The following is a 71069-nucleotide window of genomic DNA, read 5'->3' on the forward strand; positions in this document are numbered from 1 at the left end:
TCTTATTCGTGGACGGAGGGAGTAAATTTCATTGAAAAAAATTAAACTTCATTAATTTTGTTTTCTACTATTATGATAGAAGACTACATTTTGCTTTTTGTTTTGCGATTTCTTCTTGTAGTAGTGATTGGTGATAGTATCTTAGAAAGAATAAAATATAAAAAATTACCAGACTTATTCAAAGAGTGGAGTGATTTTCATGATATGAATTGATTAGCTCCAACATTACATGATTATGGAGTATATATAGATAGTTCGTGTATTAAATTTACAGGTCGCACTAATGTTTTAATGTGAACTATTAACCACTAATAAATTAAAGTAGAGAGGTTTTAACAACACAATTAATGAGTTATTTTTAACCCTATTTTATTCTTATAATATGATACATGCCATGTAATACTAGTATAATCATGCAAGGAGAAGATGCGCATAATTTGAAATAATTCTATAATAACTGAAATTTGAAAGTAATCAATAAAAATATTATGTTTAGTAGTAAATCCTTACAAGTTGATAAATCATCAACTAGAATAGCTATTGGGTCTAATTAGTGACTGAAATTTCTACCCTCTGCACCCTTTACCATTTCTCTACATATGATGTAAAACTCAATTTGGATTAGTGTTATCAAAAGATACATATAAAGTGCATGGTTCTATTAGCAGTACTTCCTCCGTCCCATGTTACTCGCACTTTTTATTTTAGGCCGTAAATTTGGAATTAATTTTTTAGTGTAATTAAATTAGAATTTTAAGTGTAATGAGACATCACTTAATAAAAGAGCTCTTAACTTAAACTAACATATTAATTAAATGCATTAATTCTAACTTAAACTATAAATGGTGTAAGGAGTTTGTGACGAGCCGAAAAACAACAGTGCGAATAACATGGGACGGAGGAAGGGAGTACTATAGAAGGAATGGTTTTGTACCTAATATATTTAGAGAGAAATACATGTAGTTGGGGCGTCACGTGAATTAGAAACTTAGGTCTTCCGATAATAATTATATATATGGAGTAATATTTGAGGGACCAATCAACACTATACTAAACATATAGTGGTATCAACAACACAAGTCGCCATCAGCTTCATGGTTCGTACTATTATTTTTCCATATAGTCAACTCCCATAATATTTAATTTGCACATACCATAAATAGAATCTGCTGCATCTTTAACAAAACCTCATTTTCAAGCCATGAAAAATGAGGAGATTACTTTCAATAAGCATCAAGATTTTGCCTTTTGCAATGATTAAGGCGCTATATATTAGTTCCGCATACAAGTGTGCACTGTTTTATGGGACGGAAGGAGTAACTTTCAACGAAATAGTTGCACAAAGATTGGAACCATCATGAGAATTTATTTCATCCCACTATATATGTCTCTCTCTTTACATATATGTTATGTAGGTATGAATATGAGATTGAGACCTAACCTTCCCCACACCACAAGGGACAGGTATTCATGTCTTTGTTGTGCTTTCTGATTTCTAAAATCAATTATGTTACCTTCGAAAACGACTTCACTCTTGCTCCATTTTATTTCGAGTAATAAGGCCACCGATTATAGTCCTCATTTCTAATCATATACTCCTATAAAACTCATCCATTGCATATTCCTCCTAAATTCTAACAATATACTCTCTCACTCCACCATTAAACGTCTCATTTTGCGATTAAAGTCTGTCCGATATATAATAGAAGTCTCATTTCACTTTTATTATAAATGATGTGTATACGTCACATTCCATTAACCCATTGCACTCATATTTTCATTGTAAAACACTCTAAATAGAGGTGCCCACGGTTCAGGAACCGATGGTTACAGTTCGGAACCGTCAGTTCCAGTTTTGGAAATTTTTGAACCGGAACCGAACCGCGAGGGTGTTTCGCGGTTACGGTTCTAGTTCCAAAACCGCCAGTTTCGATTTCGGTTCCGAACCGGCAGTTTTCTGGCGGTTTTTATGGTTTTTCACGGTTCCAAACTGTCGGTTTTTTGCGGCTTGATTTCACGGTTTTTCGGCGGTTTTTCGCGGTTCCGGTCTAAAACTGTCCGGAACCGGCGGTTCTGGCACGGTTTCGTTTTGAAAATTTTTGAACCTGAACCGAACCACGGTTCTAAAATCGACTGTTTCAGTTCGGGTAAATTCTCACAGTTTCAGTTCGGAACCGTAACCGATGGTTACGATTTCGGTTTTAACCGCCGGTTCGGTAAACCTTGGGCAGGTCTAACTGCAATGACCTTTTCTGTTATCAATTGACTATCTTTTGTCATCAAGTTCCGTTGTTAATTGTGTTTCTTGTAATAGTAATTAATATGGTGGTTGGAAGATTGATTAATTGGTTTAATTTAATTGGAGACCTAGCTAGCTAGTTGATGGATGTGTAATACTACATAGGTTTGGAATTTTGTTCAAAGTAGTGATTTGTGGATATATGGTTCATGTTGTGTGATAAAATATGTGGTTTGTGGAACACTTAGCATAAAATATGTTTAATATCACTTCAGTTTAGTGGCTTCTTACGCTTGGAAGAATGCATGCTTGGGGCATTCCATTTTCGTTTATATTATACATTTTTTTCTTTTAGTGAACTAATATTTCAATACAACATTGGAGTTTTTTACTTTATAAAAGGAAAGCATTATTAGAGTAGTAGCTAAGCCTTTTTATAAATGTAGCTTGACATTTGATGAAAAAGTGACTTTGTACTTGTATTCTCTCTTCGCCATAATTTTTACACACCCCATGTTTTTTTTCCTTTTTTAAATGGATTGTTAAATGATGTGTTTATTTGTCTAGTTTAGATTCTTTGCGAGTTTAATTTCACTTTTGCCTTCAATTAATTATGCATGTGCTTCATTCAATATATATGAATCCATTAATATATTAAATCCAAAAGTGTGATAAATAAATCGCATCTTCGTTTCTCCTCTGATCTATAGGTCTGTGGTTTGAATCATCACGAATATTGACTATGAATAGTTATTGATCCTATTAAAAACACCACATTAACACGAGATAAAGAAGGGAAAAAGCTATTGACAAAAGCTTAGATGTATGCATGTGGGTATATTGTGAATGGAATAAAAACCTAATCAAAGAATCGATCACAACCACAAAAGGTATGCTCATCATTTCAAGACTTTCCAACTTCGGATTCGTGGTTTATAACTAATTAGTGGTACTCCCTCCGTTCCTTCATAGTTGAGTCATTTTTCCATTTCAGGAAGTTCCATTATAGTTGAGTCATTTCCATATATAGTAATTTTTTTCTCTTTCTTACTTTACTCTTTCTTACTTTATTCTCTCTACTTTATTCACTTTTTACTTTTTTCTCTCTATTTTTTTCTTTTTCTTACTTTTTTATCTATTTATTTAACACACTTAACATTCATTTCTTAAACTCTGTGCCGAAAAGTTCCTTCTAAACTATGAGGGAACAGAGGGAGTACTAATTTAATTGACTTGAGATTTAATCACTCATAATTAATTAACAAAGTTCACATTATTGACATTGCAAAGTAAGTAGAATTGGAATAATCATGATATATATTAATCATCGTTGATTGAGAGTCTAGGATTGCAATTCAATATCATAAATGATAAAATAAACATCAATTTTAATTTATATGATAATTTCGACCGCTGATTCTAGCTGCCTAAGTAAGGAAAGTGACCAAGATTGTCCATTGCTACTTGTATCCAATACTCCTCATCAAACTTCACCATCTGCCAAACATTTAACCATAAAATTGATTAAATAAATAGTACCAAGTTTTGATTAAAAGATTATTAAATGCAATGACAGATCCAGATGGGACCGTGGGTCGACTTCGACCCACTCCACCACCGCCTCACGAGGGCCAGAAAAACTCCACTAAATTTGACCTATGGAGTTGCGACGGCCATTGCCTTCCAACGACATTTTTTAGTGTGTCTGACCCACGAGTTCTGTTTTCTGGATCTGTCACTGTTTATACGAAATACACAGCAAATTAATATGTAAGTACCTCGTCTTGAAATGAATAGTTTAGTTGAAAAGAGGCCGAGTCCATCAATATTTCATCTTGAGAGGCTTCATTGTTTTTTGCGAATCTCCCGCGAACTCGGACACGTTTGTCGGCTAGGGTTTTCCGACAAGCATACTGCACCACCACCGAATACACATACGAAAATCAACCAAAATACACACACATACAATGCCATGATAAAAAAAAAAAAAAAACACAACTAAATCCTAATGCATAACTGAATAACCAAATTAAACACCGAGATCATTTTAAGATCGTCTTAGTTCATATTCTGACCTTGATGGTCTTATTAAAATTTCTCTGGTTTCTCTTCTTCAGATATCTGAGAATTCTATCCTTCCTTTCTTCAGCAGAATATCTCCCCACCTTCACCTGATCGCTCTCATCCGCCGCCTTCCCTTGTATCCCCTAAAACCACAAACACTCATTAACCTATTCGAAGAAATGCCAAAGTGAAATTGTATATGCATAAAGTTGGAAATCAAACCCAATTTTCAGCAAGCATGGGACTGTAAGGCGGCCAGCACTCTTCACCGGCCGAGAAATCACGAAAGCCGGCCTCCATTTGCGGAACCACCATGTAGTCGGAAGGAAGGGCGGCGTCTGGAAACGACGCGACAGAAACCGGGGAATTGACGTCGTAGCTCAGCAATGGGAGGTTGGAGTTGAAGATGTTTGAGGAGTTGCAGAAATCGGGGGGGTAATCGAAGCAGTAGCGATCCATTAGTGAAGACGAAGAAGAAGAAGAAGAAGAAGAAGAAGAAGAAGAAGAAGAAGAAGAAGAAGAAGAAGAAGAAGATGATGGGGAGTTGGTTGTGAAGAAGTTGGGATGGTGGTGGGAACTATTTATAGCATCAAACAAAAATGGCCCCTTCTCCACTTGCTGTCTCTCTCATGTCTAGTCTTCATTTAGGTCTTATTATCATCTTAATGCATATTTATATATGTGCAGAATCTTCATCTGATTTGTGTACGAGGTTTGTCTTAAATTTACATTATTATAGTATATAGTAATAGATTCTTTATTGATAATGTGAGAACATGTGCCTGATTGTTGATTTAAAAAGAAACACACATTTTCTACTCCATAATTGGCGCAAATTACTGGCTAATTATAGTGATAGGGAAAATATTTTTGGGTATTAGTGGTGGAATTTGTATTGGGATCGTCAACTGCACATTAGTTAGGTATTGTCCGCTTTGGATGGAGCCAAGTCCACACGAATTTATTTTTGGATCACCCAAAAGGCCCAAAATTAATTGGGGTTGGACAACACTTATATATATACTGCTTCCAACTTTCCTTACTCATCTGACGTAGGATGATACCAATAATTTGTTGCCCCTAATTTGATAATAACTTCATTTTTTTTGCCGACCGAGCCTTTTCGGCCATTAATCCCCTAGTAAAAATTAGCGGCTAAATATTATCCGATGTAGTTAGAAGTTCATTTTGTCACTAATCTGAAAAAATCATTTTATTGGTAAAATTTTAAAACTTACTAGCGAAATTTTCTGCCGATGATTGGTGTTTTTTTTTTTGCAATGTGAAGAACTTCATGTTTGTGGGCTTACTGCTTTGCCTTTCGAGTTTAATACTATATCAATACAAAGATTGGCGGAGTATGTGGTTGTGATAAATACAAAATTGTTTCTCAATAGGCTTAAGTCTAAAATTCATGAATTCATATAACTATATCAAGTCCAATTTCAAACATGTTTCTAGCTACAATATATTAATAGGTCTCCAACTATTATAGTACAATCTAAAATTCATGAATTCATATTACTATATCAAGTCCAATTTCAAACTATGTTTCTAGAAATATAACATTAGGTCTCCTACTACTTATACATATATACATTTGTTCGGTCCGGATCACCTAATTCTTTTCCTACACTATCCCCTGCTCCACTTCTCACAAACATAAAATATAATGGTGGGCCCATTACTTATGTTTGTGAGGAGTGGAATAGAAGATGGTGCATGAAAAGAATTAGGTGATCCGGACTGACATTCGTGCGGTCTTTATTCTTAACGAACATATTTACATAAAAATTAACTCCTACAACTACTGCTGCTACTACTAATATATGATGTAGTATTGTGGGTAATTTTTTTTTTACATAGATACAAAAAATTAATGAAATTATACACTTTATGCAGCATCTAGAACGAGGAAATCATGTAAAGGTCTGAGCTGAAAAAGGCTATAATAAAACTAGTGTTACTGTTGAGCATAATCTAAGATATTGAGCATATAGTATATAAGTGGGGTAAATAAATCAAATGTTTAAAATTGTGGCTGCAGCCGATTTTATTCTCTACATATACATGCCCACTCTTGTCTTTTCATGGTTGTTATTGGCTCTTGGATAGACTTTCACAACAGGAGTTTAAATTAGTAATTAATTTACTACTTAATTATATAGTAGTTTATGCAATTATAGTTTGCAGAGTAGTGAGTAATGCAACTTTTGTTCCAAGTTTGATTAGTTAGTTATAATTATATTAGTGTTCCAACTTTTGTTCCAAGTTTGATTAGTTAGTTATAATTATATTAGTGTTTTGAATTGTTTCAGTCTAGTTAAGATGATCATATAAATCTGAATTTATATATATATAAAGAAGAAAGAAAATAAATAAGTAAAAGGAAGCAGCAGAATAGAGCACTTCATGTGCTCACTATTCTTCTACTGTTTAAAGCTGTCCCCTTTGATCTGACCTATATACATAGCCTAAGAATCTATGATTCGGACCATATATTTTCTTTGATTTTCAATGCCAGCTAGCATAATCATTTTATACAATTCCATCAATTATTCAGTGGGTTTTTTATTTTCTATCTATTTAAATATAAATGGTTCCATTTGGATAATAGTCATAAGATGAAAAATTGTTGGTACATCCCCCTCATATATATTTGAGTCATATTTGTTGCAACATAGTACTCCTTCCCAAATAATTTGGGATATTTTGACCTGGCACAGTTTTTAAGAAATCTAATGGAGAGTGAGTTAAAAAAGTTAGTGAGACGTGGGTCCTACTTTTAAAGTATTAGTTTTATAATAAAATATGAGTAGAATTGAGTTAGTGCAATATGAGGTCCACTACCAAAAATAGTAAAAGTGAAGTGAGACAAATTATGTGGGACGGACCGAAATGAAAGAATTATCTGGAACACTTGCATTTAACATGTAAAGTAACGATATTTATCGTGGAAATTCTTACACGAGACATTTTCTTTCAATTTAGGATCGACTCCAAGTATGTATTCATCAAGTAAAGAGATGCATCCACATCAGATATTCACAATCTAAAGGCTGAAAATGATTCTTTTATGATAAGAGAGTTCTCATTTCTCATTTGAACTTCTTCACACACAAATTTAGGAGAGTTTAAGGTGTTCAACTGAGACTTATTATAATGAATTTAAGAACATGAGAATTCTTTTCATATCCATTATAATTGAAATGGGAACGTATTATTTATTTGGATAAATGCATTACTTTCATAGTTTCATATCCATTTTTTAATGAGAAATGGTACAAACAATGGACTAATTATTATTTAATTCTTTATATATGAAGAGTTCCTATGTAAAAATGATGAATTCAAAATAAATCTTGCCTCTATAAGATTTGAACACATGACCACGAATTCAACAAAAACTGATCTAAGCGAAGTATATGATTTTTAGGATTAAGAGTCATTTTAATCATGAAGTTCGTCAAATCTGGTCTATTCCATTAACTTTGAAATTGGACTATTAAATCATGAAGATTAACACATCCATGCAAAAAAAAAACACCATCTTTTTATGATATTCAAAACAACATGTTTCATTTCTTTTCTTATCTTATTGAAATATTGTCGTTTTTAACGTCACAAAAAAAATTGTCGATTTGTACAAGGATGAGACAATTGAGAAAAAATGAAATTTCGTGATTTAATTTAAATTTCAAAGTTCATGGAACAAATCAGAAATTTTGACCAAAACTTCATACCCCCGTTCCATATATAGTAATAGAGTCATTTTGCCATTTTGATATGTTCCATAGTAATAGAGTCATTTCCTTTTTTAGTACTCCCTCCGTTCTATAGTAAAGGAGACGTTTCTTTTCGGCACGGAGCTTTAAAAAAATTGTGTTAGTTGAGTTAAGTAAATGCAGAATAAAGTAGAAAATGAAAAAGGTAGAGAGATGAAGAGAGAAAAAAGTAAGAGAGAGAGTAAAGTAAATGTGGAAAAATGTGTTGACTTTTACTAAAAAAGGAAATGACTCTGTTACTATGGAACGTACTAAAATGGCAAAATGACTCTATTACTATGGAACGGAGGGAGTAAAAATCAACACATTTCTCCATATCTATTTTACAATCTCTTACTTTATTCGCTCTTCATCTCTCTACCTTTTTCATTTTCCACTTTACTCTCCCTTTACTTAACTCACCTAACACAATTTTTCTTAATCTCCGTGCCGAAAAGAAACGCTTCCGTTACTATGGAACGAAGGGAGTAATATAGAAGGACTATTATTTTTTCATAAAATAAATATGGTCAAAGCAGAATTTAGGACGAAAAGAGGACCGATTCTCGTGTCTGCAGCCCACATATAATATTTTCCTATTCGATGTATATCGAAAAATATGAAAAGGAATATAATATGGTGATTTCATGTCTGGGAATAAATACATTTTAAATCATATACACAGTTTCCTCTTATACAAGGCTAACTTTATTTTTTATGTCAATTCTCCACGAAAAGCATGCCTATCAAACATCTTAGTAACAGAATCAGAAATTTTCTTGACTCTCACTCTCTAACACACACTGACACACAACACAACAGAATATGGTCAAAAGATTTAAAATGCCCCATCATATTAATGATTATTAGAGGTGTATAACTCTCTATATGCTAACAAATGTTATCCCTTTTTATATTATATTCATGTGCCATGTACGATTCTATTCCTTAGGTTTTGTTACTTCTAGTTTTGATGATTACATATCGAACACATGAATATATGAATGTCGGTTTGAATATATATTATAAAAAAAAAATAGACAACGTTGTAAATGACACATATTTTAATACGCAATTGATAAAGTAGGAGAGAGATGAGGAAAATGTGGTAGAAATAGTATTAGTGGTCTAAAATGATGTATGGTTAATATGTTGTTTAAAACTTCTCATATTAGAATTTGTCTAATTTTGGTGGATATCCTAATGTCTAATGTCCGAATTTTTTGAGACATCCTAGTGATTGGAATTGGGAACGATTAGCTATAAGTAGTGGCGGATTCAGAATAATTTTAGGAATGTATCAATTGATATAATTTGCAATCGAAGGAGGAATTTTCACTTTTGCATAGTAAAATTGTAATTTCAGAACACAATTTTTTTTTTTTTTTTGACGAGAGAAAAGGCTCAAACCGCTTAGAGATCGGTGAGCAAAGGAACCAAAGTTCAGTATCAACAAACTAGCCCAAGAAAACAAGCAACAAAAAAAACTCAAACCAGAAAAAGAAAGCTAAACAAAGGAAATGCACCCCTGAAGCAGAACAAAGAAAACAAAAACTAAACAAACATCAACCAACTAACTAGGAGGCAGGGCGAGCTATAATGCACCTTTATGTATATCAGAGTTGCTTCTGTGATTATGCTCCGTCCATCTTCTAGCTTTAAGTAAGTCCTCACACATTTGGTGGATTAGGTGGCGCCGCGCATGTCGTTTTAGAGGTTGGGGTGGGAGGGAGGGATGTGACGCAAACTTGCAATCAAGTTGAGTGAAAGAGATTCGAGATTCCATATCTGAAAAGAAAGCAAGTAAATCAAGTAAGGTTCCAACTTCTCTTTCGCAATTGCTCTTTGAATATATATCTGAGGGAACAGGATCATGTTCCCTGCACATCATATTAACTTAATAAATAGTACTATTACTAGTATTTAGATTAGATACAAGTTCAAATGAGAATCTTCATAAAGTTTAGAACGTGAAATGTTTAGGACTTGAATTGAAATCGACTAGTTAGAATTTATAAAGTTTGTATGGAGTAGTACATTACTACATGTGAACTTAACTTATTGCACGTACTCCCTTCGTCCTAAGTTACTTACAACATTTCCCTTTTATCTTCAAATTGTCTGAGAGGGCCTTCTTTTCTCATATGGTTGACTGAACATCATTTTCCTGATATGCAGACAGGAGCGGAGCTAGGAATTTGAAGGAAAGGGAGCAAATTTATATACAAAGGAATTTTAAAATTTTGAGGAGGGGCACTTAGTAGAAAATTAAAAGAATTAAATTTAAAATATGCATATAGATACATGGGATGAAATATAAGAGGTGGGACAATTGCCCCACTTTGTTAACATGTACATTCGCCCTTGTATGTAGAAGAAGATGATTTTAAATGTAGTCGTTTTTGAGAAACTTATAGACCAAATAGGAGAACTAATCCAACACCAGTTGCTCTCATAACCGATATGAACATTGAGACCGTAACAATTTTTTTTAAAAAATTGTGCTTGTAAGAAATGGTTATATTTTTCCTATTGGTTTACTTCAGGGTGCAAATCATTTCTCATCAATAGATACTCTAAATTATGTTTTAAATCCGCTACATATACATAGTTTCGAGTATATATATTTTCATTCAATAGATTCGGCTCTCGATTACTCTGTCTCTCTTGAAATGAATGAATTAGTATATATGTGCATGGAGTGGTGGCTATGGATTTGTCGAACTTTTAATGTACATACATAATTCTTTGATGCCTCAGTCAAACACAGGATCCCAAATTCCCAATTCATATCGCACATTTTCTTTTTCTTTTTTTAATTATTTTTTTGTTCTTTTTATATATATGTCCCCCTATTTGTAGGAGATTAAAACAATATGCCTCAAAAATATTGCAGGACAAATACCTAATCGTGGTCCTTGCATATATGCTTAATGATTAACAATTTAGCTCCACGTCAATGTAACATGCCATGTTTGTTTATGCAAATCCAAAATATTATCCCACAGAGAATAATTTTATAGGTATTTCTTGAGTAAATTGAAATAAATTGATGATATGATAGGATACGAGTATCTTGTTGTCCTTGGATTTGATGCACCTTTGATTGGATTCAATATTCTATTGATTAGACAACTACCATAAACTTAATGAATTCAATTTGTTTGCTACGAGGACATTATAATAATTTTTAGGTAACTATTTTTATTTTTTTGCTAAAACAATGTCGTTTCATGTATTGAAGTGGGAAAATGTTACACCCTTAGACTCTACAAGATTAATAACTTTATGTCGCCTAATTTTACATAGTTGGATATTTGATTAAAAACGCTTAAAATTTAGAATAGTTGATGGAGAAAAGGTGGTGATATTTCATGCAATACGTCCAAAATCGAACACATAAAATATTACTACTAACCCCTAAATAAATAACAAACCTTATTCTAAAAGGTCATAAATTAAGTGAGCCGGTTTATGCAACTTTAATTAATTCAAAAGAGAAGCGGATAAGAATAAACAAAAGAAATCAAATCAGCTTTGCAGTTTTTGCAGCCCACATGAAGCCTCTTGGGCATCTTAACTTTTTAGTAGAAAGCCATTTTCCTTTATTTTTATTATTATTGTTATTATTATTACTTATGTTCAGCTATTTTCCTTTATTATGATAAGTATTACTCCCTCCGTCCCAGAAAGATTGTCCCATTTCTGTTTTTACACCAGTTTTGCAAAAATAATAATAAATAGTTAAAGTAGAGAGAGAGTAAAGTAAAAAAGAGAATAATGTAGAGAATAATCTTATCTATATTATTCTTTCTCTTATTTTACTCTCTTTCAATTTTACCTATTTATTATTATTTTTGCAAAACGAGTGCAAAAAATGAACTGGGACAATCTTTCTGGGACGGAGGGAATATTAGGGTAAAAAAGTTGTATTGGATTATGGTTATTACTGTTTTATTTACATATACTCTTACGGGGACGTGATCAAATTAATAAGTAAAATTCTGTCAAAAATAAAAGTAAATCTCAGTCATTAGATCTTGTAATGTAACCGTTAGATTAATACCACGTGTCATCTAGTAATGGAGATTATTAGTCAAATAATGTAACTTAGCTAATAATGTACTACTACTATTTTAGTACAATAATGCAATATTTTAGTCTAATAATATAGCTCGGCTAATAATGTAACATCTTGGGCTAATAATGTAGCTTATCACGACCATCCAATCTTAGGATCCAATGACTGAGATTTGTTTTGATTTTTAACAAAATTTTGACCATAATGCACCCCTGTATTATGTTTATATACATTTGCAAAAGTTGAAAACATGAAAAGATGTTGGAGATAAATCAATGGTGAGGGGTGGTTTATAGTTCAAACTTGCATTTCCTAACATGGAGATATGCTACTTGCTGCCTTGTCTCTTCTTTTATGCTCATAAATAATTGAGTCTTCCTATTTAAACCACCAACTTGATACTATGTCTGCACGATTAAGATTCATGGTAAAATTGAAAATAGATTCCAAACAAAATAATCTAAATACATACATATTACCTGCGATTAATTTTTCTTAATCTCACTAGATAAAACAAATTTATGATATATGAACTTTAAATATATATATTGATGTATACTAATGAGATTTAATTATGATATACATCCACAACTTATTGCCCAAAATTCAGCCAAACAGAGACAAAGATGAATCAATTTCCAATCGGAGCATTATGCATGTTTTATTCTTCAATAGAACGAAAAATGTCATTAAATAGCAGCACACAACAAAAATGCCATTATTTACAACTACCATGTGTCCTTGCACAAAATAGAAGAAACAAGGTTTGTTTAATCTGGATCAGCAGTACCTGTCAAAATCGGACGACACATCCTCCACGAGGAAATGGAAAACAATTCGAGCATGAACCAACGAGCACACTGCGCCTTTCTAGTGCAGGTTGCGGTTTAGCAACCCCTGAAATGAGAGATACAGATCCTTATTGTCTGTCCCGAATATCTCTTCTGCTTTTCTCAGCGCCTCCTCCCGCGACTGCCTTTGTGCGTTTAATTCCTTTATATTTGCCAGAAACGCGCTGAATTGCTCAAGTGATAACCGACTCCTGCACATTGCAATATAAACACCCCATGACACAATGCAACGATTTTCAGTCTAAACATCATCAGTATGATAGCAATCCTCAAACTCACCTTGCTTGACGGAAGAACTCTTTACCATCAATTCGAGGAGTACGGCCTACTCAAATGAAATAAAATTTAAGAGTTTAGGACCGGATGGAAGAAATTTAATCACTTCAATCCGATATAAAATCTTTCAAGCATTTACAGACCTGGCAGTGGACGTCCTCGAGGAGGAGAGTTGGCGGCTGACGACTGCTGGCTGGAAGGGTACCAAGACGAATAGGATCCTCTTCCATCGTAGTTTGCAGAAGGAGAAGTAGCACCAGAGGTTCTCTGAGGAGTAGTAGCTGCTGAGTACCTTCTCGGGGATACACTAGTGGAAATCACGTTTGGAGTACCACTAGGAGTGAGACGGGGAGTTATATAGGGTGCGACGGACAACTTTTTCCCAGCTTGCGTAGAAACTGCAACAGAAGCAAACCATGAAATCAGTACTTAAATCATATGTATGGATTATCAATCCGAATTCAATAACCAACTTCAAAGCACCTTCATCATTTGTGCTTGTGTTGTCAGTAGCACCACCATAAGAATGATGATTCTCATAGCCATTTGAATCATCTGTACCGAGCAATAGTTATCAAAATCAACAATAGCATTTTACAACAGAAAAAACAAAAACATATGAGTATTCTATACTGTAACACAATTGCAACATTCGAAGAATATTCCAAGGCTAGTGATTTATAAGAAATTTCACAGAAATGAAACATTACCATTTGTTATGTAAGCCTTGGGGGCTGATTGGTCATAAGTTCCAATGTCAACAGTTTCTGACTGATGTAAGAAAAGTAGAAATTTAATCTTTAGATCGGAGTAAATAACATTAGCTATTAAACTTGAGATCAGATACTAGAGTATTAAGTAGGAAAGCATCAAACTTGATAACGATACACAAAAGAGTGTTAGTTAACATACTGGTGCATTTTCTTCATTCAATGACTGCAGGAGTTGCCTCTTAAATGTCTCTAGCTGTCAAAAGATCAAAAATGTCAGGAGTAAATGAAAACCAAGCAACTAAACTCATCGGGAAAAAAGAAGACACGATCTTTAACACAAGTCACAAAGAAGACTGAACCAGCAACCTAGCTTACATCAGGTATCAAACAATTTGGAATTGGACAAGTGTCATAATCAATTTCAGAAATAACTACTTATAGTTCTAATTATCTTTTCACCAACACAAGCTCCAATTATCATTTCACAAAACACAATAACTCAAATGAATACCAAAGTGTGCATTAGTCTCATAACTCGTAATGTGTTTTTTTTACTAAAATGGGAGTAATGAAGACAACATAATAATTTGCAAAAATCAACATACAAAAAAGTCAATTTTGATCAGCATATGCATTATGCAGACATCAAATCCAGCCAAAGAAAATCAATACTTCCTTATAATCAACTCAGTGAATCGTATAGGAGTTACGAAAGGCATTTTAGTCTTCTAGCATAATTCACAGGCTGAATGACATAATTTACACGCTGGTAAAGAGTTTTCCCCTAACATTTAGGGATAAACGAATAGTAACTGTGGACCAATAACAACTACAACTCGTGTTCTAACCCAAATGACAATGAACAGAGAGAAAGATTATCAAAATTTATGTTAATCCTATTCCAAAAGAGAAATGTTATCACCTTCGCCACATCACGACTGAGCTTCTTTGCTGTCAAAACCAACGAATCTCTCTCCTGCACCAGCTTCATCTGCAACACATACAAACCGTAAGAAAAGCCCTAAATCCCCAATTCAAATAAAGAAAACAAAAAAACAAAAATTCCTTTTCAATTATTTTATTCTGAAACAATGCGGAAAAGGAGCAGAATCAAAATCAAAAGCATACATTATCTTCGCGCGTAACCTTCAATCGGAACTCGGCGTCCTGATAGGCCCCGTCGAGTTGGGCGACCTTATCCTCCAGCTGCTGAATTACACGGTCCTTCTCGTGAAGCTTCCGGCGGAGACTCCCGGCCTCCGTCTCGAGCTTGGTGACGCGCGACGCGATCGCCATGGACGTGATCTTACGCGCCAGATCCAGCTGGTCGTAGGGGTCCGTTGGTATCACCGACAATATCTCGTCGGGAAGATCGAAATCCGGCCCCGCCGCCCTACCACCGGCACCGTCCTCTCCGCCGTTCGCCATATGCCGCCACCACCAAAAAACCCCCAAATTTCGATTTGAAAATTAGGGCAGAAGGGGAAAAACGGCGGAGCTGTTTGACGGCGTCGGAGATTTCGATGTTGGAAAATTAAATAGGAAATGTTCCAAATTTGGGAATTAATATTTTTGAATGAAATGCGTTTATTTGGTGAGAGAATACGTGGAATGCGGTGGGTTTGTCTGCGTTTCAAATTTTGAGTTTTCCCTCTATTTTATAATATATTCAATTATTTATTGTGTTTTCCAAAAAAAAATTATCTACAAAATATACATGGAAATAATTACTCCATCCGTCCCGGATAATTCGGGTCACTTTGACCGGACACGGGTTTTAAGAATTGTAATGACAAGTGGATTGAAAAAGTTAGTGGAATGTGTGTCCTACCTTTATATATTAGTTTTATACTCCCTCCGTCTCGGCTAAGATGACACATTGCTTAGCTGGCACGGGATTTTAGAAGTTATTGGTTAAAGTGTTTAATTGAAGAGAGAGAAGGTGGGTGTAAGTATTAAAATTGAGAGATAAAGAAAGATGAATATTTTAATATGAGTGAGAAAAAGTTGTTGAGTGTATTAATTGAAGAGAGAAAGTTACCAAAAAAAGAAATGTATCATCTTAGTTGGGACAAACTAAAAAGGAAAACGTGTTATCTTAAGCGGGACGGATGGAGTAATAAAATGTGAGTAGGAATGAGTTAGTGTTATATAGGGTCCACTACCAAAAATAGTAAAAGTGAAATGAGACAAATTATGTAGGACGGACCGAAATGAAAAACTGGGACAAATTATCCGGGGTCCCAATTATCCGGGACGGAGGGAGTATAAATTATCCCAGAAAAGTAGGAGTATCTGTGACTGCACAATCAATGCTTGTATCACCACAATTTTCCATTTCATATAGTAGTATTTCACATTTTCACTAGCAATCATGCTACAAGTACAATTCCTTCTTCACACAAGTATAATCATAAATAAAAATAAAAAGAAAAAGTATAGCACCAACTTTGTACAACAAGAAGGCTCCCCAAATCCTCTGAATATGTCCAGCATAGTCACGGGAGCACTCGCGAACTCACGGCTAAAGATGTGTACAAGGAGCAGGGACGCGTTGGATTAAAAATTTGAACTGCCCGTGTATTTGTGTAATATACAGTCTCTTCTTGACAGACAACAAGCATGTTCTGGCATGGTGAATGCTGCTCTCGGACCTTAGGAACCACGTGCTTTGTTCCACTGCCGAGCATACTAATTCAAACGTACTCAATCTCTAGAAACGAGTAACCACAGAGCTCCAAGTTGATGCACCTTAGAGCTATTTAACTGCCTTCACGCCAACTGTTTTAACACGAAATCGATACTGAGGTTGAGAATCATCATCGTCTTCGTCATCCTCATCATCATCGTCATCTTCTTCACTTGAGTCATCTTGTACCCTGTCCCACCTTGAGTAGTCTAGCTGTGAATGACCTTTTGGTTTTGGGATTGTCTGCCAACCCAATGAGGATTGATCAGATGGTGGTTGTCTGGTCAAATTCTGGCAGGGTAATATTTCCTCTGTTAGACTCACATCCTCAAAATCACTTCCGTTGCTTTCTTTCGCATCACGAGTCACGTCGTTTACACTGCTTCCAAGATCTTCAATCTTGTCATCGTCCATTTCTGCTTCATAAGGTTCATGTTTATCTTCATCCACATATTCATCATCATCTTCTTCTTCAAACTCTGCTTCATCTTCAGGTATTGGAGCAAGTGACTTCCTTAAACAAAAGACACCATCATTATTGACAAAGAACCAATATAGACAGAATGTTCCTCAAAAAAAGAAAAATGCACAATCAATATGATGAATGCAGTACAGAGCACAAAAGAACTATTCATATCTGATGTACAAAGATAACTAGTATATTATAGGTATATGTATTTTTCGTTTGATACAAAACAAGGGAGATGCATATGAATAATTCTGATGTCCGTACTAGAAATAACAAGAATGCACCAGGCTAAAGCAATCCATAAGAATTTAAAAGAGTGCCATCCCATAATGTTGGGCCAGACTTATAGTAGTACTAATTAAAATTTTACTATGTTTTAGAAGAAAAGACATTCTTATGAAAATTGAAATAATAACAGAACAGAGAAAGCTAAAAGGGGTATCAATATCAGAAACATCATCTAAAGCACAGCAAGGAAAACATAGTAAATACCAGTTGTGTCTTCAAACGGGTGTGAAGGTTTCTGTATACTTCTGATGACGGATTCAAATCAATCAGCCGGTTGACATCAAAAAGTGCCGAATGATACTCCTTTAAGGTGACCAGAGTTTGAGCACGCAACATCAGTGCTCCGGTGTGATTGTAATCGAGTTCCAGAACCGAGGTGCATTCTTCTGCAGCCTGTGATAATATGGTGTATCACCTTTAAGATTAGCATTTGTTCAAGGAAAAAACTCGACAAGTTATTTGAAAAATCCTTTAAGAGGGTGCTTGGCCAAGCTTATAAGCTCCTGAAAACAACTTATAAGTTGTTGAAAGTGTTATAAAGTACTACTTAGTATTTTACAAAATAAGCTCATCAACAACTTATAAGTTGTAAAATAAGCTTCACCAGCTTATAAATAAGCTCCCAAAAAAATAAGTTCTCCAATCCCAACTTATTTCATAATCTTACAAGTAACAATCTTTATACAAAAACAGCTCTACTATGGTTTATTATTTCCAATTCCAACATATATCCTTCTAATTTCATCAATCTTCCATTTCTATCTAACTATGATTTTCTTCCTGTAGCTCACAATTCTCTTTCTAGCATAGAAGCCTCAATCATCAGAACACTTGAACAACTTATAAACCTTCAACTTTGCATACTAGTATAAGCTCTTGAAACATCTTATAAACTCTCTAAAATAAGCTTAGCCCCTTTAGTTTCCTTGCTTACTCTGACAAATGTAAGTGATGCAGAAAAACTGAACTTATTTCCTAAATACAGTATCTAATAAGTACTCCATTTAACAATTAAATAGAAGGTCAAGTAAAATAACAGCCTTCTCATATAATACAGCATATGCAGTAAACTAACCACAAGCTGATCTCAACAATTACAAACAATTTACTTTACGTAATTTGCCTGTGCAGCAGTCATGAAAGTCCAGATACCATTATTTTTCAATAAACCACAATGGATTCAAATAAATTGCAACAAATGGAGAAAACGTCAATTATCAATGGAGAAATTGTATGAGTTCGTCAGAAGCAATCCAGAAATAACAAGGTTGAGCTGATAAGGCTAACGCGGATACCTTGTTGAAGTCGTGGAGCTTGAGATAACAAGCGGCGCGGTTGCTGTGAAGCGCAATCTTCTGCGGCGTGGTCTTGGCCATGGAAAGCGCGTCGGTGTAATACGCCAGTGCTTCGGCATACTTGCCCTCTCTGTACATCTGGTGCGCCCTCTCAATCTTATTAATCGCCGGCGATCCCGAAGCCATCGCCGACCACCGCGACTTACTGAATAACTCGCTCAATTCAAAAATCAATACGAAGAGTCTTCAATCGGAAACAGCACAGCAGCTGCAGTTTGTGAGGAAATCAAATTGTAATTGAACACCGACGGAGATATGAATTTGAGGAAGATGAAATGAATTTGTGAACAAATTGGGGAGAGAGAGATGGCGGAGGAATAGATGAGAAATAATGGAACTAATAATGGGGCCGACCCGACCCGACCCGCTGACCAGCCCAATTATTGCCTTTGGGAACTCGTTTATTTTCAGGGTCCGACCCGTTTCTAGCCCGATTAGTGTACTCCCTCTGTCCGCCATTAGGAGTCCCGATCACTTTTGCACACTTATTTTATAAAAATAATAATAAATAGTTAAAGTGGAAAAATTGCAAATTAAGAGAAAGAATAATGTTGATAAAACTCTTCTCAACATTATTCTCTCTTTTACTTTAACATTTCTCCATTTTAACTATTTATTACTCCCTCCGTTCTTTATAGTCGAGGCGGAACTTTTCGGCATGGAGTTTTAGAAATGAATTTTGGGTGTGTAAAATAAATAGATAAAAAAGTAAGAGAGAGGAAAATGTAGAGAGAATAAAGTATAAAGTGAATAAAATAGAGAGAATAAAATAAGAGAGAGTAAAGTAAGAAAGAGAAAAAAGTTACTCCCTCCGTTTTGCCATAGTTGAGCCATTTTACCATTTCGAAAAGTTTCTTCATAGTTGAGTCATTTCCATATTTGGTAACTTTTTTCTCTTTCTTACTTTATTCTCTCTTACTTTATCCTCTCCACTTTATTCACTTTATACTTTATTCTCTCTAACTTTTTTATCTATTTATTTAACACATTCAACATCATTTCTAAAACTTCCAAAAGTTCCGCCTCAACTATAGCGAAACGGAGGGAGTACTATATATGAAAATGACTCAACTATGAAGAAACTTTCCGAAATAGAAAAATGATTCAACTATGAAGAAACGAGAGAATATCATTTTTTCAAAATAAGTGTGCCAAAGTGACTGGAATTCCTAATAGTGGACGGAGGGAATAGGACTATTTGGGAACTGATTTGTTTAAAATATTCAAATTTATGCACATGATCCAGATTTCAGATTCACATAGTATATTAATTAAAATATTAATGGATTATATATCTGCAGCAAAAATCGTGTCTCCTGTTTATGAATTGAAAATTTGAAATTGATAAATTAATCAGGTAAACTTGATTAGATAGAGGTTATCTCAACAACTAGAGTTGACCACACAAATAATTAGAACACAAAATAATAATAAATTGAGCCTCGATCTCATCACATTGTTAGTAGTAAATTCTTTGTAGCGAAAATTATAAATAAGAAATGGGAAAATCATATGGGAAGTAAAAGAAAATTGGAATACTGTTTAAAATATATAAGAATATTAATTTTCTCATTATATCTTGTAATCAAAGTGAACGCACGCTAAATTTATGTGATATTTTGTCACTAACAAAAATAATTGTTCATTTATTTTTTTCTCAATAGTCCTGCTCTGTATAGCCCTAGCCCCTAGCTATATGGTTTTATTTAGTACTAGTACTATTGTTTGTGACAAAATCTAAAGCTTATTTATTTCTCTTATGCTGCTCTATATTGCTCTTGCCCTAGCTATATGATTTTATTGCCTTTATCAGTTTTGATGATATCTTCTACGCTACGATAAATTTGTTGTTGATTGAGCTAGATTTGTGGATTCGACTTTAGACAAATTTGTGGGCTTTGAATATATCACGGGTTTTAATAGGTACTCGGGTTTTAATAGGTACTCAGACTATCCCAATCCTTCTTCAGCTAGTTGCGAACCAAGTCCACCAGAATCCTCTCGGCGCAAATAATATCAATATTATCTTTATATATAAAAGTTACTTTAGATAGCAACACATCTCTGATTAGCTAGCCATATCTTTTAATATATAGTCTCTAATTTTTAGTTATCTTCTAGTGATTAAAGTTTCAATATTAATTAAAATTGTGTACTTTTTTTTATTGAGAAATAAACTAAACGTTTTTCTCATTCTTGTTTTAGGAAAAACCCGCCACCTCTAGAACTCTAACTAGGGTTTATCTTTTTTCTTTTCAAACTTTGAATGCGTGCTCATCGATCTTAGTTTGTAGGATAGTTCGAATCCTAATAAGCTTGGTTTAATAATAATGTGATGACGGGGAATGTTGGTTTCAAGGGTTTTGTATGATATTAAAAGACATGATTAAGTGTACAACTCATTATAGACATGAAATGTTATGACCCCATATACTGATAATCAACATTAGAAATAGGATCAAATACTAACCATCTTAATGCACTACTTGCTAACTATATCAACATATTATATTAAAAATGTTAGTACAATGACATGAATATGTCAATACAAGTTCTGTTGACATTTTGTAAATGTCAAGATAAATTTGCGTTGACATTTTTAATATAATGTGTTATTAGTGGACAAGTAGCACATTAAGTAAAATGTCAACATAAATTTGTGTTGACATACTCATTTTAGTGTGTTGACATTTTTATATAATGTGTTGATTAATTAGTTATAAGTAGCATATTAAGATAGTTAGCACACTAACACAATCCGTCAATATTATGCTATAATGGCCAAGGAAACATATTGTTTAGGTATTCAAAAGCTATTAATCGCGCGGGTAGGAAATGAGACAGATCACTACTCTTCTAATTTTTATTTCCATTCAAGGATAAGGTGTATTCTGAAATTATTAATCACTGAAAATTTAGGAAAGTCTAGACGAAAAGTTGGAGAAAAGAAGCAAAATTGTGCCCACCACTTCTCCTCATTTATTATTTCCAATGCCATGTCCCTCTTAAACTGAAATTGTCACTATCATATTCCTAACAATTGCGAATGATTAGTCCGAGCTTCTAACATGGGGCAGCAGTGGTTATACATTCAGCAGTAAATAAATAAAAACAATAAGTACTCCACAAGTTAATTTGTTTTTATTTAAAAAGAAATAGTAGGAGTACATTAATTTATGGAGTGGGTATTCGATCGGTTAACCGACCCCAAAATTCCATCATAAAACTAATCGGAACCGATCCGATCTTCGATTCGATTACTTAATTAATCGACTCGGTTAGTACCGGTCGGTTATCGGTTATAACCGAACTAACCGAATTGGTTTATACATATGCATGTGTATTGCCAAAAGGGCTACATTTAGGTACATTCGGTGCAACCTTCCCAATTAAATTATAATTATGAGTAATGTATATTTTAGTATGAACTAATAAAAAGATTAGTAAATCTTATTTAGAAGCTAATGAACTATAACCGACTTGAATTAGAATTAGATGAACATAAGAATTTGACAACATACTATCCAATAATAAGTCAAAAATATATAACCGGTACCGAACCAATAACCGGTCGATTATAACCGATAACCGACTTAGAGCAAAAATGTATAACCAGTACTGAACCGATAACCATAAATGTCGGTTATCGATTAACCGATAACCGACCGGTTCCGGTTCAGTTCTCGGTTTCCGATTAATCGAAAACCGTTTACCCACCCCTAATTTATAATATTTGGTTGACCATATTCACTTTCTTAAATACTCAACTAGATATCCCTGCAACGTGCAAAGTTTTCTCACAATAGATTAATTACTAAGTGACAGTAACTTGTATCTGTCAATCCATTTAATTCTAGCCCTCTATATAATTTATTATTTACCAACATTATAACTATTAGATTTAACCACCTTTTTACTCTACTGTGTCGTTCGTTTGTTAAAATTAATTCAGTTAAAATTATTATACAATGAGATTACTGCACTTGGTACATACTCCTACTTAGTTAATTTATTAAAACTTGTGACTATTGTAAATGGATCATTTTCATCAATGAAGTATTATACAAAGAATTACAACCAGAACAATATTATACTCCCTTCGTCCTAAAAAATTAAAGACATTTGAGACCGTACGTAAATAAATGCGTAATTGGTAAAGTAAGAGAGACCTGAAGAAGAGTAGTTAAAATAGTGCTAGTGAGACCCTTTATTTTTATAGGACGAAAGGAAGTATTGCTCAACCCCACACGACACGTGTCATCTACATTTATAGTACCCACGTATCATCTACGTTTATAGTACCGTACGCAAAAATAATTATTGGCAGGGTCCGCCAGTATAAACTACTACTCCAACAATCAATCCACAAACAGAACTTTCTCCCCAAATCCAATGGCCATCATCGAAATCACATTCCTCTCCCTCTCCATAATCCTCCTCCTTTTCCTCCGCTCAACCTATCGCCGCAGAGCCACGTCGCTCCCGACCAACTGGCCGGTGTTCGGGATGCTCCCGGGCCTTCTCCCCAACACCCACCGCATCCAAGACTACATAACCGAGCTCACGGCCGAATCCGGCGGCACCTTCCAATGGGAAGGCCCCATCTTCTCCAACATGGACATGCTCATGACCAGCGACCCCGCCAACATCCACCACGTCTTCAGCCGCAACTTCTCCAACTACCCCAAGGGCCCCGAGTTCAACAAGATCTTCCAAATCCTCGGTGATGGAATCTTCAACGCGGATTTCGACGCGTGGGAGCTCCACCGCCGCATCACTCACTCATTCTTCACCCACACAACCTTCTCCAGTAAATTGGAGAAAGCTGTGTGGGATAAGGTTGAGAACGGGCTTCTGCCTGTTCTCGACCATTCAGTAGATGTCGATTTGCAGGCAAGGGCGGACCTACATGGAAAAGAGAAGGGGCTTTAGCTCCTACTAAATTATTTTTTTTAAAAACTTATTAAAGTCCCTATTGATAATCTAAGTTGTCTGAAAATATATTTTTAAATAATATTATAAAAATATACTATCTCGTATTGATGTTCATTTTTGCATCCGCCCCTGTTTACAGGATATTTTCCAGAGATTATCCTTCGATACGATTTGCAAGCTAGTTTTGGAGTACGATTCTTGTAGTTTATCGGTTGAGATGCCGAACATCCCGTGCGAGAAGGCGTTTAACGACATGATTGACGCTCTTCTCTACCGGCACCTCCTCCCGGAGGTGGTGTGGCGGCTGCAGGAATGGATGGGCGTTGGTAGAGAAAAGAAGCTTCAGGAAGCTTCTAGAGCCTTCGATGAGTTCATCTACCCTTGTGTGGAAAGATCCATGGATGAATCATATGGTTTTAGCCTTTTATCATCTTTCAAAAAGGAGTTTCAAACGGATTCAAGCAAATTCTTGAGGGATACCGCCCTGAATCTGATGCTAGCCGGAAGAGACACCACCGGCGCCACTCTCACTTGGCTTTTCTGGCTAATCGCCTGCAATCCCTCGTCGGAGGAGAAGATCCGGCGGGAGATCAACGGCGAGGAATGGAGGAGGAGGTTTGGCGTTGAAGAGTCGCGGAGGTTGGTTTACCTCCACGGAGCTCTGTGCGAGACCATGAGGCTGTACCCACCGGTCGCGCTGGAGCACAAGGCTCCAGTGCGAGCGGATGATCTCCCGTGTGGGAAGCGGATCGAGAGGAATGCGAGAGTGGTCATATCTTTTTATTCGGTGGGGAGAATGGAGAGCGTGTGGGGGAAAGACTGCCTCGAATTCAAGCCGGAGAGATGGATCTCTCCGAGCGGGAAGATCAAACACGAGCCGTCGTATAAGTTTCCGGCGTTTAATGCTGGGCCGAGGACGTGCCTGGGGAAGGAGATGGCGTTCGCGCAGATGAAGATGGTGGCGGCGGCGATCTTGCATCGCTACCGGATTAAGGTTGTGGAGGGGCATGTGGTTTCCCCTCGTGATTCGATTATACTTCAAATGAAGAATGGTTTAAGGGTGAGGTTAACCAAGATTTCAAATTGATATTGGATTGTAATACTAATACTACTATATGTTAATTAATAAAATGTGTATGGAATAATGGAAGATAATGGATGTTCGGATTTTAAAATACGTTGTTACAAACTGAAAATTTGGTTATGATAATTTTTCATCAATGTAATGTTTATTTGGTGGTTCAAGCTTGTGGGATGCTAGTACGGTCGCACATTAATTTTATTTATTGATTTGTAAAGTTCTACTACTAATTTTAAGTACAATTATTTACTCCCTCCGTCCCCGAATAAGAGTTACTAATTTCTATTTTGGTCCGTCCCTAATTAAGAGTAGCACTTCACTTTTACCCTAAATGGTAAGTAGGTCCCACATTCCACTAACTCATTTCACTCACATTTTATTATAAAACCAATATAAAAAAATGGATCCCATATTCCACTAACTTTTTCAACCAACTTTTCTTTACATTTCTTAAAACCCGTGCCAAGTCAAAGTGCTACTCCTAATGGGGGACGGAGGGAGTATTAAATTAACGTACTCAAGTATAAAAATAATAATGCAAGGATTGTTGGAATCGTGGCAGGTCAACCCAGTTCGACATGATTGAACAAGTTCTTTGATATTTCTTTAAATAGCTAGTAATATTTTCATAATTAGTAGGTGAGATACATATTGGAAAAAGTAGAAAATAAGAAAATACATATAAAAAGAAGATTAATACAATCATTGATCCAATCAAGTTGATCTCTTATAAGTGTGATAGTACTACATATTATTGCACAAATAGAAAGAGAGATTATTGCAATCATCCAATCAATTTCTCTTACACAACAACACCTTCAAACCTTCCTTAGCATGTAAAAGGATAGAATCACGAGGTGAAACCTTGTGCCCCTCCACCAATCTGACCTTGTATCCGTACAGTATCGCCGCCGCCACCATCTTCATCTGTATGAACGCCATGTCCTTCCCCACGCACGTCCTCGGCCCCGCGTTGAACGCTGGAAACTTGTATGATGGCTCGTGCTTGATCTTCCCGCTCGGACAGATCCATCTCTCCGGCTTGAATTGGAGGCAGTCTTTCCCCCACACGCTCTCCATTCTCCCCACCGAGTAGAATGACATGATGAGCTTCCCGTTGCGTGCCAGGCGATGCCCGCTCGGGAGAATATCCGGTTGTACTGAAGCTTTATGCTGCAGCGGCAACGGTGGGTACAACCTCAGCGACTCGCATAGAGCCCCGTGCAGGTATACTAGCTTGTGCGACTCCTCCGCAGTGAAAGGCCTTTGTACATATGAAAATAAAGATAAGACTAAACAATATCAATCGTAAAGTGAAATGAAATACTTGAATCACAAAGAAAAGGAAATGTCTCTATCATAGGGCATCTCAAAAGGAAATATAAATCACTTAGCAAGTGACAAAAAGAATACATATATCGATGGAAATCTCTATATATCTTAGATTGAAATCCATATTTTCAATGTACATGAAACACATTATCTATACAAGTCTAATGTGTTATTTCTTCTGTTGCCAACTAATACCCCTATCAGAATGAAATTCTATAAATTTCTATCACTTAATGATGCATAAAATTATGACCAAACAATAATTCTTATGTGGACCACCAATAATATTATTTTTCTATTATTTTCCATCTACACAAAATGCAATTCCATCATTTTAAGATGACCCACACCTTATTAAATTCTGTATCGTATGCTATTAAAACTGGTCGGAGTATCAAAATTCTCAGCTTAGTTCATGCATGTAGAGTAATACTAGTACTCTGTCCCACTAAAAATGAAATGTTTTCTTTTTTGGGCTGTCCCATTAAAAATGAAACGTTTCTTAAAATAGAAATAACTTCATCTCTAATTTTCTCTCTCTTACTTTACTCTCTCTTCTTTAACTCACAAAATAACATTACATAAAATCCTGTGCCGAAAAGCAAACGTTTCATATTTATTGGGACAGAGAGAGTATAAAATATCAAACCTCCATTTTTTATTGAGACCGAGCTCCGCTTCCAGTTCTTCTAGAATCTTCCTCTCCGACAAAGGGTCTTGCGCGACGAGCCAGAAGAGCCACGTGAGGCACGCGCTCGTCGTGTCCCTCCCCGCAAACATCAAACTCAGAGAAGAATCCTTGAGAAACCCTCCAAGACTAGCACTACCCGCAACCGATTTCCTCTCATTATACATCTTCTCAAACGCTCTCAACACATTCGCATCATCCCCACCGCCAACAACACGCGGGTAGATGAAATCATCGAACGCCGCCGCAGCCTCCGCAATGATCCTCTCGTCGCCCACGTTGAGCCACCTCTGCACCTTCCACACCCACTCCGGCAACAGGTGCCGCCGCAGCAGCGGCTCCGCCACCGCATGAAACGCCTTCTCGCAAGGAAAAAACGGCAACTCCACCCGCAAAGAGCAAGGGTCGCTCCCAAGCACGAGCTTGCATATGTTGTCAAAAGCCAACCGCTGGAAAACATCCTGCAAATCCAAACCCTCCTTTTCCCCGCAGAAATGGTCGAGGACGGGGAATAGCCCGTCCTCGACCTTCTGCCAGACGGCCCGCTCGAGAAACTCGTTGAAATCGGCGTGCTTGAGCTGGGCTATGGTGGTCCTCCGGTGAATCTCCCATAGCTCGAAGTCGGCGCTGAAGATTCCATCGCCGAGGATGTCGAAGATCTTTCGAAACTCGGGGCCTTTCGGGTAATTGGCGAAGTTGCGGCTGAGGACGTGGTGGATGTTGGCGGGGTCGGAGGTGAAGAGCATGTCGAGGTTGAAGAGGCGCGACCCCACGATTCGGTAGGTGCAGCCGCAGGCGGCGAGGACCTCCGTCACGTAGTCGTGCAAGCGGTGGAGGTTGAGGAGGATCGCCGGGAGCATGCCGAGCACCGGCCACAGCGTCGGCTCCGGTGGTTTCTTGCCTCTTCTATGAGCCAAGTACCATGCAAGGATGAGAGGAGGTATCATTAAGAGTAATATAGACATTTTGGGAGAGAGTTGTGTTTATGTGATTTTTGGTTTTTAGCTTGCTTCTATATATAATGGTTTTTGGTTTGGGGTAATCGTATAATATGTATAGATAGGGAAGATCACAAGAATTAATTGCCTGTGCCGATGTTTATCACTAGAATTAATTAGTTATGGGCTTATGGCAGAGTTTAGGTACAATTAATGACATGTGCCATCAACGATACTCGGTAGTAATGATTTTAGGGTAAATATAATGGCATTTTTATAAAATTAAATGATTCGGCAGTAGTGAATAGATTACTATTCAAATGACCTAAACCGAATAGACTGTAATTTAAAATGTTGTCTCGAAGTTAACCCAACCTCTTAGAGTAGACTAGAAATGAGTTAGCCTGTATAATTCTCATCAAAATTTTCTAACTTATAAAGGTGAGTAGAATATTTTTAAAGTCGAATTGTCTTAATGGATTAGCCCCAAATCTGAAAATTATGAGTTATAGTTGATAATTTAAATCATAAAAATTATATCTCGAATGGCCCGCAAGTAAATAGTCCAACAATTTGAGTGGATTGATCCAAACTCGAGCTAGCGAGTTTGTCCAAACTAAATTCCCGATGGTAAGTGAAAATGGTTTAAGAAAAGGAACATGAAACTACAACTAATTTAAGACCATAAAAATTAAGAGATCTAATGGCTTATAATTTGCTATATGTTTTCGTTTTTTATATTTTAATATTAAAAATATAAGATTAACAGCACATTTAAGGTTTTGAATCACAATGTCAATATAGTGTATTAAAGATATCAACACAATGCATTGATCAACGCAATTTAATATTGACATTGTACACATTATGTTGACATTAAGCTATATGTCGAAATTTTATGAAAATTTATAATTTTTTTAAAAATTTTGACATCGAAACATATGCATGTAAGATCTTGTTGAAATTTTTATAAAATTATCTTTAATTTGATATATGTTGTGTGGAAAAATAGTTTAAATTGAAATAGTTATAATCATTTAAAGTTTTGAGATATTTTTTGAAAGTTAGTTATAAACTATTTTTTGTCATTTAACATTAATATCTCTAATTGACATTGTATTGATATTTGTGATTGTATGATCACCTGTAGTTAGTAATTTTAGAGTAAGTTAGCGATATAATACACTCCAATTAATTATATTCTTACAAATAATTGAAATAACTTAGTTCTCCATACATCATTAGAAATCTTCCTTTTTTGGGAACATGTTTAACTCCCTTCGTCCCTTCGTAGTAGAAGCCTTTGTAGTAGATGCGTTTCTTTTCATAGAGACGAGGGAGTAATATATACTATGCCACACTGCCACACCGAATAGCACAACAATTGGAGTGGGTGATCCAAAAATTAATGCCACGTCAAGCTTCAAGATCAACAAAATAAAAATCTCTAACACCCCTAATAATTACTAGCTACTATTACTAATTAAATAAAATTTATATACATCTGCGACACAGTAACGAGTTACGTGAATGCATTCAACGTATGACAGTTGGGTTTATTGTCGACCCAATTTGGGCTTTTATTAAGGGAATGCTAGTTTCCGCCTATTTTAGTGTAATTATCGATTACTCATTCAATGTTGTAATAGCTCTTTTTGTTGCCTCATCATAATATGTGACAGACACACTCTCTTCGACAACTCTAACGAACGTATAAAGTATGATTGAACTAGTAGATAAAGAATTGTCTTTTAAGTTTAATGAGGTCTTTATATAGGCCAATGGAAATCTTAAAACTTATGCAAAATAAAACTTAAAGGAAAAAAAAGCAAAAAATGAAAACCTAATTTGGTACATGGAAAAACAATTACTCCTAATATTTTTCCATCAACTAATTCTAATAACTAGAAAATAAATAAAACCTAAAATATATAGTAATTTACTTAGCCTCCAAGTCTCGTATTCTATAACCGTATCACCCACGCATATATAGACAAGACAATTAAAGACTAGACGAAATGTTAGTGACAAGAAGTTAATTATGCCCACCACTTTGCCTCATTTCTTATCACTTACTAATATTTTTTTTCCAATGACATGTCCTTTTGGAACCTCACTATCATCCATCCTAACAAGATTGCGACTAATCACCCTGAGCTTATATATTTAAATTTATATTTGTTTGACAATTTACTTTCTTAAAAATATCCAACTATATATCTCTGCAAAGTATGCTTCCCAACAGATTCATTACTAGTAATTAGCTATCTGTACTTGACATTAACTATATATACTTAAAATGACAGTAACTGAGTAGCTCTTATTTCAATTAGATTAACCTGGTCATAACCCGTGCCTCGGAGAGTCGACTTGCAATGTGGTTTGGACCGTTCAATTTCACACTTGTCCAGATAGTTCATGATCTAATACTCCATCCGTCCCAAGAAAGACGACTCATTCGTTGGACGACATGAGATTTTAGGCTGTGTTCTTTTATTTATTAAGTGGATTGAGAATAAATTAAACGAGATAATCAAATAGCCATAATATATTTTTAGTTTTAGGAATGAGTTGAGGCAAAAAAAAAAAAAAAATAGATAATATTCGTTGGGACATAGGGAGTACTAATCTAAGACTCTAAGTCACTCCCTACTCTCCACTCACATACATCGAAAACACACCATTCACAAGTCAATTACATAAAAAAACAAAATACAAACGCGCATGAAACAATCCTTACAAGTAAGATGCACAAAATATGGTAAATTACCCCAAGAACCAAGCTCAAATCAGATTTTCAAAACATAATTTTAATCACTTGAAAATGTGGCTCAAATGCCAATTTTTTCAAGAAGATCACCCAATTGCCAATTTTCCCACTCAAAATTGAAGGACATTTCCATCGATAATAATCGAAAATGCCTCGATTAAAATACAATTAAGAAGATATCACTCAATCAATAACTTAAAAGGTCTTTGCCTTGGATGTAATGTGGTTTGGACCATTTGGTGAGATCCGGGCTCCTAAGCTCGTCAAGGTCACTCCAATTGTGTTTATTACAAAAGGGCGTGCAACTTAGAAGCTCCAAACAACAAAGCTAGCCAATCAACCTAAATCTGAGAACATAAAACATCTTTTTATGCAAATTTATCGGCTAACGAAACAAACAGTGACCTTAATTGGATGTGTATAGGACGAAGTCGTTTCATCTTTGAAGACAAAATGCCTGATCTGAAAGCAGAGGCGGGTCTAGTAGGGGAAGACAAGGGGCAATTTTTGTCCCTCCCAAATATATTTCATGTGGTATTTTGTTATACAATAATTTTTAAAAAATTTTGAATTCCTTTTTAAATGCCCCCATCTCAAATTTTTAAAATTTCTTCTTACATACTCCATTGAATTGAAATCCTTGCTCCGTCCCTGTCCGAAAGCATTGTTTTTACTATGATTTTCTAGTTATGATTAGTTGTAATTACTTATAATTTTTCTCAGTTCATTTTTGCATACTTCTTATCTTTCTATTTTCATTTGTGTTGTATTTTTTTTGAAAAAAATTAATTTCTATAACCATTACCTACAATTTAATACTCTTTCTGCCTAGACCTAAGTGAGAAGTTTTCATTTTTGCATACGATTTTAGGTAGTACTTTATCTGTCTCATCATAAGCGAGTTACTTTCCTTTTTAGGATGTCCCACCATAAGTAAGTCATTCCCTTTTCGCAAAAATTAATACACTTCCTTTCTCTTAGAGTGTCCTCAATATATAGGTGGCATAGCCACACAACAGCAAAAAAAAAACTTGTCCGCATAGTCATCACAGTCATGGCTCAGCCACAAAAACTTGTCCAGCCACGCCATAGCAACAAATCGCATTATTTTATCAATTGTTGGTATTTCATTTGGACTAGAACAAAATTAATTGGATAAAAATAAATAGAGTGGAATGGAATGAAAAAAATTATTTGGGAATAAATACTTTATAGATAAAAATTTCAAAAATACCGCCGCGGCGGTTGCGCGGCTCGCAGTAGACCGCCGCGACACCGACAGCCCGCCACTCGACTATTCCACCTCCACCGTGGCTCCTCTCCGACTTACAATAGGGCGCCGCGGCGCACCTATTGTGGTTACTTTTATTTTATTCTTTCACCTACTTTATTCCCTTTTCAGTTCTCTACTTTTTTTCACTCTCATATTTTACCTTCTCTTCACTTAATTCTTTAGAACTCATTCCGTCCCTAAAAAGTATTAACATTTGGTTTGCCATGAGTTTGAATGTATAATTGGTAAAGTAAATGAGAGATAGAAAGAACAAAGTTTTTAAAGTATTGTCACGTGGAGACAAGTTTTGGATTCAAACGTACACCAAAAAAAGAAAAGAAAAGGTCTGTGAGACAAGGGTTGGATTCGAAAACTTGCTCATATAAATCATCCAATAATTAATTGATTAAATGCTCAAATATATGTAGCATAATCTGCCCACTCATGGTTACCGTGACCACTTTTAGGATCTAAATAAAGTAATTCTACTCTGTCACGAATCATGTGAACTTAATAAAACTAATTTAATTGAATTTAATCACTAATCAGGCTGATACCTACACTCACATATTAGGTGATTTACATTTCTAATTTAGCTTCATAAGTATACTGCATATCTATTTTGAGTTTTCATTTATGAATTTTAATCGAATTCAATACGCAGTTTTTGGTGATTATTAAGTTTAGTGATGATATGACATCTGTAACACGAATCGGGTCACGTTGAGTTCATTGTTGAAAATTGAACATTTTTTCAAAACCAATCCTCTAGGCCAAAGCCCATCAACAACTTAAATGATCAATATAGAATATGCCCAAATAACTTTTACGATTACACACCTAATAATTTTAGCATAATTTAAATTATATTTATAGAATTTTATATTAATTTATATTTTTCTAAAATTTTCCATATATATATATATATTTTAAATATTTATGATAAAAATAGACATATTAATTTAATAAATAATATAATATTTTATATAATTCTAAAATTATCTAATAAATATATATAACTATAATTAAAACAATAAAATTTCATGCTTAATCCTATTTAATTATTTTTTATTTTATAATATTAATAAAGAATTTAGAAATATATAGGAGTATTATTTTTTTAAAAATATACTCTCTCCGTCCACCGAACATAATCCCATTGGTGAAAATATAGATTTTAATGCGAAGTTGAGGAAGTAGGAGATGGAAAAAGAAAATGTGGGTAAGTAGTGTGGGTTAAAATTGGAATATACTCCCTCCGTCCCATTAGTTGGAAAATTCATAAAGTTTAGATTTATCCCTCGACAAAAATAATGTTGCTCATATGTATACTTTTGTCACTAAATAATTAGGAACAAGTCCAAATTTTTGGGTTTTTTTAGCTGGATTTCAAATTTGCAAGATAAACTAAAATTTGACTAAATTGCGTAGTATATGTCTCCTTCTCTGCTTACAACTTGATAAAGTATTTCACATCCAATCAGTTACTTTGAAATTTTAAGGTGTTGTATTTCAAATAAATTCAATAGAATTTTTTTATCAAGTGAACATGACTCGGGTCGGGACTGAGTATTTATTAAGGAAACCAAAAAGTTGTCTAGATAACCATAAATGGGCAGGTTATGATTTATATGAACAAGATTTTGAACGCGTTGTTGACAACCTTTTCTTACCGTGTCTCATTTAAGTCCTTTCTCCCATCCTGAAATTATATAGTAGTTGTGTTGCATCGCTCCCGTAAATAGATACATATCATGTTGAGCTGGGTAAATAATTAATGTTATTATCTATTTGATATTTATGATTATCTATGTTTATTTTCTAATCATTAATATAAAAAAAGTTTGACAGACAAAAATCGTGAAGGAGATTGGTGGAGGAGTTCAACGGATTTAATTTCGAATTTTAAAAGATGCAAATCTAGCAATTGAACCAAATTGATAACAAATTCGCTGATGAACGTGCCCTATTTTGCCATCGTTCGTATCAAAATGCTGGGCTAGCATTGTGGCAGGAATTAGCGCATAGGTATTGGATTTAGGAGCGTTGTTTTATTCAAGCATCAATGTAGATATTATGGAGTACTACGTTTATGTTCATCTTAACGCTGAAAATGACATTTTTCATGGAAAATAATTGATTCCAATAATTTGTATATAATGAGGTCTATTACTACAATGAACTAATTAAGTTCAATTCAATTTTTATAATGAAATGAAAACAACGTAGTATATAATGAACGGTGTATAGTAAGTAAGTTCATTGCAAGTTAATATTAAAATTTTCAGATAAATACACCCTTTAATATTTTCGAATTAATTATATAATGACTTGCAATTTGGCAGAGTCTCTATCATTCATAGTTTCAGCTAATATAAAAATGCAGTTAAAACTAAAGTGAAAGTAAGGGAAAATTCAAGAAATAAACATAAAATATCTGATCTCATTCATACTTTTTGCCCATGATTAGAGAAAACTTATTAAAAATATATGATATAATTTTAAAAATATTCGATGTCATTCTCATACCTTTTATTTGCCTGTTATAGAAACCCTATTTCTTGTATCGAAATAAAATGCTTATAAAACTAATTAATGAAAATATGAGCTGTATTATATTGTGTCTAAGTAGGAAGTAATTTTCATACCATTAATTCTTATTTATAATGTATCCATTTATGTGAGGGACCAGGAAGTTGGAGGAGTAAATGCTTTTAATTTCATACGCCTCAACTCGCAACTAATTGAGGGCTACGTTTCATAATAATCACTAATCAGTTAGTACAACAACGTTTTGCATAATAAATAATCATACATGAATTAAAAATGAAATATTATTTCAATACAAATTATTTACATGTACGGATCTTTGAAAATTTATTTGGATGTTTAATTTCTTTCCTCATTACATGTGTGTTCATATTCTAAACGAATCTTCTTTGTAACAGAGACATTTTTTTGTCTGTGTGTTCTTAAGAATTTGATGATATTTTTGATATGTATCGAATAAATGCAGTGGACATGGTTATTTGCAATAATCTACAAATCATAAATTTTAGCAATAGACTACGAACCACATTTTGTAGTTACAACTTACAAACTTACAATTCAACCGATGGTTTAGTTTATACTAGTACTCCATCCATTCCAGAACATGAGTCATATTTAGTTATGACACGGGTTTTAAGAAATATAAAGAAAAGTAAGACGAATAAGTTGGTGGAATATGAGTCTCACTTATATATATAAGTTTTATACTCCCTCCGTCCCATAAAAGTTGAGACAAAACTTTTGGGCAAAGTGGTTAAGAAATTATTAAATAAATATTTCATTCATGAAAAAAGTAGGAAATATAAGAGAGAATAAAGTAAATGATGAAATAAAAAAAGAGTGATTAGATGTTTTATCTTTTGTTAAAAAAGGAAATGACTCAATTTTATTGGGACGGACTAAAAAGGAATACGACACAACTTTTTTGGGACGGAGGGAGTACTAATAAAATGTGAGTGGAACAAGTTGGTGGAGGTCTATTTACCATTTATGGTAAAAGTGAAATAAGACTTTTATCATGAGACAGACCGAAATGACAAAACATGACTTTTATTGTGGGACGGAGGGAGTACATATTTTCGCTAATTGTGCAGTTTGGTATAACCTATTCTTCACCACTATTTTTAATTTTTTAGATATTAAATGGAGTACTTAAACATTATTCAGCTTCAATTAAAAATCGTTATATAGGTAAATAATTCAATGTATAAATGAAAAAAAATTGGATTTGAAAACTCTTCACGTCACTCATAATAAGAATATGATATTTTCATTTCTAAAATGTACTAACATCAAGTAGGTTTTCATATCTAATAGTTCGGTTTCCGAAACAATTAATGGGTACTATGGAACTAAAAAGAAAACAAACACTAATTAATTAATTAGATCCCACAGCAACAGCGACAAGATATAAGGCAAACACACACGGAAAAAAGTGGAGTAATAAATTAAATTGATGGATGTTTTAATATTTTAACTAGAAATTCTGAAATAAGTGATATCAAATTACTGATATATAGTAGTACGAGATATAATCACTACAAAAATATCACGAAAAGTAATATTCGCGCCAGACATATATATAATTAATTTATGCTGTTACTTAAAAAATCCGCACTGAACTTATGAATTACGCGCTATTGTCAAAAAAAGAAATAAAATTAATTGTGGTAATTAAGATTGAAAGCAAGAGAATATGTCGTGTTTTGACCTATAATTAGGCCAGAGATTAGATAAAAAATTGTCCAACTAATTAATATGAATGACAATTTTTCCTTCTTTGAGTTGGAGAAGAAATGGAGGCTTTTATGCTAGCTAGTATGATTAAGGAAGATAAATAGAATACCGGCCATCTATGGCAATTAATATTTGTGACGTTATTGTTCTCTTTTTATTGGTGAAAAATATGAACTTTATACAGTATTCCAACTTAAGTGGTAACAATTTAACAATTCGGTTTAATTGCAGTACTACAACTTAAATGGTAACAATTTTATATGTCACAAATTTTTTAGATGTTTATGTCTAGAATATAGTACTTTTGTAGTAATACATTATATCTTTATGTTTGTAACATATGTAATAACTAATCAACTACAACATGCCACAACTATTCAAAAGTTCTTCAGAAAATTATAAAAATGAATGTATTTTGTTAGAGTACTATTGATTTTTTTTTTTTTTCATTTTCACTTCATTATTTTGTTAGAGTACTATTGATTTTTTTTTTTTTTTCATTTTCACTTCATTTTTTAGTTCAAGTATCAAATACGCATATATCTTTACCTATGAGAATATCATTGATAAAGTCGATGTACTTGACATTTGAAAACTAAATCTATTTATTAGAGCATCTCCAATGGTAATAGGCTAGCCATTTTCTCTCTCTGCCACGTCATCAGCATTAAAAATCCACCTACCACGTCATCATTTTACTCAAATAGGCTAGCCATAGGTTAGCCGCAATAAAAATAATTCAAAAACAACTACATTTACGGAATAAAATTTATGATTAAATTACGGAATTAAATTTACGAGACATATACGGGAAAATTCATTCATTCCATTAAAAAAAAAGGTACATACAAAAAAAAAAATACATGATTTTTATAAAAAAAAAACGGGCTTCCACACACGAGCCCCGCCGCTCTCTACTCCTCGTCCTCGCCGCCGCCGTCGCCGCCGCCACCCGGGGTATCTGAGCCCGCGTCAGAGCCCCCCACCAGTGCCCTCGTGGCATCCAAATCCACCTGCATGTTCTCGAGCATCGATTGAAGAAACCTCTTCTCCGTGGGGTCAGTTGCGGCCTTCCACTCTTGGAAGACCTTGTACATCCGTCCCTCCGTTTTTTGACGCGAGAATAAGGTGTACGCGCGTGGGCGGAGGGGGGGGGATGCCGAGATGACCTCCTGGGGCGATAGGTGGGATCCTCCCCTCGCTGCCCGTTGCGCCCGCTTTTGGCCAACCGGACGAGGGCGACGAGTAAAGGATGGAGGGGACGGAAACTCCTTTGTATCTGGGGGGAGGTCGTGGGATCTGCCGCTGCTGCCGCTGTAATCGCCGGAGTAGTTCAGCCTCTGCTTCTTCGGCCACCCAGCATCGCACCCCGCCCGGAACTTCTCGGAGTCCTTCAGCACCACATAGCATTTCCAGAAGGCGAACTCCTTATAAACCCCCGGCAAGGGAACTGACTCTCCGCTATCCTCCGGGCGTCCTCCTCATTCTGCCCACTAGTCAGCTGGCGGAGGACGTTGGCGTACAACCCCGAAAATCGGCCGACCGCAGCCCTGATGCGTTCCCACCCCTTCCGGCACTCCTCCCTGCTGTAGTCCTTTCCGTGCGGGCAGTACCTCCTGTAGGCTGCTCTAATCTTAGCCCACATGTTGACGACCCGCTGGTTATTCCCAACCAGCGGATCGTCGCAAACCGACAACCACGCCTTGGCCATGCCGGCGTACTCATCCTCCGTCCACTTCCTCCGCGTGGGGGTGTCATGAACAACGGGCTGCGACGACTCGCCGACCACCTTGCCCTTCCCCTTGGTCTTCTTCTTCTTCGGCGCGGCCCGACCCGCTGGAACGGGAGTGTCCGGATCCCCGAGATCGATCCCCATATCATGCAATGACAAAAGGTCATCTCCAGTGAACTGCGTCTCCACTTGGGTCGACGTGTGAGACGAAGCCGTCAAAAAATCAAGAGAGAGACGATAGACCGTGTCCCCCCCGGTGACCACTGCATCCCGGGATGCATCCCGGCCTGCCATACCGGCATCATCCCCATCATCTGCTGCATCATCTGCTGCTGCATTTGGGGCATACCTCCCCACCCCGGCGTTGCCTGCCCGCCGCTGGCCTGCCCCCCGTCCGGCATCCCCCACGGCATCCCCCCTTGCGCTCCCGCCATCATTCCCATCAACTGTTGCCAAGGGACGTTAAACCCTGGGCCCATCTGGCCCCATTCAGATCCCACGGGTACCGTGGGAGTCTGAGATCCGCTCGTCGCCGGACTGGACTTGTTGTTGTGGTCCATCGCTCGATGTTGCTCTTGTACAGAAATTTAGAGAGAGAGAAAACTCGTTAAAACAAGTGGTGCAAATGAAAATGAAACTAAAATCACGTATATATAGGTTTTCAAAAAAAAAAATTTAAAAAAAATGAAAATTGGGCGCTGGCTGATCGGCACGCCACAATGGCGGCCAGCGCATCGGCCAGCCCACGTCGAGTTTTTCGCTGATTCGCGGCTGGCCGGTTCCAATGGTTCGGCTAGCCGACCGGCTAGCGACGCGAATCGGCTAGCCGGTGGGCTAGCCGCTATTGGAGATGCTCTTGAGTCCTATTCCGGCTAGATAGTGAGAGACTATCACCCGCTAGTGTAAAAATGATGGGTTTCTGAATTATGCTAAATATATACTCCTTTTGTTTGTCGATAGCAGTCTTATTATGCCATTTTAATATGACTTTCAACAAAAATATCACTTTATATTTATTATAAATACTAAATAGACCTTACAATCTATTAAATTAGTTCTGTCATTTTGTATTATATAATTAATATATACAATTAACACTCACAAATTTTCAACCCGTGTCAAAAAAATGTAAGACTCCTACCAAATGACAAAGGACTAATTACTTGAAAAAAACATAGCATTAATTTTCAAGTTGTTTCCTAATCCCTTTGTTCAACCTTTTTAATTACCTTTAAATAAATAAGGCGATTCCCTCCCCCTAGGCTCTCACACCTCACCCGACAGAATATGAGAGAAATTACGGTATGTTCCTTAAGAAAATAGTCATGTATCCGACGCATACAAAGAGCCATCATAATAGATGAAACTTCAACACCGACACTGCCAAGATTTGAATCTGGACTTTAAACTCAATCACCTCTTATCATTTTTACCCTAAAATCGTTATCTATGGGTGCACAACTACTCAAGTCAGCATAGTACCTAAACTTTGGCATAACTAGTAATTCTTGTCACATTTATTATATAGTTCAACCATAACCCCATCACCACAATCATGATTACCACATCCCCGAGACTCGAACCTAAAAGGCAAACACCATTATATATAGAAATAAACAGTAGAGACACCATCACAAACACACAAATCATTCATTTCTCTCCAAAATGCCAATATTAGAATCCCAATACAACTTTCTCTTAATCATACCTCCACTCTTCCTAGCATGGTACTTGTCTCACCGAAGAGGCAAGCAACCACCGGAGCCGACGCTGTGGCCGCTGCTAGGCATGCTCCCGGCGGCCCTCCTCAATCTCCGCCGCGCACACGACTACGTGACGGAGGTTCTCATCGCCTGCGGCGGCACCTACCGCTTCATCGGGCCGCGCCTCTTCAACATCGACATGCTCTTCACCTCCGACCCCGCCAACATCCACCACGTCTTCAGCCGCAACTTCTCCAATTACCCGAAAGGCCCCGAGTTTCGCAAAATCTTCGACATCCTCGGGGATGGAATCTTCGGCGCCGACTTCGAGCTATGGGAGATTCACCGGAGGACCACCATGGCCCAGCTCAAGCGCGCCGATTTCAACGAATTTCTCGAGCGGACCGTCTGGCAGAAGGTCGAGGACGGGCTCTTTCCCGTCCTCGACCATTTCTGCGGGAGAGAAGAGGGTTTGGATTTGCAGGATGTTTTCCAGCGGTTGGCTTTTGACAACATATGCAAATTCGTGCTTGGGAGCGACCCGTGCTCTCTGCGGGTGGATTTGACGGTTTTTCCTTGCGAGAAGGCGTTTAGTAAAGTGGCGGAGCCGCTGCTGCGGCGGCATATACTGCCGGAGTGGATGTGGAAGGTGCAGAGGTGGCTCAACGTCGGCGACGAGAGGATCATCGCGGAGGCTGCGGCGGCGTTTGATGATTTTATCTACCCGCGTGTTGTTGGCGGTGGGGATGATGCGGTTGTGTTGAGAGCGTTTGAGAAGATGTATAGTGAGAGTAAATCGAATGCGGGTAGTGCTAGTCTTGGAGAGTTTCTCAAGGATACTTCTCTGAATTTGATGTTTGCGGGGAGGGACACGACCAGCGCGTGCCTCACGTGGCTCTTCTGGCTCGTCGCTCAAGACCCTGTGTCAGAGAGGAAGATTCTAGAAGAATTGGAAGCCGAGCTCGGTCTCGAGAAAAAATGGAGGTCTGATTATTAAATAGTATCTTATTTTACTTTTACTATATTAAGTGAGTTTCTATTCCATACTCCTTGTACCGACTACTTTTTCTACTACATTCATCATACTACCTCTGGTCTCTCCCTGTCACATAAAAATCGTCTTCTTTTCAATTTTGGGATGTCCCACAAAAATAATCATCTTTCATTTTTGGCTAGTGGGTCCATTCTCAACTCACAATATTCCAATCACATCTTCTTTCTACCTTTTTCTTATTTTACCAATTTTGCATTTAAACCCGTGTCATCCCCAAAGTCCATAATTTTATGGGACGGAGGAAGTAATATTTACTTATATGCATGTTCACCAATAAATATCTCACTTCACTTTTACTAATTTTAGTAAGTGGACTCAATAATTCCGCTACGGCCCTACTCATTATACTCAGAATTATTATAAAACTAGAAGTACATGAAGTAAGGTCCATATCACACACTTACTAAGTCAAACAATTTCTTAAAACTCTTTGAGTTTGATACATAATGATATTGTACAGTCATTTCTCTAATTTTGTTTTGTAAAGATCCTTCACCGCGGAAGAGTCGCACAAGCTATTGTACCTGCACGGGGCTCTATGCGAGTCCCTGAGGCTATTCCCTCCAGTTGCATTGGAGCATAAAGCTCCATTACAACCAGACATCCTCCCAAGCGGGCATCACCTGGCCCGCAACGGGAAGCTGATCATATCATTCTACTCGGTGGGGAGAATGGAGAGCGTGTGGGGGAAAGACTGCCTCGAATTTAAGCCGGAGAGATGGATCTGTCCGAGTGGGAAGATCAAACATGAGCCATCGTACAAGTTTCCGGCATTCAACGCGGGGCCGAGGACGTGCGTGGGGAAGGACATGGCGTTCGTACAGATGAAGATGGTGGCGGCGGCAATACTGTACGGATACAAGGTGAAAGTGGTGGAGGGCCAGAGGGTTTCACCTCGGGATTCGATCATTCTACATGCCAGAGAAGGATTGAAGGTGTTGCTGTGTAAGAGAAATTGATTGGACGGATCCAATGATTGGAAGATGATGATGCCGTCTATTTGTCTCTCTGTTTTAACGATATCAGTCTGTAGAATTCAACAAATGTTAATAATCTCTCTGTATTTTCTTTTTCTATCGACAATGTAAAATAATATGTTTAAATAAATAAATATATATCAAAAGTGTATATATAGTTTCATAAAGTTTTATTCGCTCCTTCTCATTTTAGGAGTCTCAATTTAATTTAGCACGAATTTTTAAAAATGTAAAAAAAAATTCATATAAAAATAGTGGAATGTATATCACATTTTTATGTACGTATTGATTTTATAATAAAATGTGAGTGGAACAAGTAGGGACGGAGCTAGGAATGTAAATGTTGATTGATTTAATTTTAGGTAGTTTAATGATGTGCTTTCTTATATTTATGTAATTTAAAATTATGTATTTAATTTTATATTTAATGAAAAATGTAAAATAAATAGTATGAAATTATGTAATAGTACTAATTATTAAGACATGAGAAAATAAATTTATATTGATGTATAAGTAATTAAAGATATAAGGAAAGTATAAGATTATAAGAACTATAGTGTAATATAGAAATTAGGACAACAATGACATGACATAGCACAATTAAAATGGAGTACGAGTTAAGATATGAAGAGAGACGTTTGAATTGTGGATAAACATAATCACGTGTATCCAATTATGATAATCAAACCACCTACTGCTTTTTAAAAATTAATCATAATTAGTTGCATGGCATATCTCCTCTCTCAAAAGAAGAACTACAACTCCTTTTCCCCTTTGGCAAATAGTTTCTTGACATGTGTGAAATATACATATAGCATAAAGACAAAAGCTTCCATTTATAACTAGACAACGATGAATATGTGAGTATTTAACAATGTCACGTTTCATAACATTATATGATATGACAAGACGTGTATTATATAGGCGGCCTTAAATGCCTAGGCCTATTGAAAGATTAAGACACGATTGACCTCTAAATCATGGTCCACAACTCAACTTGCCAACCAATAATTTTAACCATTGCCTACCACTCACGGCCTCAAATTTTGATACTCTATGTTTAAGAGCATCCGCATCCGTGCTCTTAGCTAAGAGCACGGAATTAGACCCGAATCCATTTTTACTCCTTGTACTTAGCTAAGAGCACAACATCCACATCCGTGCTCTTAGCTAAGGACAAGCTCAAGCGTCCACTATTCTATTATTCAATTTAAATAAAAACATTTTCACAATATTAAAATGCATTAATAATACCCGGAATACTATTACAAATTACAAAATAATTATAAATTACAGAATTCAAATAATAAAATTAAAAATTACTACATAATTAAAATCCTAAAAATTAAAAATTACGTAATTAAAATCCATAAAATTTCATTATGAAAAAGTATGAATGATAGATAATTTGATGTGAAAAGTGGATGATGAATGTGTGTATTTATAGATGATTTTGGGAATAAAAAAATATAAAAAATCCAAAAAAAAGTCCATAAATGGCTCTATTTTTTGGGAATCTAAAAATATATAGTTTTTTAATTTTTGGTATTATTTCGAATTATTTCTGAATTTTTTCTAAAAAAAAAGAAAAATCAATTTTGCTAATGGCTAAGCCGTTGGCCAATCACATGGTGTCACGTAGGGCTGCTCAGCGGCACGGGCGTGCTCTTATTTAATAGCAGCGCCGTGCCGCTGGCAGGGACGGACGACGTACATTGGCGGATGAGCTTGTCCTTGCCAGCGGCAAGGACGGACGGACGGCGTTCCACTAACAGCTGCGGATGCTCTAACTTACATTGACGTTTCACTTTTCAATTAAAATACTTATAATGTATTTGTCATAGTATATAAGAACATTCGTCGGTCTTAATAAGAGTAAGAAGAGTAAAACACTATCGTTTAAGATATCACATTATTTGAAGAATTATAAACATTATTAGGGTGAAGGATAGTCAACAGGGATGTTCTTGTGCGTTGTAGAATCTTATCTAACATTTATATCATTTGATAATGCCATGAAAATTACTTTGAAAACAAAAGTTTCCTAAGAAGTCTGGAGCAGGCTATTAGAAATACTCTTGTTATTGCTTCTAACTCGTATTCTCAAAAGTGGATCTAGGGGTGGGTAGGTACGGTATACCTTACCGAAACCACCATACCGTATACCTTACCTTAAATACGGCATGCGAAAAAGTCATACCTTTACCTTACCAAAGTTTTCGGTATACCGGACTTTGGTATACCTTATTTTCAATATGAAGAATTTCCATACCGATACCGTACCTCATTTTCGGTATACCGTACCGAACTTCGGTATACCTTACTTTTGCGATATACCTAACTTTCAACGTCAACTAAAATAGAAAATTAGAGTTTTTAGAATATTATTTATATTTTATAATTTTAAAAATAAATTAAATATAATTTATTCATAATTATATTTATATTTCACAGTAGATTTTATAATTTTAAAATATATAAAATATATTTTATATATAATTGTGTTTATATTTTTGTGGTATATACCTTAATTTATGGTATATACCGAATTTCGGTATGGGGCGGTATACCGCGGTATTTGAAAATTCATACCGTTACCTTACTGGAATCTTTCGGTAAGGTATCATACCGTACCGAAAGTCACGGTATACCAAAAATTCGGTATTTTCGGTATTTTTTCGGTACGATAAGGCCGGTATTTCGGCATTTCGGTATTTTTCCCCAGCCCTAAGTGGATCCCACTCTAATAGCTATAAACATATTAAATACATGCGTTAAGTTACAAATGTTTAGCAAAATACAAGTTCCATTTTCAGCTATAAATTTAACTACAATTAGTATCATCACCCGTGTATAGGCCAAATAATTTTCAGATACTACTATGTACATTCTCAATAAATAGATAAAAATAATGCTCCCTCCGTCTACGAAAAATAGTGTCATTTTATCATTTTGAAATGTCCACAAAAAATAGTCTCATTTCTACAAAAAATAGAAAGTTTCTCTCCCATACTTTAACTGCTTTTTCTCCTCTCTTCCATACTTTACCTATTTTTTTTTCATATCTCTCTTATTCTACCTACTTTTTGTGGAACTATTTTATTTGTATTTAAAAATCCAAATTTGAAATTTAATTTTATAAAATTAAATCTAATATTGAAATAAAAAAATAGAGTGAAGGATGACAAAGGGAAGAAAAAGATAATTTTTAAATAATATCATATTTAGGACATCATTGAAATAATATCATATTGAAACAGTTAAAATGTGAAAATGCGAAACTGCCCAAAAGCTCAAAAGGGCATTTTTGGATTAAAAATAGCCAAAATGACCGATTTCGAAATAAACCCTTAGTCCAGGGGTGTCTGGACTATGGACGAGATAAACACCATTTTTGTAAACTTTTGATTTTATAAAAAATTATTTTAATTTTTCAAAAATCAGTGTACTAAAATTTTAAAAGGACTCATACTTAAAATTTAGTCCACAAATTGGTATAACTACTTTCTTGCATGTGTTGTTTTATTTATTTTTTCCGATGTGGGATATAAGTCCTTTTATAACTATTACTCCCTCCGTATCATAGTAGTAGAGTTATTTTGTCATTTTAGTACGTTCCATAGTAGTGGAGTCATTTGCCTTTTTAGTAAAAGTCAACACATTTCTTTTTACTTATTTTTACTTTCCCTTACTTTATTCTTTCTTTTATCTCTCTACCTTTTTCTTTCTATTTTATTCTTACTTTACTTAACCCACTTAATACATTTTTTCTTAAAAAAAAATGCTTCCACTACTATAGAACGGAGGAAGTACATTTTATAATATTTTTGCATAGATTGAATATTTAGAGTTGCAGATAAGACGAAAATAGAGTTGCAGATGAGACGAAAGAAAAGGACGGTGGCCTATACTTTTTATTCTCTTACTTTTGTTTTGATACAACAGATAAGACAAAAGAAAAGGCTAAAATGGTTTAAATGTTTCGCTTTTGTAAAAATTCATTTAAATTATTAGACAATTTTAATGTATGTTAATTGATCAGTTCAATTAATAATTAAATTTATTTAATCAGATAAGAAATTAGTCCAAACACTTAACCATAATCAAACCGATTAGTCAATTATCGACAAAACACATCGCTTAATCGGTTAAATAAAATTTTAATACTAATTCATTTTAATGGCATTTCTCCCCATCTATAATTTCTATCTTAATGTTTTTATGCCTTGGGATACATCGTACATGCATAAAACTTTTAGAAATTTTTTCTTTACCAACAACAAATTAAATCCTATACTAATTCCAATATTTGTCTTGTTCTCTCAAGTTTAAGGACAACAAATAAATGCATAGCCCAGTCCTCTTTGTCTGCATATATCTATTTCAAATTCCTAAAAAGTGAGATGTGCTGAATTGGTGTTTGTCATGACATACGAAAAAGTGAGATGTGCTGAATTTAGGGCCCAATATCTATTTCAAATTCCTATATCTATTTCAAATTCCTAATGTCTCTATTTAATTAATTCATAACCAATCCCATTAATACATAATCAGCCCAATAAATATTTTAAACACTAAAATTACATAATCAGCACAATTAATATTTTAAACGCACCACAAAATGGCTGCACAGACGAAAATGTGCGTTTGTATAATAAGAGTGTTTGTCTAATAGCCCATCCGTCTAAGAATTTCAATTTAATCTAAAATGTGCGGATTGTTCTGAATAACCCTGCAATTTTATAGGGATGTTATGATTAAAATTTTATAATATGAAATATTCACAACCCAAACAACTATAAACTGAACAGCTCGCAACTCGATAGGATTGACTCAAAATTAACATGAGCCACGTACCGAAATGAGGTCATTTCATTATTTAATTATTGATTTTATTACTTTTATCAAACTTTTAGAAATTAATATATTATTCTATATTTTTTCAAATGTACGTGAAAATATATTATATTTCATTATTTGACATTTATATTCATTTATTTAATTTTATTTTTACTTTTACACCTATCATAAAAAGTTATATGTATATAAAAAAACGATATTAATTATTTAGCAAAAAAATGTATTTTCATATCTCTATTAGTTGCATATTAGTTTCAAGTTGAATTGTCAGCATTAGTATGCGCGCGTATTCATTTATTATAGATATAAAACTATTAATAGAAATGTAGTTATAAAAGGACTGAAAATTTATATCAAAAAAATATTATCTATTGGACCGACGGGATTGCTTGTAATCCGAAAATTTAGGATTATAATTGAAAATTTATAATCCGAAAAATTATAACCCGAATGAGTTGTACCCGAATAGCCTGACAATCTAAGCCGATTTGTTCGATCAACATCCCCATAGATAGGAAAATTATTATTTTGGACAGTGCAAAATACTAGTAATAATTAGGCACCAAATATATTTTCACAATAAATAGCCAAATTTGAAACAAATAAACATAAATTTCTTTTATTTAAGTCAAATTTATATCTCTAAATTTTATCATCTCTTCTTCCTCTTTAACTCCTTTCATCTGCATTGCCAGATGGGGAGCTTGGCATATGGTGATGACGGCGCCTGGTGAAGGTGAGTCCTTCTTTGCTAGTTTAGGTATAAAGGGCTTTCCTAGAATATGTGCTACTTTCATTCATTTCAATTATTGATTGATGAATTAATGATGAAATTAATGGAAAGTCGAATGATTACAATATTTATTTGTTACTGGTTTATTGAAATAAACGAGTTATCGTACTTAGGCATATACATAATTTTAATAAACTATTCAAAAATAATGCGTGTAAATTTTTACTGCTTCTTCCATTACAATTAAAAAATAATGCATGTAAAATTATTTCTGCACAGTTTTTTATTAATACTCTCACCGTCTCATTCAAGATGGTCACCTTTCCTTTTTTGTTTGTCCCAATCAAAATAGCCACTTTCCAATTTTGGAAATAACCCTATCTCTCATCAATCCTCATTAAAATATTCAACTACATTTTCCCTTTCTACTTTATTCCACCTAACAACACTTCCTAAAATCTCGTACCACTCAAGAATGTGGCCATCTTGAGTGAGACGGAGGGAGTACAAAATTTTCAAATAAATAGTACTCATCCTCCGTCCCAAGGAAGATGACCCTTTCCTTGGGCGAAACGTGATTTTACATAATTTTATTGTCTGTTATGTAAAGAGAGTAAGTATGAGAGAGGAAATAAAATAGAGATAAATGTGTTTTTATTTTTAATAATTAGTCATCTTGATTATGATAAACTAAAGAAATAAAGGTGAGTAATTTTAGTGGGACGGATGAAGTAATAATAGTAGTCTATGACTTTTCTTTGGGATGCTAAATCTAACCCGCATTAACCCTCGGGGGGTCAACCGACAGTAGCTTGCGCCCATGTCTTGTCAAATCTATGTAGTTAGTGTGTCATTTATGAACATAAAAGTACCATGAGTTGCACATCTAAATCGTTACCAAATATACCAACTTCCATTACTTCATTTGGAAATTTCCACCATCAATCTATCTTAACCTAATCCAGCAAAAATTCTTCCTATCATACACTAAAAGTAAAACCAACAAACCATAAAAGCCTACTCACCACATAATAAAAATGGCAATTCTTGAAAACTACCACTACTATATCCTCCACCTCCTCCCGCTCCTAGTCTACTTCTGCCGCCTCACTGACAGCTTTTGCCGCCTGACTGACAGGCGGCAGAAGAAGCCCCTGGAGCCAACTAATTGGCCGCTTCTGGGATTTTTGCCAGAGGTGTTCCTCAACTTCCACCGCGCCCACGACCGCATCACCGAGGTTTTTCCACATATTCAGCTTCGACAACATATGCAAAATTGTGTTGGATTATGACCCGTGCAGCTTGAGCTTTGAAATGCCTCACATTCCTTGTGAGAAGGATTTCAGTGTGGTGGCGGAGACGTTGCTGTACGCCTGTACCGCCATGTCATCTCGCATACATATTTTATTATATTATATTAGCTCAAACATATTTTATTATAAATTAATATATACAATTGAGACTCATATTCAGTGTCAAAAGAAAAATGTAAGACTTCTACCCATGACAAAGGACTAATTATTTGAAAAAACACAGCATAAATTTTCAAGTTGTTTGCCCTTTGTTCAACAATTTTTTTTTACATTTAAATTCAAATAAGGCTATTCCCTCCCCAGGGCCCTCTCACCCCGACCCGACGACCCGATATAATATGAGATGGTAAATTACAGTAAGTTTCAGTACATTCTAAAGAAAATAGCCATATATTCGATGCGTACAAACAACCATCATAATAGATGAAACTTCAACACCGACACTATAAGATTCGAATCTAAAACTCAATCACCTTTTATCATTTTTACCCTAAACTCGTTATCTATGGGTGCACTAAGTCAACATAGTACCTAAACTATGTCATAAATAATCAATTCTCGTCAGATTTATTAATAGTACAACCATAACCCCATCACCACAATCATGATCACCCCATCCCCAATTAGCCTCAAACGAAAAAGGCAAACACCATTATATATAGCGATTTTACGATTTTGGTCCAAAACATTATCTTTTGAATTATTTGGTCCCTCACAATTGAAAACGGGCCGAATTTGGTCCTTTTTGGACGGCACCGTTAAAAATTAACTGTCAACGACAGTTTAAACTATTTTGACTGGATTATGTTACTAACAATTAAATTATAACTTAATTTTTAGGTTACAGATTAGGTTTCTTCGTTGTTCTCCTTCAAATTTCCTTGTAGCAAAAAACAACAAATAAAGCTACCCAATCGATTCAAATCAATAACTCTGGTGATTCCGACGCGATTTATTGCCATCGCCGCATTCATCCGCCCCTCCGGTAAGAGCTGCCGCCTCCGCTGGTGCAACCAGCTCTCCCCTCAGGTCAAGCATCACGCCTTCACCCCGACGTGGAAGACACCATCATTCACGCACACGCCTGCTTCGTCAACAAATGGGCCACCATTGCCTCCTCCTCTCTGGCCGCTCCGACAACGCCATAAAAAACCACTGCAATTCCACCCTCAAGCGCAAGTTCTCCTCTTTCACCGAAGACGACGGCTCCTCCCTTGAAGAGATCCGTCACCGCCGCTCCACCTCTGCCACCTATTTCGCCATGCCCAGTCCCAACACCTCCGGTTCTACCCACACCAGCTCTCTGCTCGCTGGTCCACCCACGAGTCTTGGCCTCTCGCTCCCCAAGATCGACTCCGTTAATCACAAATTGAATTGGATTGGAGAAGCCGCGTCGGCGAATTGAACACCAGGAGAAGCAGCAGCACAAATTGATACGAACTTGGTGAGCGGATCAAACTCGACACCCTTCCGCTTCAGCTCCTCGACGCACTTGGCCAGCAGCGTCGAGTCCTCTTTCTCCTGGGCCAGCATCTTCTCGAGATGGGATTAGGCGTTGGTCTTGTGCCGTATGGCCCAGATGAAGCTCAGGGAAAAGAGGGAGGCAAGCAAGGAGCGACGGCAAAGGTGGGGGCGGCCGGCGGCTGCAGAGAGGGTGGTGGAGTGGAAGGGGAAGAAGAGGGTGTTGAGAGAAGGATAGAAGAGAGTCCGGATTTGTTTTTAAAAAAAGAAAAATATTAAATATTTTAATTTAAGTCTCTAATTTAGTCAAAATAGTTTAAATTGCAGTTGACCGTTAATATTTAACGGTGTCATCCAAAAGGGACCAAATCTGGCCCGTTTTCAATTGTGAGGGACCAAATAATTCAAAAGATAATATTTTGGACCAAAATCATAAAATAGTCATATGTTAAGGACCAAAAAGAGACTTTACTCTATATAGAAATAAACAGAAGAGACACCATCACAAAAACACAAAAACACAAACACATCATTCATTTCTCTCCAAAATGTCAATATTCGAATCCCAATACATCTTTCTCCTAATCATACCTCCACTCTTCCTAGCATGGTACTTGTCTCACAGAAGAGGCAAGCAACCACCGGAGCCGACGCTGTGGCCGGTGCTCGGCATGCTCCCGGCGATCCTCCTCAACCTCCACCGCTTACACGACTACGTGACGGAGGTCCTCGCCGCCTGCGGCTGCACCTACCGAATCGTGGGGTCGCGCCTCTTCAACCTCGACATGCTCATCACCTCCGACCCCGCCAACATCCACCACGTCCTCAGCCGCAACTTCGCCAATTATCCGAAAGGCCCCGAGTTTCGCAAAATCTTCGACATCCTCGGCGATGGAATCTTCAGCGCCGACTTCGAGCTATGGGAGATTCACCGGAGGACCACCATGGCCCAGCTCAAGCGCGCCGATTTCAACGAATTTCTCGAGAGGACCGTCTGGCAGAAGGTCGAGGACGGGCTCTTTCCCGTCCTCGACCATTTCTGCGGGAAAAAAGAGGGTTTGGATTTGCAGGATGTTTTCCAGCGGTTGGCTTTTGACAACATATGCAAATTCGTGCTTGGGACCGATCCTTGCTCTCTGCGGCTGGATTTGAGGCTTTTTCCTGGCGAGAAGGCGTTTAGTGCGGTGGCGGAGCCGCTGCTGAGGCGGCATATACTGCCGGAGTGGATGTGGAAGGTGCAGAGGTGGCTCAACGTGGGCGACGAGAGGGTCATTGCGGAGGCTGCGGCGGCGTTGGATGATTTCATCTACCCGCGTGTTGTTGGCGGTGGGGATGATGCGGTTGTGTTGAGAGCGTTTGAGAAGATGTATAGTGAGAGTAAATCGAATGCGGCTAGTGCTAGTCTTGGAGAGTTTCTCAAGGATACTTCTCTGAATTTGATATTTGCGGGGAGGGACACGACCAGCTCGTGCCTCACGTGGCTCTTCTGGCTCGTCGCGCAAGACCCTTTATCGGAGAGGAAGATTCTAGAAGAATTGGAAGCGGAGCTCGGTCTCAATAAAAAATGGAGGTCTGAAATTTTTTTAAATATCGCATTTCACTTTTACTATATTTAGCAAGTTCAATATACTCACAACATTCATACTTAATTCACCGACTTTTTTTGTTACATTTATTCATATTTCATAAAACTCTCCAAATACTTCCTCCCATTTTATATTTTAATTTTTATTCTGTTCGCCAATAAATGTCACATTTCATTTTTACTTATTTTTGCAAGTGGACTCATATTTCACTAAGTTACTCTACTAGCATTTTGTTAAAAAACAAATATATGGAAGTAAGATCTGAATTCCACTATCTGTACTTATAATCCAATAATTTATTGAAAGTTGAGCAGATCAAAAACGGGATATTTATTAGCGGACTTAATGATGTTGTATAGTCTTATCGCTAATTTTATTTGTACAAAGGCCTTTCAATGCGGAGGAGTCTCACAAGCTAGTGTACCTGCACGGGGCTCTATGTGAGTCGTTGAGGTTGTACCCACCGTTGCCGCTGGAGCATAAAGCTCCAGTGCAACCGGATATTCTCCCGAGCGGGCATCGCTTGGCCTGCAACGGGAAGCTGATCATGTCATTCTACTCAGTGGGGAGAATGGAGAGCGTGTGGGGGAAAGACTGCCTCCAATTCAAGCCGGAGAGATGGATCTCTCCGAGCGGGAAGATCAAGCACGAGCCGTCATATAAGTTTCCGGCTTTTAACGCGGGGCCGAGGACGTGCGTGGGGAAGGACATGGTGTTCATACAGATGAAGATGGTGGCGGCAGCGATACTGTACGGATACAAGGTCAGATTGGTGGAGGGGCAAAAGGTTTCACCTCGTGATTCTATCCTTCTTCATGCTAAGGAAGGATTGAAGGTGTTGTTGTGTAAGAGAAGTTAGATTGGTTGATTGCAATAATCTCTCTTTCTATTTGTACAATAACATGTAGTACTATCTCACTTATAAGAGATCAACTTGATTGGATCAATGATTGTATTAATCTCTCTTTCTATTTGTATTTTCTTATTTTCTACTTTTATCAATATGTATCTCACTTACTAATAATGAAAATATTACTCCCTCTGTTCCAGATAATTTGAGACACTTTGAATCGGCACAGGTTTTAAGAAATCCAATGGAAAATGAGTTGAAAAAGTTGGTGGGATGTGGGTCCTACTTTTAAAGTATTAGTTTTATAATAAAATGTGAGTAGGAATGAGTTAGTGGAATATGGGGTCCACTACCAAAAATAGTAAAAGTGAAATGAGACAAATTACCTGGGACGACCCAAAATAGAATACTGGGTCGAATTATCTGGAACGGAGGGAGTACTATCTATTTAAAGAAATATCAAAGAACTTGCTCAATCATGTCAAACTGGGTTGAAGGTGTTGTTGTGTAAGAGAAATTGATTGGACGAATGCAATGATTGGAAGATGATGATGTCGTCTGTTTGTCTGTATGTTTTAATGATATCAGTCTGTAGAATTCAACAAATGTTAATAATGTTGTGTTTTTTTCTTTTTTTTTCAACAATGTAGTAAAATAATCTGTTTAAAAAAATAAATCTTTATATCAAAAGTTAGGAAACTTATTCTTTTTAGGTTTAGTGCACTCTCTCTTATAGTGCCCAACATCACCACAGTTGAAACACTTCCTATAGGTTTTAGGATCCTTGCTTCTAGACCTAGACCTAAACTTTTTCCTAGAGTTTGAGGAATTACCAGAACCACCACTGGGCTCATTGCCCCCTCTAAATTTAGATCTTCCTCTAACATTCAACACCTTATTATAAGCATTCTTATCAGCAGCCAAAGCTCAAGTTCTTTGAATTTCAGGGAGCTAATAATTAGGTCTAGAGGAGCAGAGTCTCTACCATACTTAATGTCAGCCTTAACATCACTATAGGAATCAGGTATGGCATTTATCAGGGCTATGCTTGTGTATTCATCTATGGTTTTATCACCTGACCTCTTAATGTCCTGAACAAGCTTCTGAAACCTATCCACATTGTCATCAATATCTTTAGCAAGATCAAGCTTAAATTTGAACAATTTTTCAAGCAAATACATTCTGGAAGACATAGAGGTTTCAGTATACAGAGTATCAAGTAATTTCCACATTTCAGCAGCAGATTCCTCATGATCAACTTTTCTTATCACAGAGTCGGATAGATTTAACACAATGGTAGCCCTAGCCAGATCATTCATCTCATCAATTTTATCCTGAGCAGTATCCTCAGGTAAAGTACCATCAACAACTTTAAACACTTTTTGTTGAATCAAAACACATTTCATTTTCTGTTTCCAAATAGCAAAATCATTTTTACCATTATAAGGAACCAGACCAACAGGTTGAGCCATTTTAGCAAGAAAATTTGCAAGAACACAGAAAGCAAGACAGAAACACACAGCCTTATACACCAGAAAGCACAGAGACATACACCAGCAACACAGGAACAGACCAACAGCTTTCACACAACAGAAAGGGACTCAAATCCTTGACTGTCACGAGCAAGACTGGCCAAGGCTATCCCAGCTCGCAATCACTCACTACTGGAGGGCGCAGGGGGTCACTTGGGCAGTACAAGATGCTTGGTGGTCAAGTGACTTGAGATCACAGATCGCAGAGCACAAGAACCAGCGGAAGCAGCACAGAGAAAAAGAAAGCACAAGAGTCCTAAGTCCTTGCCAGGGACTGTCTACCAGAAACAAAAGCCCAAGCCTATATTTGGCACTAAACAGAAAAACTTAAACAAGAAGGATATAGCCAATTTACCAGAGTGAATCCCCTCTCGAAGGAGGATTCCACTTGCCCACCTCCTTAAGCGACTCGGCGTGCTAGACTAATCCCCCCGTGGCTCTGATACCACTGTAGGGATCAGATTAGTCTAGATTCACTAATTACCGAGACCTCTTTGTTCTTGTACAAGAGAGCTCAACCAAACTCTCACCCACGCGGCTGATGTTACAATCACGGGTCAAAGTATAACAGATTAAGAACAAGAACAAGTAACCCTAGCTATTACAAGATCTTGAACCGATCTAAGCTATCAACCTTGCTAGCTCCATAACCTGCACACTTAGTCAACCAGTTAGTAACAACAGGAAGATCCTCTCGGATCTAAAACACAAGAAACTAACTATGAACAAAGAGTAAGATCAGAGATCAAAGTATCTTGGCTCAGAACCCGCCACAGCAACACTGATCTATTCTTCCAGAACTAGATCCAAGGGAGCACCAATGGATTGGATAGAGTTAACCCTCAGACCACCAAAACCTCCACTAATGAAACCCCTCACACCAGATCCAGATCCACCGAACAACCTCTACACACACGGCCTTCAAGTTCTCACAAACCCTAATTCCACTCCAGTAACAAGCAATCGAATAGATTGCTTCACACCAGCACTCACCAAAGATCTACCACACAAAGAACCATGGAAGATCACCAAGAGATGGCCGGAAGAACATCGGAGAAGAAAGAAGAGAAGAGAGAGAAGCTCTGAGTCGAAGAGAGTAGAGAGAGAGAGAGAGATGATAATAGAATGAGAACAACTGACCACACCCATTCTCACTTAACACATACAACCCTTCATCCAACGGCTTGGAAGCCATCATCCAAGTAGAGGGGCACGTGCCAGCATCTGATGTGAGGAGCTAAGTTATTGGGCTCATCCCAATTAATAACATCCGGGCTTAACAAATAACACAGCCCAAATAAGAGTCCATCCAAAATATCCAACAACAATGTCAAATCATGGAGTTTCAGTTCCACTCTGGATCTGAAAATCGAAGATACGCAACGTAATGTCACAGGCCCCGACCCCGAGGATACGAGTCCGCCACCTAATGAACCCTGGCCTGCCCCCGAACCGGCGGGAAAACCAGTCGGGTTGATTGCGGGTTTATCTACTGCGGCAGCGGTTGGGCTGGTTTTGGTGGGATACGGGCTATAGAGAAGGAAAAGAGGAGAGAGAAATGGCGACGAGGAAGAGGACGGGGATGTTTCGGCTACGGAGATAGATTTTCAGAAGGGGAGTGGGCCTAGAAGATTCTCCTACGGAGAGCTTGCGGCCGCCACGGGTAATTTTGCGGAGGAAAGCAAGCTAGGTGAGGGCGGATTTGGCGGAGTCTTCCGAGGCTTCTTGAAGAATCTGGACTTGTATGTGGCGGTGAAGCGGGTTTCCAAGAACTCGAAGCAAGGCAAAGGAGTACGCGTCGGAAGTGAAGATCATCAGCCGGCTACGCCACAGGTATAAACATAACTCGTCTTTAACCGGAAGCGATGAATTTTGTTGTTTTTCAATTTCAAATTTTCTCATTTTTTTTTGAAACGGATATCTTTTAATGGTGCGGGTTCTAGGGTTCGAAGGGAAGCCGCCGCCTCAATTGCTGCCCAAAATGCCAGTGCCTACCTATGGTGCTCCGCCGCCGCCATCTAGTGTTGCGTCTTTGATTTATGCATCTGATGCGACTTATTTGTCTTCTGGTTATAGTTATGGCTCTACCGCCACTTCGTCTTCTGGTACTTCTGTTTCCGCTTCTGCGGCACTATTGCATTCGAGATGAGGTGATGATGCGGCGTGAGTCGATCGGCTGAGGCTAAAGGGGTGTTGTCTTGTGACATGATACTCTCAATTCATTTGGAGATTATGAATTTTGATTATTTTTTTTTGGTTTGACCACAGGTGTTCCGAATCCACTTTCGGGTGAATCAGATTAATCCTGCTCGACCAGACTTGCGGATTAATGCCGAAAGTCTGCAGTTATTTTACTTTATTTTATTAATTCGTGACTGTTATTTCGCACTTGAGACTTTTGGGCCCTAAACCTAAACACTAAATCATTTATTTTGTTTATTCTTTGAGATGTAATTATGTTGGAATAATGCCATATGCACGTACTCACATTATAATAGGTATTTTGATTTAACACTGCATATAATCAAATGATATGATTGCAGAAGTCTTCAATAAGTCCAATAAGTCAAATGAGATGTTATGATTTAACACTGCATATAACCATGGGCTTTTTTGGCCCAATATCCAGTGTTGAGTTGTTCACATTTTGTTGGGCTGGACTGTCTGGTATTTAGCTGGGCGGCTTATATGTAAAATAGTCTTCCATCCCACTTTAGCTGAGAGAATTATGTTATATTTTATATTTTCCAACTGGGATATTAGGTGGAATATATTTAAATAATTAATATATAATGTGTTATTTTATAACGTAAAAGTTAACGATTCCGTTAAAAAAGGATTGAAATATATCGAATTTCAATGTACAAGGACTTACTAAAACAAAAATATTGTATAAGGATCTATTGAAATAAACAATCAAAGTACAAGAACTCAAGGATCCTTATATTTTACCTTATCTTTATTTAATTACAATGAATTGTGAGAGGATTCCACTATAGTACCTTATAATACTGATTTATTGTGTATTTCGTGTCAAACACATGCCACTTCATCCTTTATTTATATTTTTAAGTTTTAAGTGTTACAATTCTGTTGCCCCCACATTACTACTTATGGCTTGATTTGTTGCACAAAGGATTTTGTTACAGTAAAGAAGAAACGTAAAATCTTTTTAAACTTTTCGTGACTCCAAATAATATAAATTTTTAATTGTAACTGTATTGAAAATAGTGTGTTACGCTAAGAGAGGAAAATTCCTATATTGCAACCTATGGATTTGGAAGCTAACACGTATTATTGGTTCTGGTTGTTGAAATTATTTAATGCCCTATTATATTGGTAGTATTCATAAATAACGTGATTCGGTGATTGCACGTAAGAGTAATTTTCACATGTTTGATAAATTAATTGATTGTGAGTGCCTCACGTAAAATACATAAGGAAATAGGAGTACGATAATACGATTTAATAGAATAGGTTTACACGTCAAACATGAACTCGCCTCAAAAGACTAGTATATTAGGAATATAGGAGATTATTTAGTCTATAAATTCGTATATATTGCCTAATACGTACAACAAACATGGGATAACACTAGAATGCATAATAATCGACTCACCTTAAAGACCAACATTCTAATTTGATTAGCCATGGTTAGACGTTTAAAGAGCCTATCAAAGTGGCCGTCGCACCAGACTCGAATTATTTTTAACATGAGAAATACCCGCAAGTGTACGGGACTAGTGTAGCATAAAATAAGTAAGAGTATCATATCCCACAAAGACAAATTGTGTAAACTTAAATACCACCAACCGACTTTAACTACTATCTAGACAATTTGGAAAGTTTGGTTTGATTTTAGAAAGCAATTAAACATAAACAAGCTAAAAGCACGCAACAAAAGATAAGTTTCAAATAAGAGAACAATATAGAGTCATGGATCCAACTACAACGAACACAAAGTGAACTGTTAAATGGTGAAAGAAGACATATGGTAAAGAGAGAGGGAGGTGTCTAACACGATTTGTATGGAATGGAATGATTTTATTATTGAGTATAGCTCCCTTTAAATAGGTAAAGTTCATAATCAATCACCTATTCAATGCAGTATATTCAATCAATCTTTGATTGGAGTAATTGATTCCCAATTGGAATAATTGAATCCTAATCAAATCTTTATTATTTCTAAATTCTATCACTCCCCCTCAAATTGAATGGTAGGATCACCAACACTTAATTTGCGCAATGCATCGTCAAAGCTTCTAGAATTGACTGCTTTGGTCAGTACATCAGCTAGTTGATTTTCAGATTTGACAAAAGGAAACTCGACAGTACCGTTCTCAATGTTTTCTTTGATAAAATGTTTATCCACCTCCACATGCTTAGTTCTGTCATGTTGAACTGGATTCTCTGAGATGCTGATAGCAGCCTTGTTGTCGCAATACAGTTGGCTCTTTTTGGGTGAGAAGTTAATTTCTTTCATTAACCTTTTGAGCCACAAGATTTCAGTAAAACCACTTTTAATTCCACGGAACTCTGCTTCTGCACTTGAAAGAGCTACCACCTTTTGTTTTTTACTCCTCCTATTATTAAAAACATGTCTACAACTAACGCTAGGCTAGAAGTTAGAGTGCTTGAATTTTTAGCAATTAAACCTAATTTGTTAGTGTTTGGAAAATGATGTCACGTGAATTTAACATGCCCAGGAAAAAAATAGTACTCCCTTCTATCCAACTTAATTGTCACTCTTGGAGTGAACTAAGAAATGTAAAGAAAAGTTTTAGAAAAGTTAGTGGAATGTGAGACCTATTTTTTTATATTAGTTTTATAAAAAAAGGTGTGTAGAGTGAGTTAGTGGAATATGAGACCTGCTTATCATTTAAGGTAAAAATGAAGTGTGACAATTAAGTTGGGACGAACCGAAATGGAAAAAAGTAACAATTAAGTTGGGACGGAGGCAATGACAATTTAAATCAGGAAAGTTATGTAAAATTTTCAAAACTGGATCAATTTTAACAATAGTGTAACATTATCTTACCATTGAATATGGTGTAGTACAGACAGAATATACTAGTAGCATTATATATATTCCTTCTTCTTATTGATTTTTCAAGACAGCAGATTGTTGCCTTGGCATGCATATATATCTGATCTTTTATTCATAAGGTTCGAACAACAATTTCCTGAGCTGTTTGTTAACCAGTGAGTGTTGCATTCCAAATCCATCAGATTCCTTCTGGTAAATAAGTTGTGCCGTTCTAGCAAGATTAGCACAAACTTCTACGAAACATGTTGAAAATGGAGATTCCATCATTTCCTTATTCATCAGCTTCCATGTGTGCTCTATGAGTGATCGAACATGCTTTCGCGCCTCTTCTTCCGAAGCATTGTTCTCATTCATGTAACACTGAACTGATTTTGGGACGTCGCCTCTCTTCACCTCATCCTAATTAAGGTTAACAACACCTCAAACTATTTAGCCGAAAAAGTTAAGAAGTTTTTATTTAGTGAATGTAAGGTATGCCCAATTAATTTATAAGTCTAATTAGTGCATTTATCACGTTGCGTACCAGTGATGTTCCCATATCGTCAGCAAGCCTTGTAATCGTACACGATGCACGAATAATATCATGGTATTTGTGCGCGCTCTCAGCAGCCTCCTCCTCAGTCGAATCCGTTAGCATGAAAAAAAGGTGGGATAGAATGGGGACACCTCCTATTGATATCCAAGCATTGTTGATGTATTCTTCCAAGCTAGGTTTATATCCTTTGTGGTACCAATTAGCCTCTTTAAAATACCTCTCAACCAAATCTAACCACTGCCAAAAATTTCATTGGCATTTCCCTAATTAAAGAATACACATAATGTTCCAAGTAAATGGTACACAAGTTTTTAAGTGTTACCGTTTTCCGTAGAAATGGGATGGAGTTGAAGCCTTTATCCTTGAGAGTAAAGTAAGCCATCTCATTCACAAAGTTATATAGTGCAAGATAACACACTTTCATATAAGGAGGAAGTTTGTCAATTGATTCAATATCCCATCTGACCAAAATATATACACAATTAATATTTTATAAACCATAAAATATTATGATTATTGTACTAACCTTCGAATAGCATCTGTGAATAGTTGGAGCTCTTCAAGTGTACCATACACATCATAGATATCATCTATAGCTGTAATAAGAGCAAATATTTTGGTGATCATTATCCTCTCGAATCCATGTTCACGACGTTCAATGACTCCAGTCGTCCAATAGTAGCATTCCACTATTCTATCTCTTATGAAGGGAAGCTCTTGAGCAAGTCCAGTGCTCTCCCACCACCTATCATCAAGAATTAGTATTATTTCAATCAAGAAAATGAATTCATTGTCACTATATTATATTTCACCTAGATGTCTCCTTGAGTTCTTCTAGAAATTGGGCTTGAACATTGTTTATGTCCAATATGGCTAGCTCTAGCACATCTGGATTCATGTCCGGCCTCCTTCTGTAAGCATCGATGAAGGATTTTGCGTTTGGCATTTGAACCATCCAATGAGAAGGGAACTCCAATGCAGCTTCAACTGATGATAAGAGATGAATGCCATCAATTTCATGATCAACTACTCTTTTATGCAGAGATTTAGCAGCAAATTCTCTAGCAATTTCTAGCGTTTCTTCGCCATGTGTTGCTAGGAACGAAGCTTCGTAAAGTTGTAACAATCCTTTGGTATCGAAATCAGTAGCCTTGTCATTCTTGAAACAATCAAACACATCTGCATTCATTTTTCATTTGATTAGTTTCACCATCAATTATATAAATATTTATTAACTACTACTAGAATTACTAATTAGGTATGGAGACCTTGAGAGATGGTGAAGCCAAATTGTCTGAGGAGTCTGAATCTAAGAGATGTTGAGTACAAATCCCTTTCATCTAACTCATTCTTCTCCAAATATTTGGAGTTTAATATTTGATTGATTTCGTTTCGAAAATGACAAGATATACCGATCCTTCTTAGATCATCGATCAGCTCCAAACGTTGTTCCTGCAGCAACAATCTCTTCACCTTCTCAGTCAGAGTTGCCGCCTTTTCAAGTTGCTTCTCTTCCTACAATCATTTGTAATGTAGTAATATAAGATGCTATAGAATTCGAAATCATGAGAATCCATCATATATTTAGTTACCTTATACTCAAATTCGAACGATTGAATAGAGTCGTAATCCCAAAGAGTAGGCTGGTAGCCTCCAGTTCGTCGTTCAGTTTCGATCTCATTACCCACTTGCAATGACCAACGGGCACGCTGACCGCCTCGGGAAGTGGCTGAGGTTGCAGCAGTGAAACAACGTTGTTTTGAAGATACCTTAGAAATAAAACTATTGTCCCTAGGAACCGCAAATTGCCCAATAATACTTGACATCTTGTTGCTTTGATTTGTTGCTTTGATTTATTTTGTGTTATGTTGCGTGTATATTTATAGTATTATTTTCGCCCTCTTATTTAGGGAACCATTTTTCGTAATGAGTTGTTGTCGCTTCTGAATACGCCATATTTACAAACACTATCTAATTTGTACTCAATTTCAACTTTAACTCAATTTTAGGTTAGAAATGTTGGTAAAACATTAATTTCATATTTGCCAAACACTAATAAACACTCCCTCCGTCCCAGATAGTTTGTCTCACTTTGACCGAACACGAGTTTTAAGAAATATAATGAAAAGTGAGTTGAAAAAGTTAATGGAATGTGAATATTAGATTCACTACAAAAAATGGTAAAAAGTGCAATGAGACAAACTATATGGGACGGACCGAAATGAAAAAATGGGACAAACTATATGGGACAGAGGGGATACTACTCTCGTTCTATAATAGTGGAGTCATTTTATCATTTTAGTACGTTAATTCATAGTAGTTGAATCATTTCTCTTTCTACCATTTTTATTTCCTACTTTATTCATCATTTATTTAACTTACTTAACATAATTTTTCTTAATATTTGTGCGTTGGAAATAAATGTCTCTACTATTACGGAAATTACTATGGCCTATTTTAGTAGTACTATAAAATAAACAACTTGGTGGTAAGGCTAAGTGATAGACTATTAGTTCTATTTAGTACTGCAGAATAACTGTGGTCTATTTAGTACTGTACCATTACAAAAATACTATATATGGTATGTCTAGTAGTGCTAAATTACAACATTGTTGTAGAAGCTGGCCAGCTAGTGTATACAGTTAACACACATTTTAAAACGCATTAATAATAAATTAATTATTTGAGAAATTTAGCCCAACCTTGCATATGATGCTAACAAATTACTTCCTCAGTCCCAGATAATTTGTCTTATTTTTCCATTTCAGTTTGTCCCACATAATTTGTCTTATTTTTCCATTTCAGCTTGTCCTACATAATTTGTCTCATTTCACTTTTTACCATTTTTTGTAGTGGACCCATATTCCACTAACTCATTCTTACTCTCATTTTATTATAAACTACTCCATCCGTCTCATAATAGATGTCACACTTTCCTTTTTAGTTTGTCCAACAAAAGATGTCACATTTCCATTTTTGGAAAAAGTTCTCTCTAACATGAATATAAAAATTATATTTTTCTCTTTCCATTTAACACACAAAACATAACCTCCTAAAATCTCATGCCGTCCCACAAGTGTGACATCTTTTGTGGGACGGAGGGAGTAATATATGTATAATGAGACGAATTATTACATTTTTAATTTATTTCACTAACTTAAACAAGTAGGACCCATATATCACTAACTTTTTCAACTTATTTTTTATTACATTTTTTAAAACCCGTGTTCGGTCAAAGTGAGACGAATTATCTGGGACAGAGGGAGTAATAAATTAAGTTGCTAACCCAAACACAAGTGCCGGAAATCGAGAATGACTTTCTAAATAATAGATGCATAATGCGTAAAATATTGATGCTCATATAAATGGAAAAATGAAGCTCATATAAATGGAAAAACCAAGTGTAACGTAAGAAATATTCTGAATTTTACACTTTATTTATATGTATTGAAATGTGTTACGTTCATTTTAATTTTACAAATTTTAATTTGGATCCTTTGACATGCCAAACATAATTAGATCATTTTCTGTTTTTTAAGCAATTGAAACTCTGCTGAAATAATTTTTATTAAAAATAATTACTTCTAAAATACTATGCAATGCTTATGTGAAGATATATGAAATTAAACAAAATATCTATAAAGTATTTAAACTAGAAGAAAATTGATACTCTTGCTAATGGCGGATCTAGGGCGTGCAACTAATTTCTCCTTATCCGGACGTAAAATTCTCATGCTTGCCCCTTCCATTTGGCTCCGACATCGCCCTAAAGACCGAAAAAATAGTAATGTCCGACCTAAACCACGCTAGTAATAAATATTCCGCCCCTTCCACTTTCAAATCCTATCTGCTACTACTCGGCAGATCGTACGTGGGTTATGTTTTAAAGCTTCAAATCACTATTATTAAATATCACACTTCAAAAATAAAAAAATCTGGATATGCAACTGTAAACTGTTAGAAATTTGGGCTTCCACATGACTAATTTAATGTGTATGGCTATCTCTTCAGTTGTCCAATTATAGTGATCCAATAAAGATTAAAGTTTGGGCTAAAGTGTATTTATTTTGTTATGGAAATAAGTGTGGATACCATAAAGTGATTTTCTATTTGATGAAGGACCGAATAGAAAATAAAGGGGTTTATATTTAATATAAATATAAGCTAGGGTTATGGTCCCAGACGTCAGAAGAACATTTGATATTTCTGTATTCTCTCGGCAGACTATTGCGAAGAATGTCTCTGATCGTTTGGAAGATCCATAGCCGCTGCAAAGCAATTCCGCCTTTCAATTCATCATGGATCAAGGTACGCTTCCGCTTTACAGTTCTGCTCCTTCTCCGCTATTCTTGGTTAATCATCATAGAGCGCTTCAAGTAATTGTTCACTCAATTATTCCAACAAGTGGTATCAGAGCCACTCTATTGATGATTCTCTGAGAATTGAAAGAAAGGATAATTAAAGTTATATGTTTTCGTTTGCTTTTGGATCAAGAAATCAAATTTCTTGATATTAGGGTTTGTGGTTGTTTATATTCGTTGTGGCTGCCGCATATCTAGAAAGAATGAATGAATGAATTGAGTTTATGCTTTGCGAATCACATATGCGATGGTTGAATTGGATCAATTCTTGATTACTTTGGTAAACTTTATTTGATACAAGGTCATGTTTTATGCACGCTTATCGAGATATATGGTAGAATCAATTGGTTGGTGAATACATAATGTATTTTTGGTTGGTGATTTCTTTCATATAATTACGGAGAACTTGTTTCCATATATATATTTTTTTTTGGTATGGAAATTTTCGTTTATAAATTTGATTCTCAATTCATGTGAAACAAAATTGACTATGTATACTTGCACACACCGAATTGATTGGTTATTTTATATGGTTTTATGTTAATTCCAATCATGCCTAGAATAATTGGTTGTGTTTATAGTGGGTATATATAATCCATGAATCTGTGCTTAATTCATTTGGATCAAGGAGAATTCTCTGTGGAATTATCTTCATGCACGCTTTTCTGCATTAATTGAGAATTGTTGTTTCACCAACTATATGAAAATTTTGTGGAAAATTGTTTCTGCTACGGTGGTGTATATATATTATTTGATGTATTGGTGATGGTGAATTTCCTTTCGCCAAAAATTTATACATACGTACGTTATATGGAATATGTGAATAAATGATTCAATTAATTGTGCATTTTTTTGCACGTTATCTTTTACGTTAAGGAATTAAAATTATTTAATTCACATAAAGTCTCTCAATTAATTGACTAATTACTTGGGAATTAAGAATTCTTTTGAGAATTCAATTAAAGTTTTAAATTCAATAATTTTTGGTACATCTCATGTTCCCTTATTGATTTGTGTATTTTAATGCGAATATTAGTCGGCCCAAAGGAAGATTAATATTTGGCACGAGATACACACATACCTTTAGTGATAAATACGTGACAGTTATTCAATTTTCGTGTAAGTAGTGTGATGCCCAAAGGTGGACACTATTTGATATGATTTTATTGTCAGTGTTTGATCACTATAAGGAGGTTGCCACTTGCAAGTTCACATTACTGTCAAAAGACTTGATGTGGATGTTGAGCTCGGAACCTCGTAATGTTTTACTAATGTTCAAAGTAGATTAGTCGAAGCAAGACGTTGCCAAAGTAACCTCTCTTGTCTAGATTTCTTTATTGCGAATGTTAGGACGGTGATGTGTGTGTGCATTTTAATGCGGATATTAGTCGGCCCAAAGGAAGATTGATATTTAGCACGAGATACACATATACCTGTGGTGATAAATAGGTGACAATTATCCAGTTTTCATGTAAGTAGTTGTGATGCCCAAAGGTGGACATTACTTGACATGATCTTATTGTCAGTGTTTGATCACTACAAAGAGGTTGCCACTTACAAGTTCATATTACTGTCCAAAGACTTGATGTGAATGTTGTGCCGGTACCTCGAGATGTTACCTTCTTATTTGAATTTTATTATGTGAGCATGACAACTGTTTTGGTTTTGTTCTTTGTTCAGTTATGATGTCTGCTTCTGCAGTTTCTTCCAACATGAACAATATGTTAGTGTTGATTGGGTCAAATTTTAAGGATTGCAAAGATTATATTTTGATTGCTCTGGGTTGCATGGATCTAGATTACCGCTAAGGATTGAGCAACCTACTTCTCCTACGGACGGTAGTACTTCTTATCAAAGGAGAAACTACGAGAAGTAGGAATACTCGAATTGTGTAAGTCTATTGATCATTCGGTTTAGCATCCCAGAAGCCTTTCGAGGCACTGCATCTTAGTATATCGCTAAGGCCAGTGAATACCTTGCCGAAATTAAGGAACGTTTTGCGAAAAACGACAAGGTTGAGACAAGCATGCTTGATCTCAATAAAGTATACAAGAGCAAGGGCAACTAAGGGAGCACATTATGAAAATGTCACACGTTGCTTCACTTAAGCTTGAATTCTAAAGACTTGCTTGTGCATTTGGTGGTATACATTTGGTCAGTATCTCAAGAAATAAAGTAAAGGGCATTAAGAAAAAGTGTATTGAGAATGCTGTTATGGATAAGGGTTCATCACAAAGCTAACAACATAAGGACAATGATAGTTGTTTCTTTTGTGGTAGACATGGATATAAAAAAGAGAATTGTGACAAATATCACGCATGTCGTACAAAGGAAGTTACAATTCTTGTTTTGGTCTGTTCTGAAGTTAATTTGACTTTAGTCCCTAATGATATTTAGTGGGTAGATTTTGGTGCTACTACTCACATAAGGTTATCATATGCAAGGCTGTCTGAGCTGCCGCAAGTCAATTGATGTTGAAAGATACATCTAAGTGTGATATGACAAATCGGTGGAAGTATAGGCTATTGGGCATTATAGATTGTTATTAAAGACTGGAATTTTTCGATTTCGAATGATACCTTGTATTGTCTTTTAGACAAAATTTGGTTTCTATTTCTGCTTTGGACAAATTTGGTTTCTCTTGTTCATTCAGAAATAGTAAAAGTTATTCCTTCAAATAATTCTAGTATTGTGAGCACTGTTTCTTAAGTGCATATAACAATCTTTGTATGCTCGATTATGTTACTTCATATTCAGAAGCTTTATATGTTGAATCAAAAGGGACTAAGCAAATTAAATAATGAAAATTTGGTTAATTTATGACACAAGTGTTATGGTTATATCTCAAAATAAAGGATTGTGAGACTTGTGTCAGATGTTGTATTGAATACACTTATCTTTTCAGAACTTGATTTGTGTGTTTAATGTATCGAAGGAAAGCAGACCAAACTTAAGAAATTAGGTGCTAATAGAGCTATACATTTAGAATTGATATATACAAACATTTGTGGTTCATTCACTTCGGTTTCTTGGAATGATCAACAATATTTTATATCATTCATAAACTAATATTCTTGTTTTGGGCACCTTAATCTATTAAAAGTCTGAGGCTTTAGACAAGTTCTCAAAATATTCAGGGCTAATGTTGAGCTCCAACTCAACAAAGGCATTAAGAAAGCCAAATCTGACCGTGGTGGTGAATACTATGACAGAAATGACTGTTCAGGTGAACAATGTCAAAGACCTTTTGCCTTCTATTTGGAAGAGTGTGGGATCGTCCTTTTGTACACCATGCCGAGATCGCCTTGCATGAGTGGTGTAGCAAAAAGACGAAATAAAACTCTTAAAGATATGTGAAGGAGTATGATTTATCATTCTTCTTTGTCGCATTCGCTTTAGGGAAAGGCATTAAAGACTGTAGCATATACTCTCACTTTGGTCTTCCAGAAAAATTTAGGGGTTTTAAATTTTATGACCCACAAAAGGAACTAATTATTGGGACGAGAAATATAGAATTCCTTGAGGATGTTGAGTTTGAGGGAGAGAATGTGTTAAGGAACATTACTTTTGAGGAGTTTGTATAGACACCTACTACTGCTTATGACAATGATCATGTATCAATTACTATCATTGAAGAAGAAGCATATTAAGAACCTCAAGATGATATTGTTGTAAACATTCAATCTCATGCGGATGATATCATTTAAAGTAAATCTCAACAACCTCAATTAGGACTCTCGTCAATGGTACCACAAATTTTATGAAGTAGTTCTTTTATTTGGATTCAGAAAGAATGCTATTGATGGTTGTGTGTATCACAAGTTCAGTAGGAGCAAATGCATCTTCTTTTGTATTTGGAATCGAAAGAAATAATTTTCAATAAGGATATGTTGCACTAACACCAAAAATTTTCTCTCGAAGAAATTTGAGATGAAAGATCTTGGGGAAGCCTCTTTTGTATTTGGAATCGAAAGAAATAATTTTCGATTGTCACAGAAGGGACATAGTGAAAATGTGCCTAAAGTATTTGAGATGCATAATTGCAAGTAAAGAAATACCCCTATGACTAAAGGAGACAAACCTAGTCTCATTCAGTGCCCTGAGATAAATCTTGAGATTTAGAAAATGCAGAAGGTTCCATATGCTTTCGTGATTGGGAGCCTAATGTGTGCTCAAGTGTGTATTAGACCCAATTTGGTTTTAATTGTTTATATGTTGGGCAGATATTTCAATAACCCGATATGGATCATTATGAAGCAGCAAAACGGGTTATGAGATATTTATAGAGAACTAAACATTACATGCTCGCATACAGAAAATCAGATCATTTGGAGAGATCTTTATAAATTTTGATTTTGATTTTGTTAGATGCCAATACAGTACAGGATCCATTTTAAGTTACGTGTGTCTGTTGGCTGTAGAGCCATTTCGTGGAGAAATGCTGAGCAAACACTTGTAGCTACTTCTGCCATGATAACAGAATTCGTAACTTGTTTTGGGGCATCTAGTTAATGAATATGACTGTGAAATTTTGTCACTAAGCTGCATACTGTTAAGGTAATGAAAGACCACTTAAGTTATGTTGTGACAATAACTCTGCGGTATTATATTCTAAAACAACAGGAGCTTCCTGGTTGTTAAATAAAGAGTTCGGAATGGACAAATACATATAGAGCATAAGGGAACGGATTTGATGATGACAAATCCGCTCATTAAGGGACTATCACCCAAGGTCTTTCATGGGCATGTAGCTCAAATGGGTGTTATGTTGTTTAAGGGTACTTCCGTTCAGTGGGAGTAGTTTTGGTTATTGCTCTATATTGTATTTTGAACATGAAGTTAAAAACCCATGTTATTCTCTGCAGAATTAAAGTATTATGTTTTTGTCCATTATTTTTGGTTTGATCTCACTTTGGGAGGACCAGTTGGAAATAGGCATGTATGATCACCTTGCATGAAATTTCCATGCTACACTCCATAATTGATCTGTTGTTGATTATATTTGCATATGTGATTACTGATGGGTTTAATCATGAAAAAATATGGTGACTGCCCCTTTAGTCCTATGTCGATATGGTTGATAATAAGATTGTTCGGAAATACACTATGTGATAGCACTTTTGAGCGCTCATTCGGTTTGTACACATTTATTTGATGTCATGTGTTGCCCAAGTGGGAGATTGTTAGAAATTTGGGCTTCCACATGACTAATTTAATGTGTATGGCTATCTTTCAGTTGTCCAGTTAAAGTGATCCAATAAAGATTAAAGTTTGAGCTAAAGTGTATTTATTTTGTTATGGAAATAAGTGTAGATACCATAAAGTGATTTTCTATTTGATGAAGGACCGAATAGAAAATAAAGGGGTTTATATTTAATATAAATATAAGCTAGGGTTATGGTCCCCAGACGTTAGAAGAACATTCGATATTTTTGTATTCTCTCGGCAGACTATTGCGAAGAATGTCTCTGATTGTTTGGAAGATCCATAGCCGTTGCAAAGCAATTCCGCCTTTCAATTCATCATGGATCAAGGTACGCTTCCGCTTTACAGTTCTGCTCCTTCTCCGCTATTCTTGGTTAATCATCATAGAGCGCTTCAAGTAATTGTTCACTCAATTATTCCAACACAAACATCCAGCATTATCATATAACCATTCGACAACCTACGTACGACTTTATCATTTACATCTTTAATTTATTTTTGTGTATGTTTGAATAGGTTTGTGCTAAAACGACAACATCTCTTAAAATGACACTGTGACACCACGTATCCAGCAATATTATAAACGATACACAGCAATAGTATAAACGCTAGTAGCGTATTGGATATTGCTGTGTAGCTTATTGGATATTGCTGAGTAGTGTATTGGATATTGCTGACCGAGAAAATTTAACCTTAAGCTTTTTTTGTGATTGCCACATGTCAGCTGATTATTCGTCCACGTGTACAGATGATTGGCTAGAAATGGTGGTATGGTTACTTTAAGAGGTGTTGTCACCTGAATATCTTAAAGATAGGATCCTTTAGAATTGTGTATATTTGTACTCCATATCTTAGATAGGATCCTTCAACGTCTCTCAAGGTCTCTATACCTAATTAATTCTAGCTAGTAGTACTTAATAAATATTTATATAATTGATGGTGAAACTAATCAAATGAAAAATGAATGCAGATGTGTTTGATTGTTTCAAGAATGACAAGGCTACTGATTTCGATACCAAAGGATTGTTACAACTCTACGAAGCTTCGTTTCTAGCAACAAATGGCGAAGAAACGCTAGAAATTGCTAGAGAATTTGCTGCTAAATCTCTGCATAAAAGAGCAGTTGATCATGAAATTGATGACATTAATCTCTTATCATTAGTTAAAGCTGCATTTGAGTTCCCTTCTCATTGGAGGGTTCAAATGCCAAATGCAAAAGCATTCATCGATGATTACAAGAAGAGACCAGACATGAATCCAATTGTGCTAGAGATAGCCATGTTGGACTTAAGAATTGTTCAAGCACAATTTCTAGGAGAACTCAAAGAGACCTCTAGGTGAAATTAAATAGTATATTATTAATTTATTTTATTGATTGATGAAATTCTTGTTCTTGATGATAGGTGGTGGGAGAGCACTGGACTTGCTCAAGAGCTTCCCTTCATAAGAAATAGAATAGTGGAATGCTACCATTGGACGACTGGAGTCGTTGAACGTCGTGAACATGGATTCGAGAGGATAATGATCACCAAATTATTTGCTCTTATTGCAGCTATATAGATGATATCTACGATGTTTATGGCACTCTTGAAGAGCTCCAACTATTCACAGATGCTATTAGAAGATTAATACAATAATCGTAATATTTTATTGCTTATAATATATTAATTGTTTATCTATTTTGGTCAGATGGGATATTGAATCAATTGACAAACTTCATCATTATATGAAAGTTTGTTATCTTGCAATATTCAACTTTGTGAATGAGATGGCTTACATACTTGTAATATATATAAGTACATTTATTAGATAGAAAGTTATTAATGAATATATTGGCAGTGGAATGATTTGGTTGAGGCATATTTCATAGAGGCTAACTGGTACCACAAGGGGTATAAACCTAGCTTGGAAGAATACATCAACAATGCTTGGATATCAATAGGAGATCTCCCCATCCTATCCCACCTTTTCTTCCGGTTATCGGATTCGATAGAAGAGGAGGCTGTTAAGAGCATGCATAAATACCA

General features: G+C 36.0%; 8 protein-coding genes and 1 pseudogene across 9 annotated transcripts; 4 read left to right on the top strand and 5 right to left on the bottom strand.

The window, feature by feature from the left end:
• Positions 1 to 3555: 3555 nt before the first annotated feature.
• LOC125217663 (uncharacterized) lies at positions 3556 to 4849 on the bottom strand. Its single transcript, XM_048119179.2, has 4 exons — positions 4526 to 4849; positions 4315 to 4446; positions 4018 to 4152; positions 3556 to 3736 (listed from the first exon to the last, which is right to left on the bottom strand). The coding sequence occupies exons 1-4, from the start codon at positions 4760 to 4762 to the stop codon at positions 3659 to 3661; spliced, it is 582 nt and encodes a 193-aa protein (XP_047975136.1). The 5' UTR covers positions 4763 to 4849; the 3' UTR covers positions 3556 to 3658.
• Positions 4850 to 12775: 7926 nt separating this feature from the next.
• On the bottom strand, positions 12776 to 15593 carry LOC125217568 (interactor of constitutive active ROPs protein). The gene is made up of 8 exons (XM_048119086.2): positions 15117 to 15593; positions 14911 to 14979; positions 14188 to 14241; positions 13986 to 14046; positions 13759 to 13830; positions 13419 to 13673; positions 13279 to 13324; positions 12776 to 13190 (listed from the first exon to the last, which is right to left on the bottom strand). Exons 1-8 carry the CDS (start codon positions 15414 to 15416, stop codon positions 13019 to 13021), a joined length of 1029 nt encoding a protein of 342 aa, XP_047975043.2. The 5' UTR covers positions 15417 to 15593; the 3' UTR covers positions 12776 to 13018.
• Positions 15594 to 16301: 708 nt separating this feature from the next.
• Positions 16302 to 19081, bottom strand: LOC125223398 (Tetratricopeptide repeat (TPR)-like superfamily protein). The gene is made up of 3 exons (XM_048126529.2): positions 18730 to 19081; positions 17639 to 17827; positions 16302 to 17187 (listed from the first exon to the last, which is right to left on the bottom strand). The coding sequence occupies exons 1-3, from the start codon at positions 18913 to 18915 to the stop codon at positions 16747 to 16749; spliced, it is 816 nt and encodes a 271-aa protein (XP_047982486.1). The 5' UTR covers positions 18916 to 19081; the 3' UTR covers positions 16302 to 16746.
• Positions 19082 to 23123: 4042 nt separating this feature from the next.
• On the top strand, positions 23124 to 24899 carry LOC125223397 (alkane hydroxylase MAH1-like). The gene is made up of 2 exons (XM_048126528.2): positions 23124 to 23682; positions 23864 to 24899. Exons 1-2 carry the CDS (start codon positions 23182 to 23184, stop codon positions 24809 to 24811), a joined length of 1449 nt encoding a protein of 482 aa, XP_047982485.1. The 5' UTR covers positions 23124 to 23181; the 3' UTR covers positions 24812 to 24899.
• A 557-nt stretch (positions 24900 to 25456) lies between these two features.
• LOC125223396 (alkane hydroxylase MAH1-like) lies at positions 25457 to 27852 on the bottom strand. Its single transcript, XM_048126527.2, has 2 exons — positions 26787 to 27852; positions 25457 to 26069 (listed from the first exon to the last, which is right to left on the bottom strand). Exons 1-2 carry the CDS (start codon positions 27788 to 27790, stop codon positions 25598 to 25600), a joined length of 1476 nt encoding a protein of 491 aa, XP_047982484.1. The 5' UTR covers positions 27791 to 27852; the 3' UTR covers positions 25457 to 25597.
• An 11541-nt stretch (positions 27853 to 39393) lies between these two features.
• On the top strand, positions 39394 to 41710 carry LOC125218575 (alkane hydroxylase MAH1-like). Its single transcript, XM_048120263.2, has 2 exons — positions 39394 to 40512; positions 41070 to 41710. The coding sequence occupies exons 1-2, from the start codon at positions 39491 to 39493 to the stop codon at positions 41539 to 41541; spliced, it is 1494 nt and encodes a 497-aa protein (XP_047976220.1). The 5' UTR covers positions 39394 to 39490; the 3' UTR covers positions 41542 to 41710.
• Positions 41711 to 50437: 8727 nt separating this feature from the next.
• Positions 50438 to 52940, top strand: LOC125223395 (alkane hydroxylase MAH1-like). 2 transcript variants are annotated; one of them, XM_089058491.1, is made up of 3 exons: positions 50438 to 51496; positions 51900 to 52347; positions 52860 to 52940. In XM_089058491.1, exons 1-3 carry the CDS (start codon positions 50475 to 50477, stop codon positions 52881 to 52883), a joined length of 1494 nt encoding a protein of 497 aa, XP_088914617.1. In that variant the 5' UTR covers positions 50438 to 50474; the 3' UTR covers positions 52884 to 52940. The 2 variants fall into 2 exon arrangements, with proteins under 2 accessions (XP_088914617.1, XP_047982482.1); XM_048126525.2 differs by lacking the exon at positions 52860 to 52940 and having other exon boundaries at positions 51900 to 52542.
• Positions 52941 to 58908: 5968 nt separating this feature from the next.
• Positions 58909 to 61302, bottom strand: LOC125185478 (cineole synthase 1, chloroplastic-like). Its single transcript, XM_048082006.2, has 7 exons — positions 61069 to 61302; positions 60745 to 60991; positions 60289 to 60655; positions 60003 to 60221; positions 59799 to 59937; positions 59465 to 59713; positions 58909 to 59340 (listed from the first exon to the last, which is right to left on the bottom strand). Exons 1-7 carry the CDS (start codon positions 61300 to 61302, stop codon positions 59050 to 59052), a joined length of 1746 nt encoding a protein of 581 aa, XP_047937963.1. The 3' UTR covers positions 58909 to 59049.
• Positions 61303 to 66979: 5677 nt separating this feature from the next.
• Positions 66980 to 71069, top strand: part of LOC125217539 (1,8-cineole synthase, chloroplastic-like) — a 4545-nt pseudogene continuing 455 nt past the window's right edge.

Source organism: Salvia hispanica, chromosome 1 (genome assembly GCF_029641045.1).
Source record: "Salvia hispanica isolate PSC_SH4W2 chromosome 1, Shi_PSC_v1, whole genome shotgun sequence".
Lineage (NCBI taxonomy): Eukaryota > Viridiplantae > Streptophyta > Magnoliopsida > Lamiales > Lamiaceae > Salvia > Salvia hispanica.

Excerpts from the sequence above, each read along its gene's own strand:
- LOC125217663 (XM_048119179.2), bottom strand. The coding sequence starts at position 4,762 with ATGGATCGCTACTGCTTCGATTACCCCCCCGATTTCTGCAACTCCTCA. Across the intron at positions 4,447-4,525 it reads CCATGCTTGCTGAAAATTGG|GGGATACAAGGGAAGGCGGC; the intron begins GTTTGATTTCCA and ends TTGTGGTTTTAG. Across the intron at positions 3,737-4,017 it reads ACTATTCATTTCAAGACGAG|ATGGTGAAGTTTGATGAGGA; the intron begins GTACTTACATAT and ends AATGTTTGGCAG.
- LOC125217568 (XM_048119086.2), bottom strand. The coding sequence starts at position 15,416 with ATGGCGAACGGCGGAGAGGACGGTGCCGGTGGTAGGGCGGCGGGGCCG. Across the intron at positions 14,242-14,910 it reads TCAGTCGTGATGTGGCGAAG|CTAGAGACATTTAAGAGGCA; the intron begins GTGATAACATTT and ends ATCTTTTGACAG. Across the intron at positions 13,674-13,758 it reads CACAAGCACAAATGATGAAG|TTTCTACGCAAGCTGGGAAA; the intron begins GTGCTTTGAAGT and ends CTTCTGTTGCAG.
- LOC125223398 (XM_048126529.2), bottom strand. The coding sequence starts at position 18,915 with ATGGCTTCGGGATCGCCGGCGATTAATAAGATTGAGAGGGCGCACCAG. Across the intron at positions 17,828-18,729 it reads AGCTCCACGACTTCAACAAG|GCTGCAGAAGAATGCACCTC; the intron begins GTATCCGCGTTA and ends ATATTATCACAG. Across the intron at positions 17,188-17,638 it reads CCCGTTTGAAGACACAACTG|TCACTTGCTCCAATACCTGA; the intron begins GTATTTACTATG and ends TGTTTAAGGAAG.
- LOC125223397 (XM_048126528.2), top strand. The coding sequence starts at position 23,182 with ATGGCCATCATCGAAATCACATTCCTCTCCCTCTCCATAATCCTCCTC. Across the intron at positions 23,683-23,863 it reads CAGTAGATGTCGATTTGCAG|GATATTTTCCAGAGATTATC; the intron begins GCAAGGGCGGAC and ends CCCTGTTTACAG.
- LOC125223396 (XM_048126527.2), bottom strand. The coding sequence starts at position 27,790 with ATGTCTATATTACTCTTAATGATACCTCCTCTCATCCTTGCATGGTAC. Across the intron at positions 26,070-26,786 it reads GGTCTCAATAAAAAATGGAG|GCCTTTCACTGCGGAGGAGT; the intron begins GTTTGATATTTT and ends ATATGTACAAAG.
- LOC125218575 (XM_048120263.2), top strand. The coding sequence starts at position 39,491 with ATGCCAATATTAGAATCCCAATACAACTTTCTCTTAATCATACCTCCA. Across the intron at positions 40,513-41,069 it reads GGTCTCGAGAAAAAATGGAG|ATCCTTCACCGCGGAAGAGT; the intron begins GTCTGATTATTA and ends TGTTTTGTAAAG.
- LOC125223395 (XM_089058491.1), top strand. The coding sequence starts at position 50,475 with ATGTCAATATTCGAATCCCAATACATCTTTCTCCTAATCATACCTCCA. Across the intron at positions 51,497-51,899 it reads GGTCTCAATAAAAAATGGAG|GCCTTTCAATGCGGAGGAGT; the intron begins GTCTGAAATTTT and ends ATTTGTACAAAG. Across the intron at positions 52,348-52,859 it reads ATGCTAAGGAAGGATTGAAG|GTGTTGTTGTGTAAGAGAAA; the intron begins GTGTTGTTGTGT and ends ACTGGGTTGAAG.
- LOC125185478 (XM_048082006.2), bottom strand. The coding sequence starts at position 61,302 with ATGTCAAGTATTATTGGGCAATTTGCGGTTCCTAGGGACAATAGTTTT. Across the intron at positions 59,938-60,002 it reads TTCACAGATGCTATTCGAAG|ATGGGATATTGAATCAATTG; the intron begins GTTAGTACAATA and ends TATTTTGGTCAG. Across the intron at positions 59,714-59,798 it reads TCCCATTTCTACGGAAAACG|TGGTTAGATTTGGTTGAGAG; the intron begins GTAACACTTAAA and ends AATTTTTGGCAG.